A 72,089-nucleotide genomic window follows, 5' to 3' on the forward strand; every position below is an offset into this window, starting at 1 on the left:
ATCAGAATATTGCTGATCTATTGTTGGTGATTGTTGGGCCGGTCTCATGGTACAGTCGTCAACTCGTACGACTTAACAACATGCCCGTCATGGGTTCAAGCCCCAAATAGACCGTGTCGCCATACGTAGGACTGACTATCCTGCTATGGGGGAAATCAATAAGTCACTGAAAGCCAACCCCACAAGTGGGTTGGCAGGCCTTGACCGGCATCGGTTGTTGAGCCAAACAAGAAGAAGAGATTGTTGGTGATACATGACATTAATAAATAGCTGTTGGAAATAATGTTTTAAGTTTTGAAGATAAAGTGTTCAATATGAAATACTCATACTCTTTATTTTCAGCGATATAAATGCTAGAGTATATGTAATGACAATCTTTTATGACGTTTCGCATCATGTCCTTCATGAGAAACGAAGAATCATTTCAGAATTTTTGTTTGGTTTGTCTATCACAATTGAACATATTTTTTTTAAATTTGAAATAGATTATAAATAAATGAAAGATGAAAGTAAAACTGTTTTGCCGCACTAGTGACAATTTCCGGGCGAAACAGCTTTTTTATCGTGATAAGGATATGCATACATTTATCATGCTACTCATGATGATCCGCTCCTTGCCACTATGATAAAGGATTAGGTTTTGACCTGAACATTTTTGTGTTTCTGTTTTCGCTCAAGAGCATTCGCCCTGAATAGCAGACATCAACAGCTCATCGCGTGCATACTCTACTGAGCTTCACAACATCCCTCTTGAAACAAGCTTAAAATCTTGAATAGCAAAGCTTTAGAGTTGAGGCGTAAGGTAACGTGCGGTGGTCGATTTGGCTAGTCAAACTGGCTGTGAATTTCCGATAAATCTCCATGGAAAATGATGCGCTGAGAATAAATATTCTCACGTGACAGGAACATCCCATTCCAGCAGCTAACGGGTGACATGCGTACGTGTTGTTACCGGGGTGACAAATACGCTATCAACGGATTAGCAGCTTACCTCGAATGTGTTGCCAGCACCAGACAACAAATCTGATCCCTTTGCTTCTCGTTGGACGGAACGGAAGAGCATACAGTTGCTGGCAATGATGAAGCACTAATAGGGGTAAAGGTAAACCACTGTACGGAAAAAGGAATTATAGTGCACTTCACTTCCTAACATCAATATTTTACGCGTTTACTAATGATGATGATGATGATGATGAGATGATTGAGTGAGATAAAATCGTGTCCCTTTTTTAGTTCAGTGAAGTGTCAAATAAGCTTCACTTCTATGAAAATATTCAAGCAACATTATATTTCCAAACAAATAATTCTAATTGCTCGATCGATCAATCATCTCACATTGTACTATAAACTTTATTTATTGCGAAGCGCATAATATACGAGCTTAACGAAATGAGACCTAACGTTAAACTTACTCAATCTGGTTCTCGTTTGATCTTCAGTGCCCAGACCGCATCAACGCAGAAAGACTGTCTTTGTAGTGACGAGACTTCCGATACAAAGCAAATGGTGATTGGATACAGACCCAGCCATCTTACATACACGTATTTAATGGGAAAACTTTGGCCGTTTATTTCGCTTCCTAGTTATCCCTGTCGTCTTTGTCGCTGTCGCTGTTGAAACTTTGGTGTGAGTGGAGGTCATAATTTTTTATCATCGTGATAATTTACTCAAGTTATTTAAGTTTTAAAGTTTCAAAGTGCATCATGACGCATTTCCCACTTGCGAAAAACTGAACACAAAATTGAAAATAATTTAGATTGTTTCCACCTCAACGATCAATCACAATTTATTGTGAACTCAAAAACTATAGTTTGTACATTATACAAGCACTTCAAGCATCACAAATTTGATTGTTGAAGTAATATGCATTCTTCATACAATCCCGCTTGCAATCGTTGTAGTGTCTTGCCTGTGCCCTGTTTTATGTGGCGCAAGTTTGATATTTTCATGCAGTATAGTCGTGGTTGCAAATAGGAGTTAGTTTGTTTCCGGTATACTGTTTTGTACTTCGTACTTACTATTACGATCAGTCAGTTTGTCATACTTGTTTGTGCAGTTCAGCCAATTACTGTTAGTACCTCTTTCTTTGAGGCTAAGGGTTCAAAATAGCACATAAACCATACATTCTTCCGCCTGTCACGAATTAATAGTTTAAAGAGCTCTATCACGGATGTTGTTATGGTAAAACACGACTGCTAACTTGATTCGGGGTTGATATTTCCGCCCCGGAATATAAAACCATACGACGGTTTACGAACGTCTCTTCATACTCTTGATAAAATTTACGACATCTTTGGTTATGCGAGCAGCTGCTGGGAGTAAACGGCTGGTTTATTTTCATTTTTCGTTTAACTACGCAATCAATTGTTTTGATATCTTAATTAAAATCAGTAGCAAAAGCATAGCTCTTTATAATCCATGGGCATGTGTTGATCAGTATTGGAAAAAGAGTTTTCAGGTGAGAATAGCAAAAATTGGCATAAATCATACCCAAATTTGAGTTTCATTCCGACTCATACATTCGCCATATCTTCTTTGTGAAGAAAAAGAAATAATCTGTTAATCCACCTTCATCCCAATACATATTCAAATCAAACTTCAGCAAGCATCGGATATTGATTCCTTTCCTTCTGTCGATAGATCGCGGCAGCTCTCGACGGCAACACCTCTCGGTCGCCATTCTTTCTTTCTTTTCTTTCGTCGTCTTTTTTTTTTTGTCATGCCATTACACATAACTTTGCACCTCGCTGTATCACGATAAAATGAAACCCCGTTCGCTCAGAAGTAAAGAAAAACTCTTCCACTGATCGGTCGAAAAAGTCAGCGGCAAAGAAAATAAACGAAAAGCCTTTCGCTGTGTTATGCAAATCGGAAAATCATGTTCTGGAAGCGTAGAAGAAAGAACAGTGCTCCCATCCTTCCTACGCTTCCTTTTGTTGACTTTCGCACACTCTAATCCAAAGTCAAAAGCTATGTAAAATTTCATCGTACAAGTGTGATCCGTGGATTTTTTTTTTTGCAAATATTCCTTTTGTCTACATTAATTGAACTTTGGCGGATTTCCTTATGAAATCAATTGATAATGCGGAGGTGGTAGCGATTATGCTAATAAGGCTTGAGAGAAATCAGTTTCATCGGATAAAATGGAGCACATTTTTGCGTGAAGCTCTCTTAAACCCTAAAAAATTCTTTCAATACCTAGAAAAGCTGTAATTTTAAAAGAAAAAACAAACACTCAACGAACTTGATTTAGAATAAGCTCATCGGAACAATTTACCAGGAAAATTATATCTTAAAATGTATTCCTCAAAGTGTTGGATATCAAACGTAAAGCAGCTGATTAATAACAGTAAGCCAAAAGATGTGTATAACGATCGAAGATGCTTTGTATGCCTCATAATTACTTTTCGATGAAACAACATGAACTAATATTGTACACCAGACAACCAAAACAATTTCGTTGCAAACCAGCACCATCTCTCGCCATCAAAGCTCTCTTCTCACAGCACATGAAGTTATCGCACTTGTTTTCGCTCTCAGCGCATGGATGCTGCACCCGAGCGGGAGCGCGTTTTAGTACAGCACGATGTATTTTCACTGGCGGCTACAATTTGCTTTGCGGAAGCCTTAGTAACCGATGTAGACGCGTGGCATTGCGGGCACTAACGAGAAGTGGAACGAGATATTTAAAAAAAAATCATACTGCGATAGTACAACGTTTCTTCAGTCGTTTTTTTTTTCAAACCCGATAGGCTATTACAGCAGTGTCGGTCTTCTCTGAAGGACGATACCTTAATTTGTTCTGCTAAAGTGGGTGTTTGCCGTGAAAGGAATTTGGTGTTTATCCCTGTCTAGACGAAGTCAGGTAGTTCGGACGTGATACAATAGCAAAGCGTGTAGTGAGTGAAAGGTATCGCAATAGATTGTGAAAAAAAAATACAATTTTAAATAATTTCTATTATGATTAGTTTTTTGTGAAACATGCTGATAGTATGAAACCAGTCAAATGTAAGTAAACATATCTAGTCACTACAGTACCACAAAAACGGACCCATACAGTGAGCCACTCTATTTTGCGCCACATATACATTTCCCTTTCCCTATGTGGTTTGATTACATTCCACTTAGTACACCATAACTCATCACGCCTCGAACAGCGCTAGCTACAGCAAACGTGGTGGGAAAAACGGCGTGGCGAGAAAGTTTTCCAGCCCGAAAGTCTATGGGGATGGATGGAAACTTTGGCACTGGTCTGGTTGTGTTAATTGGTGAAGTGATTTGCCGCCGCGTGGAAAATTTTTCCGCCAATAGGAAACTGTTTTTAACTGGCGAATGGCATAGCCATTCGCGGCAAGGGCACCACCGGATCCCATGAGGATTGAGTTAATTGAATTTTATTGAATTGGAACCGTCGCGCTGGGAACGATAACAAGGCAGCATGTAGGCAGAGTTCTGAGGCGTTTTTTTCTATGTTCGAGGATATGTTTTTTGCTTTCTATTTGTTTGTATACATAGTAAAACCAAAATCGTAATATTGATTATATTGCTTTCTTTTGCACCCATTTACAGTGACTGTCTTTCACAGAACGGTGATCATAAGCAAGTGCTGTTGTTGGAATGTAGCTCTCCATTTACTAGCTGCTATTAGTACAGCTAATAGTACAGGCGTGACGTAGTAAAAAGAGTATAAATTAGCAGCCCTCAATGCTCAAATCCACTCAATCAAGACCCACTCCAGGTCTTGTTTTGCCGGTACACTTTACACAAAATCGTGCTGCGTAAAACAAGTAACATTCACTTAGCTCCGTGCAGTACCAGTGAACCGCCAAAAGAGAAGTGGAGAAGCAACAAAACGGTCAATCATTATGGAATTAATCACGAGCAAGAATGTTAACAAAATGACCAGCTGGTCAACCAACAGAGCCCTTCCTGCGCTCCGAGCCATTAATAGCCCGGGAAGAAATAGAGTCGGTAATTACACGGCCATTAGCTACCGATGTACTTCTGCTGCCTCGGTCACGTAGAAGAACCACCAAATGCCCCACGGACGCACCCCTAGCACAGCGGTAAGTGGACACATTTTCTTTTATGTCTTTGTTTGTGCTTCGCTTTCTCCGCTCAAAAGCAACCAGCAACAGCAGCAAGTGAACATTTCTCACAAGCAGGACTCACAGCTCACCCACTACTTGGCGTTACGAGAACAAGGGACATTACCGATCTGTCAACTGATCTGTTGGAATGACGAATGAATAGCAGATGATTTTCTTCACCACCACCACCTTCACAACATAATGCTCAGCGGGAAGTGGGGGGGCCTCTTTCAATGTACGCATTTTGGCACGGCAAAACTGGCTATCCCTGCTTGCTAAGGCATTCTTTCCGTGGGCTCCCTTTCGGCCACAATCGGGGTCGCCGTGATTTATGTGCCTCACCCTCGAATTAGTCTCGGTTTAAGTTCCCGGCCGTGTATCCCTGATTGCCGTGGATAGTGGTAAGGAACGTGGGCTGCTATCTCTGCCTCTGCCAATCGGCTTTTACGCGCCATTCTAAAGCAAAAGCTAAAGCTTTATTGTTGTAATGCTCGTTTATTTTTTGTTCGTCTTCAGTTTGCCTTTAAGCTAGCCTGCGTTTGGCTGAAGGACGCACACCCACTGAGGCTATTTTCATGTATCATTTGGGTTATCCGTTGCCCTACCTTCATCCATCAAAAGTGGGTCACATTTTCGGTGGTTGCTTTCTGGGCAAATTGGAAGGTCATGACAAACTACTGCAATGGGCCTAATGGTGATGATGGCGATGATTGCGATGGTTTACAATTGCAGCAGAATTTCAACGAGGGATAAGAGAGTCGTTTGAAAGGAAGACAAATTTCGTGTGACAAAAATTACCATGACAGGACTTTACCTAGCTAAACGAGTCTTTTTCCTTTAATGATGTCTATTCTTGAAAGATTGAAAAATATAGGCTTGCCACATGTTGATTGCTACGGTTCCATCCGGTTCCGTACTGTTTATGCTTCTAGTTTATCTTTCTAGTTTAAGAACAACAGTAACCTATAACATGTATAATGTAGGAAAGATAATCAACTTCATAAAGCAATCATGCTGCCTTTACTGACTTTTAAAACGGCTTAACGTTCCTGTTAAATTATTCAATAAATCACGATAAAACAGGTTTCAAGTCCATAACAACCTACAGAATCTACAGTTGCGGCACAGTGAAGCGTCAAAACTGAAACACGTCACTGAGCGTAAAAACAATTTCGATTGAAATGCTTTTTGTCATGCACAAGGCAAAACAATAATTCCTCCCACATGGCGAGTAAGGTTTTTGTTTGCTGCGGATGTTTTGTGAGGAGTATGCTCAGGTAAAATTTAGGCTACTTTTGTTTTTCTCGCGCTTGATCACCCCTGTTGTTTGTCTTCTTTGTGTGACAGCCACTTCACTGTAGCAACAACCGGCAAGCCCACACAAGCCAATGGAAATGCGCCCACGTGCAGAAAACTCTAAGAACATTTCATGAGCCAGTTCCATTTCAACCTGCCTGGAAATTGGGACGCAATCTCAACAAATCACCTTCAATTAGATGACGCTACTGTTGGCAGCAACGTCCATCGGTCGGTGTTGTTTGTGAACATTGCTCTACGGCGAAATATTTCATCACCATGCAACCGCACGTGCGAACAGCGTTTAGCCACGTGAAAGAAAAATATTGTGCCGTCGATGAGATGCTCACAACGCTTCCGGCTCCCTAGAGCCATAATGGTTGTTATGGAGTTGGCGGCTATGCACAAGGAATGGTTCTTTTTGGGCTTATTGGCTTTATAGTTTCATAGGTCAGTAGCTACTTGTTGCCCAGTCTTTTGTGCAGGAAAGGCAGCGTTGGGTTGAAGGCTAACAATTTAAATTGCTTATATTACGTACATGAATGAAACCCATCTATATGATGGTACTCTTCAAAAATTCCTGTTTAAAACGTGTGCTTGGTAGACATGAAATGGTTACAACTGACTTTTTTTATACGCTTTGATCAGGTGCTTAAGCTGATTGTTTTTCAGACAAAGCGTCCAATTATCATTATTCGATTCTTTCCATTGCTATTCCCGCGCCAGAGATTGTACAAGCGGTTTTTAAATTGTGTGGCGATAAAAATAAAATAAACGTTTTTGCTGAAGTCTTTTTCGAGCCACGTATACAAGTTCAGAGTTGTTTGCTTAAAGTTGTTTTCAACATGGTTTCTGAAGCTTCATAGCCGTGGCTTATGTTTTTTTTTTTTCAATCAAGTTTCTAATTGTTTGTTCAATATTTAATCCTTTGAGATTTCGAGCATGTTTGTGCAGCTCCGATTAATTGAAAAAGTGTTGTTTCAGATGCTTGCATTGAAATATATATCCTTAGTGTACTTAACATTGATAAGAAATGTTGACAATGTAGTCCGATTCTCAAAAGATAGAATTTCATTTTATCAACCAAAGAAAATAGAGACGTAATAAACTTAAACCAACGTTGCAAACGACACAAGAATAACTAGAAAATCTTCAACTCTGTGCATGCGTTCGAAAATGTAATGCAATGAACCAACGAAGCAAAACAACACACGTACGAGAACAACGCTATTTTAAGACAATAAAACAATGAGACACCCTTTGGGAGGGCATCTGCTTCCCTGCAAGCACATGGCTCTGGAAGAAAACGGAATTTAATTTAAACCTCCCTTGTTTTGTTCTAATTGAATGACAAACACATAGTGGGATTGCCATACAGGCGCAGTTATGCAAGCGATCAGCTATGTGCTTCCCTTTGTTTCCTTCGTGCAGAGTATACTGCAATGACAATGAGTAGGTTTAGTTATGGAGTGAGTTTGGCAAATGATATTAATTTCACAAACAATTCAATGAAGGCAAAGAGAGGCTTGCTGGTCGACAATAAAGCAAAAATAAGCAACATTAAGAACATAGTTTCAGCATGCCGACAGCTCCATGTTATGCCTCCCTCAAATCGCTGCTGAAAGTTCTGTATTACTATTCAATCACAATCCCGCCCAATATCATCAGCAGCTTTACACGAACAGCTAATGGCATGCTGATCTCGCTAATCAAACTGCCAAATTAAGCACAGCCGTCAAATCGATAAAATCGATCCAATCGGCTGCACTGGGTGGAAGCCGCCCGGGAGACATCCAATATGGTTCCATCAGTGCGTTATGTGGTGTGATGGTGGCTTTTTGATGTTGTTGATGATATTGTCGACAGCTTCCATTGCTTCCAGAATACGGCAACGGAATATATGGGTGAGAGAAACGCGATTGTGATAATAAGATTATGTTTTACCACTGCAGTTCGTACAACGAGTTTCTAACATTCTGAGAATGTCCCACGAAAACACATCTGCACACGTCATTCGTTCTTTGTGATCAATGACGATGATGGAAGTAGGTTGATGATCACAACAATTCTGCGTACGGGGAAAACACCTCATTTGAGACTATGTTGGCATAATAATTCAATTTGTCATACAAAATTACTTAAGCTCCATCTCGCTCTATCTCCCTATATTCCTGTATGCTTATAACTCTGGCACCTGAGACTGCTGCAACTTGCCCACCCGAAAGAAATGCTCCAACCTATCACAAGAACCCATTTCATTTTATGTTTTCCACGTTGTTTCATTTACTCACGCATCAAAATGTATCATCAGCTAACTTTTGATTAACCCTGACTGCCTCAGCCCACTGAAGCTGGGGAGGTAAATTGATCAAGCGTCTACTAACACTTCGTATCATTCCCTTTCGCCACAGTTTGCAATCAATTTTCGCGCGGCGTGTTCGCAATGCTCGGAGCCGTCTCGCCGGATTCCTTCGACACGCTGCACTCGTACAGCAACACCTTCCAGATGCCGTTCGTGACGCCCTGGTTCCCGGAGAAGGTCCTCACGCCCTCGTCCGGCTTTCTCGACTTTGCCATCAGCATGCGGCCCGACTACTACCAGGCCATCATCGATACGGTGCGCTACTATGGCTGGGATCGGATCATCTACATGTGACGACTCGCATGACGGTAAGTGGCTGGGGTAATTGAGGAAACATTTCTTGTCCTGGGGCATCGACAACTGCACTGCACATCATTGGATCCATCGTTCGTCAAAAGGGGAAGGAACGTGTCAATCGCGAAGGCTTATCTTATCGCCATGATTAGAGCCTTATTTTATTTTAACTGTGATATATCTCATAAAATACTCCACTAGGAATTTTTAAGATCAACAATTCCTCACGTGTCATCATCTAACTGTCGGTGGTAATAAATACGGTTTTGTTAGTTTGGATGACAATTTCCAAAACATTACTCTCAGCTCAGTTTCAAGTGATTGGTGCGAACTGATATTGATACAAGTAAGAGTATCAACTGCGGAGCTCTTGTAGCTTTGCTACGTACAATATTTGTAAAACACAGTTTAATGCGAAATACTAATTGCGTCAAACGATTAAAGTGCTCTTCAGGGGCAAGAACTTCTTGTCAATATATGCTAAATAAGCATCAACACACAGGGAGTTACCATTAATAGCAGTTTTGGTTCCTTGGTTCAAACTATGCGAACCGTATCAAAAATATCCATAACGTAAAACAACTCTTCTACCAAGCCACATCAAGCTGAGTTTTCTGTTTTTCTGTTTCTTGAAATTTTCCACCTTGTGAGCAGAAGACAATATCTTCCAGATCTTTTCAGAACGACGATTTAGAATTGTTTCCTGCAAAAGCTCTCTGCGATACATCACCGTAAGTTTCTCAACAATAACCCAAGATGTGTGCGCTGTATCGTATGGAAATAATATTTTCTTCAATATCAACCTCCTTTGACATGCTGGATCCATACGGGTGTGTTTGACCATGCCACAGCATCTGACATTTAATTTCATTCATGTCATGTGCAACACACCTCAAAACTTCACCAGGGACGCAATGCCCAAGCCTATAGGCTGCTCTATTAAAATAAGCTCTATAAACTCTGTCGATTGCACTCAGCTATTTTCTCTGTAGCTTCGGTGCAATTGAACGAAACAATTCCACAGACCATCTTGACGATGGCCACACATTGCATCAGTAGGGAACGTATTATTACGAAATAAAGCTTCTTTCGCTACACGTAATAACTGTTTACCGAGCAACGAACAAAACCATCCAAGGGTGTGCACAACCCGGACCGACTGAGTAGCTTAGTGAAGGTGCTGAACATAAGTAAAATAGATTAAGAAGTTCTGAAGTTATTATTTCATTGCACAGAAACAGAGCTACCTTTCGACCAATCAAAATTGGCATGTATAGAACGAAGGCACGTCTATTTTAAAAATGAAACACACTCACTCTCAATAATTCTAGCCTTATATCTTTCACATTATAATCCACATTCAGGTGTAATTTACTCTTGTGCAATCCTAATAACCTCAACGACGTGTGACACTCGTGGAATATTTCAACACTGGTTAAAAGTTACCACCTTCTCCAGAATTCTGCAATTCGTCCGCCACAATAATCTGCGCCACAAGCGTACAGAGAGCTGGCTGGAAGTGAAAAGAGCTGGAAATAATGTGCAAAGTATGAAGAACCATTGAAAGTTACTCGCAAAGAACCGATGACACGTGCCCTGACTAAGGAATGGATTTGACGGGAAGCCTTCAACGCGTCACGTGCGGGGAAGTGAATAGGGTAATCTGAAATGTGATAAAAAGAAAACTTTACATCTTTTATGAAGCGTCAATACGCTCGATGCCGCCTGGTTGAAATATCCACCACACACTCGAGAAGCGAAAGTTGCTCCTGTAGCGCCGATGGGACTGCCGGGGATGGTCGGAGTATCATTAAACTTGTTGAACGATGCCTGCTTGTATCGACCGATGCTGATGGTCGATTGAATCAGCCGGTGGCCAAAAATTTGAATAGAAACCTGCAACGCTGTGATGTAGCAAGCGAAAAGGGATACGGGTGGGAAGGGTAAAGAGAGCAAAATAGTTACGTGTATGGGGTGGGACACAATTTTGCGCTGGCAGAAAGTTTCCTTTTTGGGGAGCGTGAGGTGACCTTCACTTCCTTTAAGTGAATGAAGAAACTTTTCTCATTAACAAACTTGTTCGCCATTTCCAAAAGCATGACCAAAATACATCATTTACATGGTGCCCCAACTTTCGCATCTCATAACAAGTGTTGGAAATGCGTGCATGGATAAATAAGTATTTATGCTTGAGAAGGCGTTTATTGAGTGCTGTGTATGTGTAGTACTTCCATCGACTTGCGCAAGTGTGTTCGAGCTTGAATGCAAAATATGCATCTTCATACCTGTGTCTGAAATGCAATCCTTAGATCAGGATTCAGGATTATTGCGTATCTCAACTTCCAATGTAAAATAAAGCATCCTAACGTAGTAACGATGCACTGTAAATGTTTCGTACATGGATGGTAAGAAACAAAAAATGGAAATTCTCTAGCCAAACGTAAGTCTAGTTTACAATTGCAGCAGCATCTTCAGAGAACGACACAACAATGCATATGAACACTACACGAACACAATACAGATCGATGCGAAGCAGACATCCTCCACCGTGTACTGCAAACGAACAAAAAATGTTGTTAATCCAGTCAAATCACCCAAATCGGGCACAATGTCATGTCAGCAACAAAGCGCAACGACATTGCCACGCTTTCCAAACCTTGTTTGATGATGCTCATCCTCCTGCCGTGTGCGCGGGTTGTGTCTGTGCACTTTGCAGCTTCTTCGCTTGCTAGCAAAAGGCAATCGATTGGTGGAGAAATAAACAGATGGTAAAGCAACAGTCGCCTCTGTTTGCAGACGAAGCGGAGCGTTCGAAGCTAGATTGAAAGGTGGATTGATTTTGCTATCGATGAATGCCAAGCGCTTGTTTACATGTAGCCCGGATTCTAGCGAAGAAAAAGGTCGATAATTCGCACCGAATGAAAGTACGTTTTTTGTTATGATAGTATAAGTATAATAGTTTATTAAATTGTAAGACAATGTCACGATTAGAATCAATGAGAACTACTCTGAACAGTTGGTAAGGACTGTACAACATCGCACCACTTCAGGCTCTAATGCGCTTCAAATGCACACAATCGCCTGCCCAATGCTTTAATGATTTTGCTAGCAAAGGAGGAATTGTCTATCGTCATATTAACGTCCTATTTGCAACACAACCGTTCCTTTCCTTTGTATCGCATGACGATTTTAAGGCTAGAACTGAAATCTAACATAACAACAACATGCACAAAACATGACCATATGATAAAAATACCACTTTTTGCCTGGGGATTACCTCACTCCGTGCGTCAGAATACAAAAGAAGACATACTCATTCCTATAAAGTAACAATAACACACACTTAAGTCTTCTCCATGTTCTGTTTGCTCTTTCAACTGAATGCCATTCTGGTTTCTCTCACTACAGGTTCACATTTTCATGTTTTCTCGCACGAAGTAATTAGTATGAGAATGGTGTCCAGCCAAATAAATAAGCTCTTTGCCACACATTCATCAGTTGTTTTTCTCCGCGCATCTAATCTCGGATTGTTTCTGCCTCCTAATCCCATCACTGCCCCAATTTTTTTGCTGGAAACACAAAATCTTCGCCACGGTGTGCTATTTCCTTCGAAGCAAATTTTGCGAGCGAAAACTTTTGTCCGGCGCTTTATTGAGCCTATTTCCCGCTTCTAACACTTAGACGCTGTTCCGTGAGCTTACATATATTTTTTTTTGCTGTCATTGACACCTCCTTCCATTCCATTGGGTGTACAAAGATATGTGGAAGTTGTGGTAGCCTGTTCCCTTGACTAGGTAGTGCTGAAGTGCTAAACGAAGTGTCAATGCTGCGAAAGCCGGATTAAGGGAACGCACAAACCACCAGAAGCAAAGCGGAGGGGTGTTCGTCGAATTCGAGCACATGTGTGTGCGATGTTCGCACTTTTCTGGCTTTCGGGAAGCGATCGTTACCGATACGATAATGCTATTTGTTTGTTGGAAACTGGTGTGCTTGTGCGTGGGCTTGATTCTTAACGCGTGTAAGGTATTTGAAGGATCAGTACCAAGATGTAATTCAAAGTTTAAAGTAGTAATTGCATGTGCTGTTAAAAACAACACGGTTGTATGAGATCACGCTTACTGAAATCGCTAAAAGGCGTAGCATCAAGCTTAATGAAATATAGTGATGTACGGAAATAATTGAAGCCATCTATTAAAATCAATACACAAAACAGTTGAACGTGATGATTAGGTGGCTCAGTATGATCCCTATATGGCTAGGTAACCTTTAGACACAATCCACAAACCTTCCGAGCTTAATTGATACGTATTTGGTCTTAAATATTGTCTTGTATGGGTAATCCATTTTTTAACCCAAATTCCATTATCATTGGACCTGTTACGCAAACTCATTAATCATAACGACAGGTATATAGCTTTGCCTCTACTGCTCTGTTTTAAAGCAAAAGATTACGTAGAACGAACAAAAACTAGATTATCGAAGAATTTGGTACGAAACTTTAAAAACTTTACTAAATATTCGAGCTCAATTCTTTCCATCCTTCCCGGAACGCTCGAAAGAGTAGGAAAGAAAACTGGACCCTTTTGATGCTGCCCGATTCAATCAATTACTCATCTTAATTACTCAACTTTTTGCAAGTTTCCATTTTGCAGGTTTCGAGTTCGCCGTAGGTATTCGGTGGGAAGCAAAACCAAACCTGCCTAAACATGCACGTGATTGATATTTTTGGTGGAGTTTGTGTTTCCTTTTTTCGGTGTGGAAAATCGGCTCACTTATTGAACGCAACCTACGTCAAACGCGTCAATACCTCAGCCCAATGTAGGGAACAAAATTTTGCACTTTTGGTATCGTTGAATTGGTGGATTGAAAAACATTTTTTAAAAATAAAAAAAAAACTCTTGGCAATAATGATACTGCTTAACGCTTCATCTTGTGAAATCATAATTTGCTTTAAATCTACTTTTCCTATTACAGCCAGTTAAACCACAAGCCTTCTTTGCTCAACGTTATCCTTTTCCACGTGCAAGAAAACGCACGTGGTCTGTTCTTTAAACTTCTTTCCTTTCTACTTACTGTACTCTTCCCTCATTTCCTTTTTCTTTGCACGCTGACAAGTATTTGAGATAGGAAAAGCGCTCCGTGTAAAGGCCACGCGTACCCTTTTCTGTTGTCGTACTCTGCAAACTTTTAATTCAATTTCATTTAATTTATTTCATTTGGCCACGGCTCGAATATTATGTGTGTAAGTTTGCATTACTTCCGCTGGAACGGTTTCGTGTCGGCGGAAGTAAACTTCGTTTCATTATGCTAGAGAGTTTTCATTCATGCTACACAAGAACTAAATTCAGCTCCTTGTGATGGCTTTTTTTACTTTCATTATTTTTGCTATAATCCTTCTAGGTTTCAAACTTTCACAACATATGCACTGTAAGATGGTGATAGAACATACAAACATGACAGAAAACAGCTCTGCTCGTAACATTTAAATTCACTCTTGTACCTTTTTCTAGAACGATTTTTTATTTCTTCATTTCATCCACATTTCATCCACCCATACTTAAAGTCTATCTATTGTCTTCTCCTCCCTTGCACACACGGTCCCTCTCAGCCCCACCATTTCCTCTTCTTAATGGCATTGGTGATAATGGCAGGAGCAAAAGAACCATCATCAAGAGCGGTGATGCTAGTTTTGCTCCGGAAGCTGAAACTGGAGTTTTATCCGTCCTTGGTAGAAGTGTTCCACTTACACAACTCTAGCACAGGTTTCGCTAAGCCATCTCGGGGAGGTTGGCTGTGTGCTTTCCCAGGAGTCACCCGTCAGAGTCTCCATTCTTTCAATTCTCCTTCCCTTTTCCAAGTCAGTTTAAGTGGGTTTGGAACGAAAGGAGAAAGAAGCAACACCGAGTCGCTGTTCAAGGAGCTCCCTTGCCCGACCTATTTCTATCCAGTCTCAGTGGGCCGAGTTCATTCTTGTCTGGTTTCTTCAGCTTATCCTTATGCAGTCCTTCTGCAGTTTTGTACCGCTTGGCACAGTACCAGTCCCAGAGACAACGGAGCCTAAGGCTTTAATTCAATACAATTTATTCACCGTACGTACGGTATGCCAATTTTCATTTGTCACCCTTGAGCCATAAGCCCAGCGTGTCGGAGCAAAGCCCATCGGGCGCTGATTGAAGGGATACGCATCCTAATGGGTCACATGAAGCCTTTTCCGGTGCCGAGGACACTTTTACCTTTACACTTGTCAATTAACATCACCTTACGGTTCCCTCCTGCGTAAGCAATACTACCAATCGGGCGATAAAAAAAGGTCACAAGGACTCCCTTCGTTCAGCGGGTTTCAGCGCTCTTGGGTTCGTCATGCGTTTCCACCATCACTCACGTGCTTAATTCTTCTCCCCATCTCCCGTACAGGCCTGCTGCGGCTGCAACAAATCTACCAGGGACTGCGGCCGGGGAACGAAACCTTCCACGTCGAGACGGTCAAGCGGATAGCGAACGTAAGCGATGCGATTGAGTTTCTGCGCACCATCGAGGAGCTGAACCGGTGGTCCCGGAAGCACATCGTCCTCGACTGTAGCACCGAGCTGGCCAAGGACATCGTGGTCAGTCACGTCCGGGACATCACGCTCGGCAAGCGCACCTACCACTATCTGCTGAGTGGGTTGGTAAGTGTTTCGTTCTTTACAATCGCAAGAAGTTATTTTTGTAGTCCGTTTCATAGCATCCCTCTTTTCACTAGAAGCCAAACACATTTACACATCAGAATTTGCTGTGGATCTTAGGCAAGTTGCGTAGGTAGCCATAGAGAATACGGTGCACTGTTTCCAATACCCATCAGCTGGTGATTGTACACTGAGAGTTAATAATGGAAAGCAGTGATTAGTTTTTGTTCTCTTTTATCTCTCCCCGATCCTCGTTCTGTGGCGTGAAATTAATCTCATCCAGAAAAAGGGTTGTTGTTGATGTTGGCGGGATGGCACAACAGTAAAACAAGCTCCCACGGGCATGAAACGAAGCAATGCACCATTCGAAATGGCACCCGTGATTGCTCTGTTGCTCTGGTGTGACTCTCTGCCATCCAAAGACACCCTCGATGACCCTGCAGGCCTCTCCATCCAATTGCTCTCGAAGGTAATCAAGGCTCGAGAACTTACATTCGACCGCATGGCGCTTTCAGCAGAAGCTGGCGAGTGTTGGCAGTGGGCAGTAAAACTAGTATTACTGCTTTCGTGCTTTTCCACTTAAGCAACCTTCCACCAACCGTACAGCTTAATCCACCGTCGTTGGAATTACTCAAGGGCACACACACATACACACATACACACATACAGCCCGCTACAGCACTCCGGACACAACACTTTGCCGGTGCGAATGCATCCCCTGAAAGCTATCAAAATCAAATTTAATGCCGTTTTCACGCCCGATGACGTCATTGATGAGAGCTTTTCAGCAGTTTTCTCCTTTATAGCGTTTCCAGGCGTTAGTTTCGCAGCAAGAACCCGGTAGACGTTGTAAAGCCATCAAGAGCAAGCAGACCAAGATGAGAAGAAGGGAATGCTCTTTGCGAACACTATCAAGCGTATGGATTGTATGAGATTGTTGGTCTGTGTATGTGTGTGTTGCCAGAGTGTTTCACCTTTTGGGCAGAAGAAGGGCGCACGCAATTGGCTGTCTGGCGCAGCGTTCCTGTTTAACATTGCATGAAATTACCTCCGATTTCGATGGAAAGCAAGCGACGATGGTGTGCGTTCTGGAGGGGCCAGCAATAGTTATTGTCATTTTAGTGTGCCTCTTCTACCGCTCAGTGTCGTTACTGAAAATCAGACATAAGTACCGGCTTTTTCGAGGAATCACACCCACTCGCCAAGGGGAGCACACGTGGAAGCTGTTAAAGGTACATTGGCGTCTCTTGCTTCCATCCACAAGACGATGGAATTAGCTGTTTCGGCTCAACACAACGAGAACGACACGGCACGGGGTGATTAGCTCTACCACAAACGCAACACCAAGAGTGCAACCAACAGTATGGCATCCAGCAGAGTGTGGCAATCAAAAAGTCGACCACAAAACTGCCACTCAAACAATGGCTGGTTTTACATATTTTGTCTCGTGAATGGAGAAGAATATCAAGAGAATTGATGTAGCTGGCTTACATGTGATTTGTTGAAGATTGGTTGTTTACGAATGATTCAATGCACAGCTCAAATCGTGTCAAACGTATTGGTCCAATGTGATGTGAGTGCTTAAAGTTGGCGAGAAAATCACCCAAGTAAACTGTTGGACGTAGCGTTTACTCAATGTCTTACAGATCAACCGATTAAACCTTGAGATAAGACCTTCACATCTTCCAATCCAAACTGCATGATTGGATGAATGCATGAATGATCAATGAAAGCATGAGAAAGAGAATATTATACTCCAATTTTTTTCGTTGTGTGTGTCCAGTTGAGTTTTCAGACGACCCCTTCGTAACTTCAGTTGAAACTGGTGCATTTGTGCTGGAAATTGCGAGGTCTTTAAAGGATTTCTCTCTTGCGATGAGGAATGTTCGTAATTGTTTCGTACATATTTGATGCTTCAATTGGATTTCATAATTATCGAAGGTCATGGCAATACTCTACCCGATGTTGCAGCATGAATGAATTATTCTATTCCTAAACCATTTATTGCTTATTTACATGCATTAATGTATCACTGCAAAAATGTTCCTTCAGTAAAAATGCCAAATTGGACGAGCAATCTGCATTCAAACCTGTGATTCTGGCGTCATTGGAACAAGGAGCTAGCTTTCAATGCCAGGAAAGAGTAAACTCCCTCACCAAACACTGCCGGGCTTTCATGCTTTCCTGGCGTATGTCAACATTTCCTTGTGTTAAAATCTGCCCGTTCAGTATACCTTTTTCGGGAAGCGAATGCTCTGCACTGCATGCGAAACCGGATATACTGGGAGTTGTTAACGTTTGCTTTACTCTTCCTGAACTGCGTCAACGGCATGCGGGTAGCTATTTTGGGCCGTATCCATCCATCCAGACCGAGCTTGAAACCGATGCTTCATTCATTAACCTTCTCCATGGTGGATGTGCCTTGGAAGTTTTTACATGCGAGGTCAGCCCCGAAGCTCATGCCATTCTCTCTTCGCTCATTTCAAAGCCACAAAATGAAATTTAATACTCATCAGGTGAGTGGCCTTTTTTTAAAGCAGTATTAGCACGAGCGAGAGGATAATAGGGATGACTTTCGGTAGCGTAGTTTGGCTTTATGAACAATGTTCTTTTGCCTTCCACGTAATATGTGCAGTGTATGGTTTCTTAATCCATGTAATCCCTGTATTATTCTTCATCATTTTCACATTGAATATTTGGTTTCTCGTTATTCCGGGATTTCTACCTAGATAGGATAGACACCTATTTCTACGAATGTGCAAATTGGGAAAGGTTATTGCATGTAGGAATCATTTTTGCATCTATTTTGCCGTAATATGTCCTACAAATTCAACCATTCAAACAGATTATTTGTTGCAAACTTTCGACCATTTTACATGACTGCACTTGTGCTAACGAACTACCAAACTGGTGTATTATTCGTTCCGCAAACGTGTACAATCGACAGCTTTTACTCCATCAACGATCAAACCATACGAGCGTGTGGCCAGTAAAACAAATCCACTAGGCAGCATTAGAAACAAATTGAATTTTATCCAGTTTCAATTTGTTATTTGCATTCCATTTCAATCTCGATGCATTCTTGCAGTAAGGGTACACTAGCAACAATGTTTTGTACAGCAAATAGTTGAGGCCAGATAAGTATTTCAAGTAACAGCTCGTTCTTAATGCTCGTTACTTGCCTCCGAGTGGTTCAGTTGAAGCTTTCGTAGTGTTTTTTCCTCCCTAACCACACACACTCAGAAAATATGTATGCCAATCAGTCCACTGATACGGTAGCGGTCACCTATTGTTTGCTTGCTGGGCTGCAATCACGCCTGCAACTCAAACGGAAGGCCACCACCTTCATCGTCATCGTCATCGGCTGTAATATATTGCGCCCGTTTACCTTGCACTCGAAAGGGGTTTTCCAAATTCGTTACCACACCGTCACGTCACGATGTGCTTGTACACACAGCCAGAAACACAGCCGAAAGTGGTTAACCACAACAAGCTTCGCAAACAAACCGAGCTACATCCCTTCCCAAGCACACCCGATTTCCTTTCATCGTGGTTGGTAAAGGTAACACATGGCGAGGCAAACTGTTTCCCGACTGCTAACGTTGCCCAACAAGCGATCAATGTCGACCGAAGCCCGACCGGGACCATGTTTTACTCAATCATTCCGACTGTTGCAAGCGAATAATAAGGTTTCGGTCGATGTTTCGCCATTTCGTTTCCTACTGGAAAGCATTGCAAAGGTGAAGGTTTCGTCTGGTAACATGTTTAACGGCTTTCGACGGTTGGCAGTCTTCGAGATTCAAGGTCGGTATTTTGGGATGTATATTTGTAATTTGAACATGAACTTAAAAGTCAAGCAAGAACTAAATTACGCAAATTATGCAAATGAAAACTGATATTTTAAACATTTGTTTTCTGATGGAGACGCCTAGTAGTTCGTAGAGATATGGAGACGCCTGGTATTTCGTATTGTTTCTATATCTATCTAATCTTTATTTTTTATTGTTGTAAAAGTTTCATTGACTCATAATCATCCTGGATAAGATCGTCATGGATCGTCATGGATAAGATAAAATAAGTGGATAAGAAACACTTTAAATAGTTCAAAAACAAAAAGTATTAAAAATTAGCTTCCTACTATTTACACATTCTTTTTCAAACTCTGTGTTTCCCGATATTACCGTCCTTTCCATTCTTTCCCTTGCGTATCATGTTACTGGACTGGGTTCTTTCCGTGCTTTACCAAAATGGGCCATTACCAACAACCTCCAAACGACCCATCTCGTAGATCATGTACCGTTTATCTTGTATGCTTATTCCATCTATCACTTACCATCTTATCTAACTTTTACGGTTCCTGACTTTCGCTCGTTCGCTTCACGTCGACCTTACCACTTCTTCTCTCTTCCATTGTAGAGCTCCTCCGACTGCTCTCACAGTCATGTTAAGCCTGAACTCTGGATCAATTCAAACCAGCTTCGAACGTTTTCCAAAAAGGCCCATTCTCTCATTTTGCTGCCCATGTCATCTCATCCCCATGTTGGTTGCGATTTATTCGATCGATGTTTCGTATTTCACTAAAGAGCTATTGGCGAAGGGAGCAGATATTTCCCGTTTCCTGGTATTCATATTGACCTGGATCGAAAATCAAAACGTGAATCAAGTGTGTGCTGCTCAAAACCTGCTCTGCCACGAAGCTCGACGGGTGGGCTCACACCAATTTAATAGAACCGGAAACTGAACCTCGGCACAGTGGCTGCCACACCAGTCAATTTATAGGATTTAACATAAACAGTCTGCTCGTCCGTGTCGGTTCCTCTCCTCTTCTACCACGCGTGCAACTACCAATGATGCCTGACGGCTGATCGGAGGTTCCGAACCAGCGAGTTTTGCATGTCACATCATCCGACGATGGCTCTATCTATTATCTTTATGCTCATGCACATAACGTTGCTGACGGCTACATGCATTAACTTGATATCGATGCTGCTGTCTGAATCATTGCTTGTACTTCCTTCTCTTTCTAGCCCGATGTGTATGATGTTTCATGGAGAGATTCTTGTCGGAGTCATTCTCCTGTTGGTTTTATATGCTCTTAAGCTGTGCCTTCTGTTTCAAGCATTTTGAAAATAATCATCACTTTGAACATCACCAAAAACCTCTCAAAACGTGCACCCAAATCTCCCAATGTTCGGTAAGATTTATTTGTCTGCAAAAGTTCAAATCGAAATGTCCTGAATAGCAATAACATCACTGCAAACCAATCGAACTCTAGGTGAATCGTTACCATCCTTCTTGTCGCTCCATCCGTAGCGTGTTTTGCTGCCATTATCTCTATTTATCTCCCTCTTCCTCTCTCTCTCTCTCTGTCTCTTGTTCCTTCTCACCAGGTGATGGATGATCGCTGGGAGAGTGAAGTTATCGAGTACGGTGCAATCAATATCACCGGCTTCCGGATCGTCGATACGAGCAAAAAGTACGTCAAGGAGTTTCTTGATGGATGGAAGCGAATAGATCCGACCACATCGCAGGGCGCCGGCAAGGAACTGATCTCGGCCCAGGCCGCCCTCATGTACGATGCCGTGTTCGTGCTGGTGGAACCGTTCTCCAAGATTATGCGCAAAAAGCCGGACCAGTTCCGGGCGTACACGATGCGCAATCGGGGCCAGCCGTTTAATCTGCCCGCCAACGGGACACGAACGCTCGACTGCAACACCTCCAAGGGTTGGGTCACGCCGTGGGAGCATGGTGATAAAATTTCACGCTATCTGCGCAAGGTAAGCACTGTACATGTATTTGTTTGCCCTTCAATCTGGTCGAAAATTCGTGTAGTGAGGGATCATAATATTTATATTATTCGTAAGCTATCGTATTAAATTTTCTACTTAATTTCTTATACTTTATTAGGAATTATAAAACTGTGTCTTACCTGTTTTTATTTAATTTATAAAATTCTATATTTTGGCTCAATATCTCACTCGCTGTACAGCTCAGCCAGATCGAGCGAGGATTTATGAACCCGTGAGATACATTATTATGGCTGCCAGTGTTTATTTATGCCCTCATGCTTGTACTCATGCTGCGTTTGTTGCGTGTTCGGGCTTGGTTTCCTTTGCTGCCATAAAATCGCAGCCTCAATGCCGGCCAATATCAGTTTGTTATCTCTCGCTCCATCTTCTTACTCTCTCCTTCTCTCTTTTTCTCTCTCTTTCTCTCTTTCTGTTTCCTATTTATCGTTCTTGCAAATGGCTCAACTTTTACACCTTTCCGTCTATTGGTATCATCACCGCCACTACAACCACCACCACCATCACCACCACGAATGGATCGTTTGGCATTGGGCCATCAACGCACACACAAACAACATCCTCCGCCACAAACAACATTGGGTGCCGCGTACCTTTGGACGGTGTTTTACGACAACTACGCTACTTACCCCGCTTCCCGACAGGTGGAAATATCGGGCCTTACCGGTGATATTAGGTTCAACGAGGACGGCAAACGCCAAAACTACACGCTGCACGTGGTCGAGATGACGGTCAACAGTGCGATGGTGAAGGTGGCCGAGTGGTCGGACGAGGGCGGACTGGCGCCGGTCGTTGCCAAGTACACCCGCCTCAAGACGGACATGCATTACGAGCGGAACAAGACCTACATCGTGACGACCATCATCGAGGAGCCGTACATCATGCTGCGGCAGCCGGAACCGGGCGAAACGCTCGAGACGAACGAGCGCTTCGAGGGCTACTGCAAGGATCTGGCCGAGCTGGTGGCGAAAAAACTCGGCATCAACTGTACGTACACTCCTTCACACTCCTGCACGCACATACCTAACCTCTGCGGGTCTTATGCTTTTTCGGTGAAAAAGGGACCATGGGCTGACATAATTTCCAGCTTGTACAACCTGTCCCGCCCTGCCTTGCGGTGTGGAATTCAATGTTGATTCCCAGATCCATTTTGAAGTTAAAACGTTTAAAATTGTGATGCTAAACATTCCAAAATTTCAAGACAACTTTTAGAGCTGAAATATATAGCGTTCTCTTTGCAATTGGACCTTTTTACTCTCCTTTGCTGTCGGAAATTTTTTTTTCTACTTAAAATGAAGGTCCCAGAAATCAATCTTTGAAATTCTTAGCATCGCTTCTCCATCATTGCTATACCAAATTTCTGCTCGAAATATATGGAAAGTTTTTAACAACTTAATTAAACTATCGAGAAGTGATAAAGGGTCTTCATTCATTTGTTTAGCCTTCCGCAATAAGTCCATCATCTGACAAACTATTGCAGTTTTCTCATAGCTCAAAACAGATTACAATTATGTACCTTACCGACATAAGCCTTAATGTTGGTCCTTTTTAAAAAAAAAGGCAGCTTAAAAGTATAAAATTCTTTTTAAAACCATAGCTCGTCTCCTCTTTCAAAAGAAACACTAAATCTAACATCAAAGTTTCTTATCAAATCAAAGGCTACAAGGCTACAAATAAGTTTTTAAATCAAATGCTACAAGGGATGTGCTGTATCTCTGGGATCCCTTTCCACGCTGTCTTAGTTGAATTCAAAGTATCTCTTTCACATACGAAAAGCATGTCATCGAAGAAGAAACAATGATCAAGAGAAATGTGCCTAACTCTTCTCTTTCTTTGATACTAATTCCAGCAAAATTGAACGTTAAACCTCAATCGAACCTCGTCGTCAAAGGTGACTGAGGCGTCATTACGATAAACGGCCGGTCAAACAGATGAGCTGCCTCAATACACTCTTCAAAGAGATCTTGCTAAACAGCCGAGACTATCTTCCACAAACAAAGACCAGCGATCCATCAGATATCTGCGCTTGCGGCGGTGTTGCAGCTTCCTTGATCAACTTGACGACGAAATGTCATTAAACAACACGAACGCCATGCGGTTTGATGGATCCTTCTAAAGACCAATTCTACAAATTTCCTATCCCACGCTAATGCTGTCTTTGCTGCTGCTGCTCTCGCGCTTCTCTTCCAGGTCTGCGTGCTGTTCAGCTACGTCGGTGTCAGAGCATCGTCCTGTACATAGTGTCACGCTTTTCACCCTTCGAATGGCGGCTAGTTAATTATAACGGTAATTAATTTCGCTGTTCCAGCGCCACGGACACCATGTTGCCTCACGGGATGATGCACAGTGCACTGCCGGATAAGCATATTCAACACATGCAGCGCCACACGGCACAGCTCCCATTTAGGCACTTTCCGGGCCTTTTTGGAGATGAGTTGTGAACGCACTTTCCGGTGGAAAACACACTGCACATCTCCCGTGCAAGAGCACACAAAAGTCGTAACTTATCTCATGTGTTTTGCTTTCTCCCTTTGCTCCCTTGTACGACCCCATCGGTACCTCACACTCGCCCGCTGCTTTGTGACACACTTTATGGCTAATGCGGATCCACGTGCGTGCTGCTGCTACGCCTTTTGGGACCATCATGTGACCACCGCGAATGGAAATGTCAGACGAACAACTGGACGCAGTGCCACAGGCGACGGTAAATGAGTTTAGCGCACTGAGCTCGTGACGGTGCGCTTCGGGCGCCTTCATGCATCTCACACTGGCTGTGACATCTCAACAACGCTCGATCGCAGTGTCGAATATTGTACCATCCAGCACAACCAATTGGAATTGCGTCCATAGTCCAAATTTGCTGTTCAAAATGTTTTTCTTAAAATGTTTTATTAAGAAGTTGTTACACAATGGTAGAAGCATTATTTCTTGGAAACGATTTAGAATAAGCTTTCAAAAAGCTTCCCGGAGCGCCGGTTCATCACCAAAGCTTAAATACACAAAAGCTCTCCCACAAAAGTGCAAAAAGGATGGCTAACGATGTAGCGAGATGTTTAAATTTTAATATAGATATTTCTTTTATGCATGGTTTGATTAAATGTGAGAATTTGACAATTTAAAATTAGTTTATAAATAAATAAGTGTTTCATCATGTTGATTATGTTGATGGTTTAAGGGATATTGATTTTTCATTTTTGATTGCTTGGTAAATTATCAAAAGAAATTCAAATACAACCGTGAATTTACCAATAAAAAGTGAAATATTCCATGATATGTCAAATCCATTGTTGTAAATGATCGAGTTTGAATGCCGTAATAAAAACCATACAAACATACTTTTAAACGAATCTTTATTCTTGAAATTGCCCTCAAAGTAAGCTCAAAAACACATCACTTTTCATCACTTTTACCAACGATGCTATAAAACCAACAACAAAAGTGAAATCCCCTGTTATCCAAGTTTGACGAATGAAAATGGATACAGTGCGAAAAAAAGGTTTCGAAACCCCATTATTGAACAACAAAGAAACCAGCTTCCAGCTTCGATTAATAATCTGTCTTCACGATTGCATCCTTTGTTCCAATGTTCGGGCGCATCATCGCGCACTGCACACCTGCGGTACTGATGGAACGGATAAAAGTAAATCATACCCCACATTAGTTCCGCCATTTCAAATATCCGTTCCAGCGCGCGCGGAACACCCAAACGGACGCAAATCGAAGAGGAAAATGGAACAGAAAGAAGAAAAAACACAGCAACAGAAGCGAAATGAAGAAAACCATAAAACATCCGAACCCGATGGTAATCAATCTGTAAACAGTTTCAGTACACACACATACATACCTACCGGTTCGTTGATTACATTTTTCGTTAACAATATCAGATTGTGGCAGGCGAAGGAGGGTTTTCATGTTTCATTTGCTTTTCCTTTGTGCGTTGCTCTCCTGTTTTTGGGGTGCGGTAGTTCGCTCACCTGTCGATTCTTTAATGCGGCTGCCGGGTTGGTTTCGGTAACGGTGGTATTTATTATGTTTTCGCCTGTTTGTTACGGTAAACGGTTTGCATCACACGGTGTGTGTGTGTGTGTGTGTGTGTGTGCCGGTGATGCCGAGGTGTGAAAACGGCTCGCGGTGCTTCCAGGCGCGAAGCGGGCTGAAGCTGCACCGGGAATGGTGGGATGTTATTACAGCTGCAACTGTTAATTACAAACAGATTGTGGGCGAAGCAGAGACGCCAGCAGATGGTTGGGATTTGCGGGTGCGCTCGTTGGGATGGAAAATTGTATCGAAAAATACACGGTTCGCTAGGAAGGATCGAGCGCGCATTTACCCCGTAAGCGTCGTGTGAAAATGCATCGATGTGTGTGCAGAAGTTGTGCTGTGAATTTTCTCCTTTTTTATACATGTGTCAAACGTTTTGTCTAGTTTTAAGGGAATTAAAGAGTATAGTGACAGTGAACAGTGGATATGAAAATTGGCAAAAGTGTTTAAACAAATGACAATGAAACCGAATGTTAAATTGTGAAATGTTAAGCCCCAAGTTTCCTCACACGCCACAAAATGACTGGAAAATGCTCTTCACCGGTCCAACCAATAAGCGATCGATAAAGTAAAGTTCTACGAAACACTCCAAAGCCCACCGATTGTTCACCGATTGTTCCGGACGTTTCGTGCGGCGTTCACTACAAGTGCAAATAATTACTCAGCGGTTCCTCGCTGCCAGCTTCGCTCGCTTGACAAACGGCTTCTTATTGCAAAGTTTCTGTTGTGCGGTTGTGCGGTACCACGTCGTTGAGGGTTTTCCTTCGCCCCACAGAACCTTCCCTTTTTATGTCTTTGTACAGAACATTTCCGCCATCGAACAAACCAACAAACTTAATTGTTTTCATTTCGTCCTGGCGTTTCTAAAGCAGTTGCCGTTTGCTCCAAATGGGTAGGGAAGAAACCTCCCTCCCAAAGAAAACCTCAATTTTCGAGCAAGAAAAACGTCATTTTTCATTTCCCAGTCGTACCGTGGACCTTCATCGTGCACCTGTAGGGCTGGAGCTGTACCGAGAACGGCCATTCCTTTTTGAAATGTTTCCTCTTTCTGTTCCGCCAGACCTGGTGGCTGAGGTTTTGCTTGGGTTTTGTGGCTTTCTGTGGTCACCCGGAGGGCACACACTAAAAAACAAAAAAAAATCTAAACCCTCCCCTCCTCCCCCTACCCCTATGAGTAACAAATATCGATGGTTTTGTGGCTTTTTGAAACATTTTATTTCAATTGATACGAAGCACCCAACAGTTGTAGCGGTGAACAAATGCGTTTGTCAAAAATAGATGAAAAACGAGCCCCAAATTTGACTGCTTCGAAGGGCTCACAGTGATGGAGGCTTTTGGCTCAAGCTCACAGTACCCGCATCAACCTTCGAGTGAGAAAGGCGAGACTAGCAAAAAAAGGGAAAAGTGATTTATGATCCACAAATGAATTCAAACGCAAATAGAAAGCAGATAAAGGGTGGATGTACGGGATTGGGCTGACTAGTACGGTTAGGGATCATCAAGTTCCGATGGCATTGACTTGATGATTGGTAGACTTTGTGGGTTTGGAAAGGGTACACAATATTTCTTTTGGTCCGTTTTTATTTTTTTCTTCAAAGGAGTGTACGTGTATTTGTGCTGGCACCAGGTCATATAACTTCTCTACAAGCACTTGCATCAATCCTTCTCCAGCAAAGCAATGGATGAAAGACTCGCCATTCTTTACCATGCTTTGGATGGAGCATGGCAACACGCAAACCCAAGCTAAGAAATTTTGAGCAAAGTGGTTGTAGATTCTTCACCTTGCTGCGCTTTGATGGATTGTTTTCGTATCGTTTGCTCGTTGTTTGCTTTACATTTTCATAATTTCCCCGTGCAGCGAATTCTGCGAGAGCAGCAGCACAATCAAGAACAGCAAATAAAGCTGAAGCGATCAAGGTGAGTGCTGGATGAAGGATTGTTTGCTTTGTGCTTCTCTTTACACTTTTAAGGAGGGTTATTCAATAATCCGAATTCGGTTTTGTCTTATAACTATGTTGTTCATGCAGTTGGGTAAGTACATATATTTACACGACCGTTATTGACTTTACACAATCACAACACTCCAATCTTCTGATTTCATACTAATAATTAGCCCTTTGCATCACCAGCATCGTAACGCCCACCCTACCACAACCACCACATCTCACACCCGTCTAAACAAAGTCAAGATTAGGTGCACTGGCAGCTCCAACGCAAGCGTGACCGTGTCCGAGATTTCAGCCCCCGCCCGACGTGAAGTAAAAATGCCAAAACAACGCACTCGAACCATTCGACGTAGCGTTGCGTTGTGTGGTTTGTTTGTGAAAATAAACACGATAAAGCAGCAGCAGCAGCAGCAGCCGCCGCCGGCACTGGAAGGCTAATCCGATGGCCATTCCCCTTCCCTCGCTCTCCTCCTCAACCGGCAAAGTAATTTACCTTGCTCGACTGTGTTGTTCTGCTTGTTTTGCCCTTCCAACAGTTTATCATCGCTACAGTTTGCTTCGTTTGAGGGAGACGAAGAAACCGGGGCAGTTTGTTTCCCACATTTTTCCATCAAAATCCGAAAATCGGAAACCTTTGCCAGACAGAGATGAGCTGCATTCATCTACACAACTAGCCAACGGCGCGAGAGCCCATAGTTGAGCTATTTTTAAATCTTTCGCTTTCGCACGCGATCGTTTCCCCGGCGGAAAAGGCTGGTGCAGACAAATTGCTTTTGTTTTTTTTCCCCGATTTTCATTCACCGCACGTTAAACCCTGAATCTTGTATGGCGTCCCACGGCTCTCCTCGGAGATGTCCCAGGGGATAGAGATCTTCGGCGGGGGGGGGGGGGAATGAACTGATTTGTGTTAGTGCGATCGTTCCTGAAACTGTAACCATCGTTTGGAGGGAAGGCAAAACACAATAAAGGCGTTTGATGTTGTACATCGTGTTAAATCATGTATGAATGCTCGAGAAAAAGAGCTGACAACGGTTCAGAGTGTGTTTTTTTTCCTCTATCTTCTTAACATGCTTAAACATTGCGCTGATCGTCTCCACTGCGCTGACATTTATGCGACAGGTAGTAAATCATCGCAACAAAACCAAGGCCTGGCTGGTCGAATAAACGGCGTTTTGTTTTATGTGTGGCGTTATTAATAATTTTAGAAAGGAAACACACACACACACACACACACACACACACACACACACACACACACACACACACACACACACATATTCTTATTGTAAAAGTCTAACCAATACAAGACAAACAAACAACGCCTAGAGCGGATCTTATACGAAAAAAGGGATCAGTTTGGCCAAAACACTCATCCAAACTCATCCACTGTTCCACATTCCTGGTGCTGCACGATCGTGTCCGAAGCAGACCGATCGGGTTTTGCTGCTCCATAGCGGCTAGTAGTGAATTTTCACGCACGAACCAAACCAGTCACGATCGACGCCAAGCCATTCGACGTTGGGGTCTGCGCGTGTGCATTTATTTTCAGTTGGAATTAGACCGATCCGCTCCGGGAGGGGGTTGTGCGCTTTGAGACGGCTTTGAGAGAAAGAACAAAAACGAAAAAAAGGAATGTTATCGTGTGTACAGTGCGCATCGGAGAGCAAGTGAAAAATCAATAATGTTGCACCAAATGCACTGTGAAGCAGAGGATGGGGTGTAAACACCGAACAACAGCCCCCAAACCACACGGAAGGTCTGTTGAGCCGACGATCTGACTGTTGACACAGCAACCTAATTGGAAACAGCAGCGGATTTTCAGCAGCAGCAGCAGCAGCAGCAATCGCATCCGAAACATTTCCGCTTGCAATCCCTCGCAGCGTTTGTTAAACTTTCCACTGTGATGTGATCATTGAAAACGTTGAGCGAGCGCAACGCCGGAAAAGTGTACGTCCCTTTGTACCCCTTTTCCGCCCTTTGCATTCTGGCACTTCTTCGCCCGCGTTTGGCATAAAATTAAGGTACACACATCCGGTGACAGCATTACGCAGCATTCGCTCCACCGACCACAATGGTTATTTTCCGGTCAGTTTGTTTGTGTGCGAAACAATCTCACGGCTCGTAGGGAGGGCATCCCTTCCAACGGGCTGTCGGCGCCCTTACCGCCCGCCTGCTTCCCGGGGGGGGGGGGGGGATGAGTGTAAAACAATTAAATTTTCATGCTCATGTGATGCTTGTGCTGTGATGTGGAAATCGGCTTCGGCCTGCCCGTTCCCCCTCCCTCGCGGGTGCGGTTTTTGTGTGTGAAGTGAAAACAAACGCGTGAAAATGGTGGCGGTACACTTTGGGGAAAATTAAAACGACGAAAAACCCCAAACGGAAAGCTGCCGTTTGGTGGGGTGTTGAGCTGGCGTGGGGGCAAGAGCGAATGAAATCAAACACAACACAAAGTTAGCAAAGGTTGCGCGCGCTTCGTCGGGTTTTGTGCGGTGTGCTGGAAATGATGATGCACTGGTGAGGGCAAAGGGAAAATCCGGCCCGTTGAACAAAAAAACGGTGGAAAAACGAATTTCCTCATGCGCGACTGTTGTGTTGTGGCGCGCTTGTACGTGTGTGGGAAAGTGAAGCTGTGCGAACCACAAAGTGTTTTACGCGAGCAGCTACTAACACGCTGGCAAGCAATTGTCGTCGGTAAACCGTTCCAGAACAGTGTTTACATACCAAAGGTTAATACATTTAATGCTTCATTAAACACGAACGGATTGTGTTGGCCGAGTTTTGGAGCGTTTTGTAGGGAGAAGCAGACGGTGGAACTAACAAACTATCAAACTCTCGCTGATTCTGGTGGTAGAAATCAAAACCGAACACAAAAGCCACGCCTGGAGTATTGCGTTCGATCAGACTAATTGTATGACGCGCTCACCATGACCACCAGAGGGATTAGAAGGAAAAAGTCCTACCTGGCGGAGATTAAGGTGGCCGTCATCGGTGCACCGTGCGTGGGGAAAAGCGGTAGGTATCGGGTGTAAAATTGGGTAAATGTAGCAACAAATTGTATTTCAAATTGACACTTTTATGGCATGCGAATAGACGAATGAAAGGTAGACGAGCGAGCTAGCTCGCTTCCCCGTACGGCTAATAGTTCGATCAGCGCTGATCAGCGGGTACAGGACGCCAAGCGTGACACAAATCACCCCGTAAAGACGTCAGAGAACGGGCCTCGCTCGCTGTCCGAGAAATTAGACGATCGTTCAGCTGTCACCTTGGTTCAGCGGTGCCGCCCGTCAGCTTACGCCACTTGCTTACGCCATTCGTGAAGTCGGCACGGCACGCCAACCTGCTTTACATGCATGTTTTGCATTCCGTTTTTTTTTCTTCTCTGCTCGCTGCTCGTTCGACCCGCTGCGATCTGCGATACTTTCCCACTCGCCCGGCGAATGCTCCAAACAATCTCCTCACTTGACCTTTGCTTTCAATCGTCACCTTCTGGATCGTTCGTCCCGACACGTTCAACAACCTAGTTCAAGGGTGGAGCAACAACACCCCCCGGGGCGATTGGTGTGCTCGGGTTTTGCTAATAACCTCCCGTAGCTAGCTGCCAACCCATCTGGACTCATCGGCCTGGGGGTGGTTGTGTGTATATTGTTGTCCGAAAATATCTCACACTTAAACACGAACCATCTGTCCAATGCAATGGTTGGGTCGTAAGAGGAAGCAGGCTAACTAATGTAAACTTGAGCGCGAGCGGGAGAATGAAAATTTTCCACTGGTCAGGCTTGAAGCGACTTCCAACTTGCAATTTCCCTTTTTCGGGAAGGTGCACTAATTTGAAGTTCTTCTTTTCAATCCATATTTCCGCTACCTAGCGATGATTGTTTGTCGAGACACGCGATGATTGCAGGGTGGTGATGAATGATAGAGAAAAGTGTTAATGCTTAACGGCAGCATCGGAGGTTTTTTTCAAGCGCTGAAGGAAATCATATGATTATTTGCTATTTTGGTGGCAAATCTATTTTAAAAAAGAGTCATGCGAACAAGAATTTTGTGATCATAATTTTTGCGATGACCAAATTTCGATCCATGTTTTTGCGACCACGAATTTTGCGACCAAGTCATGATCACAACATTCTTGGTCGCAAAATTCTTGGTCTCAAAATTCTTGGTCGCAAACTTCTTGGTCGCAAAGTTCTTGGTCGCAAAAGTAAAACATTATCGTGCCGGCGCTACTAAAACAACTACAGATGCTACATGCCATCTTTCCCAAACATGCAATTAGGGTTAATGTACCAATAGTGGTGCAATTTGTGGTGGTACAGATGTATTTTAATGGATTTAAAGTGTCGGGAAGGACAATTTCTGAATATTTTAACACCTCACAGGTGGAATATGTTTTATCTTCGCAATCACAACCATTTTAACCATGAAACACATAAATTTTACGAAAAAAATACATATTTTTGTGACTGCTTCGTTGTACCTATAATGGTGGTATGGTTCCTATAGTCGTCGTATTGTGTTCCTATAGTGGTGGTAAACAAAGATGCCTTAAAAACAGTGTATAATATCAATATAACTTAGTTTTGAAGCTGTTTTCGTGTGAATAGCAAGGATTACTGCGATAATAATGATATCGTTCGTGATTTGATCGTAAAAAATGTATGAATTTGGTTGATGACAATATTGACTAAAGTACTGAATAACACCTGTCGTCAACTCAAACCCAGAAGAGATTGCTTGATTTGAAGTCGATTTTTCACTCAGCCAAATAAGCGAATTTTAGCCTTTGTTTGGTAAATTACTTACAGAAAACTCATTTTTATTGCTTATTGTAATGAAAACAGTACGACATATCAAAATTGTCGTCGAAAAAAATCTAAAATTACCTGTTTTTATTGATTTTAGAACTAGGACCACTATAGGAACATGTCTGTTTGGTGTACCTATAATGGCACTATCTTAAAAAACAATTAAAAATACGTAAATATGGTCAAAAGCCAATGAATTAGAATAAAACAATATCATTTGATAACAAATATGTTAAAAAACTAATAACTGCGTTGTTATGTGGTCATTTAGAACGTTAACCAAAATATGAGTATCGTTATGAAATCCTGAAAGGATTTTGGAAAAATGTTGATACCTTTTATAAAATAATGGATTTTTCGGTCACTAAGAAACGGAATGACCCCATTTCATTTTTAAATCCTTTGTAAAAGGCTAGAGAACATTTCACACTATCGTAGATAACTTAACTACTGTTAATTTATCGTATGAGACGCATTTTAGTGAAATACCACCACTATTGGTACTAGCACCACTATAGGTACGTTTGCCCTATGTGTAACTTACTTCACACTAAAACTTTTGAAAAAAGTAATGTTGACACCTTCTTCCTCAGTGTATTGTCATTAGTAAACTACCCAACAAGAAAGTGGAATTTTTATTTAAAAAAATGAATGTTTTTCTTTGATTTATTTTACTTCTCAATCTTGTATCTTTTATCTGAGGTACTTCCAATCTTGCATAAAAGTATGAAAAAGTTATTCACAACTCATCCATCTTATGCTTTTGACACGGTTTACGACGTACCAGACAGAAATTAGCTGTTTATTGACGTTGATATGTAAACGAGCATCAGTCAGTCAACTGATTTGTTTTCTCCAGTTTGGAATTTCTCGAACCAAGCCAACCGGTCGTTCCAGCAGCATCCATATCAACGCCAACCTTCATGCTACAAAACAGATCTCGTTTGTCGAATCATCAAGCAGCATGAGAATGTATGTCTTCCGCAAAATTGGAGATATTTCCACACACTATAAAACGTCCATTAACCTCTGCCGCGGCATTCGACAGTTCATGGGAATGTCGTTTTCTACTCGTTCCCTTCCTGCCGTCCTCCTACCCCGGAAGCAAACGGGCGCACTAAACTAAACACGATGACAGCAACATCATCTTATAGACCAAAGTAAAAAAGAAAAAACCTCCCTCACCCCGACCGGGTGACGAATGAGATCGACAGCTGCTGCTGTGCGTTATTAATTTAACATATCATAAAGTGTTGCACCTGTTGCAAGGGGGTTTGGTTTTATTTGGCACCACGGTTAGGGTGGGTGGGCGGGAATGTTGTTTAGTTTTGTGTGCGGGTTAGGGGTTTGCACATTACAGCAGCTGAGAAGGAAGGTTAGCTTCGGTTGCCTTAAAATAACTTTTACGACAATTTAAAATGTCCCAGATGGAGGTTGTCATTATTCAAATGTTTGTGGGACCTTCAGAAATACAGAGCTAAATTATTCTCCATATTTCATACAGAATTAACAGTATTTTTACAATAAGACAAAATATAATACGCGAAACTAGACACTGACTTAGGGGAAACGAAAAGAAATGTCCAAAAGGGCTATTTGCGTTCTTTTTTTTCCTCTTCGAACAGCGCATTTTCCGAAGCAATGGATCTTGTTAAGTTGATCATACTTGAATTATCAACTCCTTCTCCTTCCTCTAACTCTATTGAAACAACTCTCTTCGTTATAATCTCCCAACGAACGTACAGGAGAAGACAAACATCATAGAAATTCCACAGCATGGCATAGAAAAACACAAACCGTCCGCGGGAAAAGAAAGTTCGGCAAATTAGCTCCAACCGTACGATCTACAACTCGTGCAAATACACGCGCCCAAACCTGTCCAGATTAGGTTCCATTATTGGCCGAGCAGGCGCAAAGATCAACATTGGCCGAACGGATTGCCCTGTTGGCATACTTTGTTCCATACCTATCATAATTGTCGGATCGTTACGGATTGCTCAAGAAGGAAGAGTGGGTCGTATTTTTTCCCCCTGTTGACTCTTCACTCACTTCCTTCCCTCACTTAACGTCGTTATCATCATCGGCTGCTGCTGCTGCTGCCGCTGTGGCAAGAGCAGCCGTGTGGCAGGCGCGTAATTGGCTCATTGAATTATGCTAACCATGACCGACATGAAGGAATTTCGCCGAAAGTCTAGCGCCTGCCGTCTGTACTTTTGCATTTTGTTTGCTTGCTTCGTCTCGTAGCGCTGGGATGAAACGTTCAGCCAAAAAAAAAATAAAAGGGAGGAAGTTGAAGAAAACCTGCTTTTTCATCGCCTAGAGCAGCAATGGAGTGTGCTCTACTCGTTTTGCGTATTTTGACCGGGTGGATGAAGATTATTCTTTTCGAAGATGTTTGCTGCCTAAGGGGCAACGATGATTTCGTCTTTTTGTTCTCATTGCACCTTGACCAGCTCGTGATGAAACCGGCCAGTACAAATATAATGAACGGAGCTCTTCAAATTTTAAAATGTTCTCAGTAGGGTTCATTAGCTTTGAGTGTGTTTTTCGTTGTTGCTTTGTCGTGGGTTCGCTCGTTTGGATCGTTGACATTTTATGTTGATTTTGCATTTCAAGCTGGATGGATTATCAAACATGATTTTTTTTTCAAATATTTCTCCAAGAAAGTGTTGCAAAACTGACATCCATACTTAATTACAATCGTGTCTCTTTTATCTTCCCCATTTTCTTGTAGCATTAACGGTACGATTTCTCACCAAACGCTACATCGGAGAGTATGACCACCAGGCAGGTAATTATAATTAGAGCGCTTGAAACTATGCAACCGTCTCAGTTTAATGTTCATTAAATATCATTCTTCATTATCTTCCCATGCTCCTTGCAAACCGTGTGTGGTTCATCCATGCTGTGTGTGTGGCATCTGTGTGACGTCCAAACCCGACGGCATCAGAGAACCGACACAAATATGAAATCATGGTCGATGGCGAAGCGGTCCTGTGCGAGATTTGGGATACCTGTCCGAAGGTAAAATGAAACCTGCCATCCGTTTTTGGTACCGGGGGTTGGGGTAACTTGTTCCTACGCGCTCCTTTCCTACTCGCTCCGATGCACACATTACGTGCCAAACTTATCCAAGCAAGCAAGGTCTCAGTATCCCCATCTTCCACCAACCGAATCAAAGCATGATGCTCATCGCAGTTGCCACAGCGCTCGGTTACTTGGCGTTTGCAGCTGTCAATCTCGTGCAAAAGTTTATTGTCTCTACTGCCCGAGCACGGCACAGCGGCCCGAACGGTTCGATGGCAGATGGCACGCAGGGGACACCCGACCGGTCCGAAAGCATCACCGCCCGGGCAGGATGGCAACCATCAAGCGGCCCATCGAACGAGCAATTAGTGCAAGGATTGATGGGAACGATAATTATCCTCTCGAGCACACTCTACCAGGCGATCGAGGGTGAGGACGGTGGACCGGACCGGCTGCTGCAGTCGCTGGTGCCGGTCCAGGAGCGGCTGGAGCAGGTGCTGCACCGGATCCAGGCGCAAGACGCGCAAGTTCATCACAGTGTACCCGCCGGCTACGATCGAACCGCAAGACCGCGCACTTCGGCCGCTCACTTGCACACCGTCTGTGAGCCGTTTGCACCGCCCAGCTCGTCGACCGAGCAGGAGACTGGGCTGCACGCCGATGGGAGCTCGAGGGGAGGCCAACATCTTCCGGGAGCGGATCCATCGTTCGTGGTGCCGCCCGGGTGGCGCGAAATCACCAACCTCGACCGGTACCTGGAAGAAACGACCGGCGGCACGGAGGAGTCGCTGGAGCTGACGGAAGGCGCCGATACAACAGCGTGCGGCGTGTCGAAGCGAACGCAAACAACAATCGTCGACCGTGGGGAGAAGGTGCCGTTTGATCCCAAGCTTGGCCAGAGCAGTCCGATTGTGCAGGGCGACGGAGGACCCGGCAGCAGCAGCAGCAGCAAGCAGACCCACGGGCAAACGTTCACGTACCACTCGACCGGCCCGAAGCGCCTGCTGGAAGGGCTGATGGTGCGGGGCTCGAACAACTTGCTGCCGCAAGGCACCTTCGCCATACGGGAAACGAGCAACTACGCGCTGCCGGACGGAAGCTTCCAGCGGAGCACGAAAACCGTTGCCGGTCCGGATGTGTCAGTGCTGACCAAATGCTCGCAGCCGATGCTGCCGGTCGATCCGCTCGGGGTGGGCAGCGTTTCGCGGTTCAACATTGCTCCCAGCGCTCCACCGCCCGAGGAGCCGCTTGACAGCCTGCTTGAATCGAGCAATGATTGCTGAGTCGAGACAACGAACGCATTTACACTTAAATTTATAGTAAATAGAAGCTTGTCTTGTGTGTCACTGCATTTCTAGTCTTAGCGTCCACTGTGTCCACTGTAGACGTGTCGTTAATGTTCTTCCGTTTCTCTCACACCAACTCACACTCCGTCCATTCACAGATCGAGGAAAACGCGGAAGCGCTCTCGCTGACGGCCGGCTCGGAGACGGTCCAGTGGGCGGACGGGCTGCTGCTCGTGTACTCCATCACCGACCGCGACTCGTTCAACTTCATCCGGCGGGCGAAGGAGGAGCTGGCGGGCGATCTGCCCGTCGCCCTGGTCGGCAACAAGGTGGACATGGTGCACCTGCGCCAGGTCAGCACGGACGAGGGCGAAATACTGGCGAAGGATTTTGAGTGCAAGTTTTTCGAAATCTCGGCCGCCGAACACGTGTACCAGGTGGCGGAAGCATTCCTAGAGCTGTGCCGCGAGGTGCTGACCGGCAAGCGGAAATCGAAGCAAAGCTTCATCGACAAGATCGACCGCATGCTGAGCGGGTCGCGCACGTACAGCCGGGGCAAGAGTGACAGCATATCGCCGAAAGAGTGACAGTTGATTTAAAAAAAAAAAAACAAAAGCGAATAAATAATGCACATTGCTGCTTACCGACGAAAACAATCGAAAAAATAAACCTCAAACCTCATTAAAGCGAACAGAATGTGTTTAATATTCCATGCGTACCATCAAGTTCGCACATCTTTAAAGCATTGACACAACAAAAATAATAATATGATACCACCACAAACGAAAGCCGTGACCGAAAAGCAGTGACCAAAATGGCAACGCGCGAAGAACCGCAAGCAATAATTAGCGCTGCAAACCGGAACTATGGTTTTCCTTTGCGTGTGTGGGAGCGTATTTTTTGGGTTCGGTTTGGTGTGGTATTTAAAACCAACATTTAATTGAGCATTGGGGGGAGAAAAAACACAACCACAAAAGGGTCGTTATATACTGAGGAATGATTTAATATAATAAAATGAGAGATGAGATGAAACGTGAATTGCTTTAAAGGTGTTAGTCGCCAAGATATTCTCTTGTCGGAAGGGAAATCTACGCAGCTTTTTATAGGCATTTTTGGAAAATTATTTGCAAACAGCTGACCGGAAGTGAGGCTATTCTTCGATACTGGTTGACTTGTTCCGTTCCAAAAGCCAGGAAAAAAGTGTTTAAAAAACACAGGCAACGGTTGGCCAAACCGTCGGAAGCCACGATTTATCAGCCGAGCGCGGATTCGAACCCGCCGAAGTGGAAATGCGTCGCGCAATGACCTGAAAATACATTTCAATCTGCTTGGACCCCGTGCGCTCACGCACCCAGACGTGGACAGCACACACGTTGGGACACAGGCTGCTTTAAAACTGATTGCTTTTGCTCTTTTTTCCACCTTCCCGCCTCCGCTCACAAATTTCACACAGACAATAAATTGCAATTGAAGCATTAAAAAAAACGCTCGTGCTGTGGTTATGGATGGATTGAAATGAACAAACGATTGGACGAGAGTGAGAAAGATCACCCAAAAAAAAAACACATTGTCATAACAAACACACACACACACACACACAGCAACACATTTTAAGCGCGACATTTGTGTCCTGTTCTGCCAAAGCGATTTGGGAGAAAATTGGTGGACCCCTCACGCTCATCAATGCGATGAAGTGGCATCGGCAGCGCTGTGAAGCAATGGGATGCTGCTGCCGCCGCCACCTGCTCTGTGTGTGTGTGTGTGTGTGTGTGTGTGTGTGTGTGTGTGTGTGTGTGTGTGTGTGTGTGTGTGTGTGTGTGTGTGTGTGTCAAATGGGATGCTGCGCCGATTGAAGTTTTCCGCTTCTAATGGAGTGAAAATATTGAATAATTTATAGACTGCGACTCGTGCGTGCACAATCGCACATACAACAAAATAAATTGCGTGTAGCGGACGGGAGGGTTTTGGCACTTCTTCCGGCGACCTTGCCAACAAGACACCGGCATCACCCAAAGTGATGCAGAAACAGCCTGGCATTGCGGCCGAAAATTGATAGTCTGCGCTATCGTTTCAACTGATGCCAGTTACGGGTGAAAATGGTAACGGGGATGCCGGTCTCGTGTTATATTATGCATAACCAGAATGTGAAAATTATACCACCAGCTATAATAAAATAAACTCTCTGGCAGCTCGACGGGGGCGCTGTCCTGGCCCCCTCGTCCATCCGATCGGTGCGATCGAGCGAAAGACAATGCGGGAGGGAAAGAAAAATCGCTTCATCACAACGCTCGTGCTGGTGGTGGTTGTTGTTTGATACCAGCTGTAGGTACGTGTGTGTGTGTGGTTGTCCAGTGTTTTTGTTTTAATTGGATGCATTTTTAATGCTGTTTCGTAGTTTTATATAGGGACTTTATTTTATTCCTTTCCGCGCACCTTGTTTTGCTGCCAAGGCCGTCGCCGTGGCCCAAACCTTGCGGGCCATTTCGCTGTTTTGAAAACATCATCATCAAACGGCAATATAAAAAGGACAATCAGTCAAAAAGTCGTTTGGAAGTGAGTTATCGCTACAGTTGCGCCCACCTTTTTTTTGGATAGGTTTATAGACCAGGAATGGCAGCAATGGAACGGGACAACAGGAACAGCCCCCCAAAAACCGATCCGTTGTGTTGAGTGTTGGGTTTTGCACAAGTTTTCTAATTTAAATGCCACAGCCCTCGACTACCACTGGTCACAAAGCAAATGTGGAATGTATATTTCCTCCTGCCTTCCCAATGGGAGATAGTTTCCGTTACATTTTTGGCCGCTCCCCCAAAGCCCACCCAAGTCTCGGATCTGCTCGGTGCTTGGAGCAATTCCGGCGAAAATGCTAGTCGAAATGGTTGCTAATTTTCATTTGATCACCGGCAAAGCAAATGACCGGTGCAGCGATGGTGAGTGTATACGTCGTCTGGCACAGCGCAGCACAGCACACAGCACGCTGGTGCTGTGTGTATTGTCTTCGCATTCCGCACGCCCAAACGCCCCAGTGTGCCGGGTGAGTTTAATTTAATTAGAATTATTTATGGGCCAATGTGTGTAATAAAACAAGCATTAACACACACACACACACTGCAGCCACGGGCACGAGTTATGGCGAACGCGCGTACTGCACATTTGATAGAGATATATCTGCACGTGAGTATGTGTGTGTGTCTGCTTTCTCGAAACTCTCCAAACTCCTCTTGCACGCTCAACGGTGTGAGCAAGAATTATTACCGAAAATGCAATGCTGCTGCTGTATGCTGTCCAACGTCCAAAGATGGGGACACTGGGCCACCGTCTGGCAGGCTGAGTCAGTAGTAAGATGCGACAGACAAAATGTGGAGAATTTATTTATGAATTCCTCCATCACGCTCTGTGTGTGTCTGTGTGCCTTCTCTGGCTGCATGCGTATGGAGCGCAGTTATTGTTTTATTGCATTATGAAATTGTTTGATGCATTTGATGCAAGCAATATAATGCCGTTTGCAGGGCAGAAAGGAGAATAATATGATTTACATATTTTATTCGCTTCTAAATTTCACTCCCTTTAGTGGGGTTCGTTTTTCGCCAATATTTTGATGCTGAAACGTCAACGCTAGAACATTGTTTATTACTTTTGTATGATTTTATTACCTTTCTTCAAAAGAAAGCGACTGCAATTCCATCCATTCTTTAATTGTATTTAGCGTTGCATGTTTAAATAACGCACCGCGCGCTTTTGTCCCTCACGTGAGCGGACTTTTGCACATTGTTCATATTCGTATGAAATTTAATAAAAATGTGCCTGCATGTGGGGCGCTTTGGGATGGTCTCCTCCTGCTTTGCCATCCATCGCGGTCGCCTATTGCGAAAGGCCGGCAACGTTCCATCGTGTTTCCGTGTGTATGGGTGCATCCGTCAGGCTCCGGTCCGGTCATTCTTTTTATGCTATTATATCCAATAAATACGCATGAGCGAGTTGGAAAAGGGCAAACCGAGCAACAGAGAGAAACGAACGGAAAAAATGCTGCTCAAAAATTTGTTGTTACTCTTCCGGTACAGGACTATCGGTGCATCGGTTATCGCATCACCGTTCGTACCCGCACACCCCCGTTTTCATCACGCGTATTGAACCGATTTTCACACGATGGGGCCTGTTTTTTTGCTGTCGGTCTCTCACACACACACACACACACAGCTCGTTTACTGCTCGTTTCGCATTTGGTCACGCTGATGCAGATGTCACTCCGGAAAAGCCGGACACACATACATCCTGTCAATGACAACATAAAAAAAAAAAACATTTCGCTGATTTTGACGATGCCAGCCACCGCACTTTCTCCACCCAGGACGAGGAAGTGAATGAAGCGGCCCCTTTTTTTGTGTGCATGGTTATTTCATCCACCCACGCACATCTGGGTTGTGACTGCAAGTTGTTTGTCTGCCATTGTCTCCGGGCGGAAAATCATCGTAAATAAATTATGAAATCAATGCTTGCGGGTGGACAGGCGTCAAAACAGAACCGAAAAAAACCAACGCCCGAAAACACAAGAGCCATTCCTGTTTCACGCCGAAAGATCGGTTTTTTGGGGGGGCCTTTCGTGGGTTGGTAAGAGTGTGCGCGTGTTGACAAAAAGCAATTAAAAATAAAATAAGTTTGCGAATGGACATTGAAATTTGCTCGATTGTGGTTGAATGTTCCTGGAATTAAGCTAGCACAAACGAACGATTGAACCATCGGCACAGTACACAGTGGGGAATTATTTAACGCTCACCACACAACGGCGACTGCGTTTAGTGTTGTGCCAAAATTCCGCAGTAATTAGTTTTTGTTGCCGTTTTTTTTTTTTTTAAATCACAACAAACGACAAACATTCATTTTACAACGCTCACCCGCCGCAATCGCTAGTCGATGGTCGAGCCGACCGATAATTTTAAACATTCCCCCAAAAACAAACCCATACGCACCAAAACATCGCAGAAACTACAACCGCCCAACCCAAAGCACGTGATGCCCAATGTCTGTGCGTTATCGCACCGGTATTTGGTGGCGCGGCGTGGAATTGTTATTATCAATTAAATGCACATTTCTAATTGAATTTAGATAGTTTTGCTCGGTGCAGTGTGAAATTTCGCCACTTTCGCCAGGCGGCTCAGCCCCCGTTTTTCCCAACCCATGTGGCCGTGGTAACTGTGGTGACACAATGGGCGACGGGGGACGTATGGGGAAGCTGTATTGCTAGCGATGAAAGTGTCATGTGCCGTGTTAGGGGGGTTGTTTTTTGGAGGCTGGCGCTGGTGGTGGCGCAAACCGACCAAAAACAAATGCATGGAGAGCAGGAAAAGCGGGAGGGCAGAAGGTTCGTTTGAAGCTCAAGCGCGCGCGCGCGGATGCGTATCATCGATGATTGTTAGATAAATTAGAATAAATGAAAGCACACACAAATGACTATTATTGATACGGAACGTGAGCAACACCAATACCAACAGGCAGCCAAGCAACAGCACAAAAAAGGCAACACTTAAATTGCATTACGACGTTCGAGGCGAGCGGTGGCGCGGTTGATGAATGTCCTGCATGGGGAGGGAAATAACACCCATACACACAGAGGGAGGCACAAAAACAAATAGTACAGCCGACCAATTTGTGTAGGTGTAGAAAATATAAATAATTGATGCTTTTCTAATAGCCTATTTGGAACGCTTCCAGCAAGTGATGCCGTGAGCACCGTAATGATCCACGGCGCTTGTTTGATCCGTTTTTTTGTTTGTCGTCCTCCTCCAACCATAATTACCCCCGGGGTGGGTTGTCAGTATTTTTATAACACTTATTGGGAGGCAGAAAAATACAAGCAGATTGAAATTAATTATGTGCTTATGCGTCTGTGTGTGTGTGCATGTGTGATTATGTGCAGTAGGGCAATTAGTGGCGTGTGCCGTGCGTACAGCGATTCCATTATCGGTATTATTGGTGGCCAACAACAACGGTCTCATCATCAGCAGCAACAACAAAAAAGCAGCCCACGTCCCGGCTATTAACACTCGCATGCTGATCGTAATTGATCTCGACCCCTTATTGATCGAACCAATAAAAACGGGCCCCGGGAATCAGTTGGAATAGAACAAAAAAGCGACCTCTAAACGAGTGAATTGATTCAGCATGTAGCATGTTACCTTCACAGTGCTGCTGCATCCCTTTTTCTCTACATTTTACCTCGACGGTTTTTTGGTGTGTATGTGTTGCGTCTGTGTGCGTAAGCTTTTTGAAGTGAATTTACGCTGCTAAACTGAAACATCAAAACCCTCTTGCAAAAGCTAATGGTGGGAGCCGCTGTTTTTTACCGGCGGTGTAAAATCAACCCACCACCCGAGGTCGGTTGACCTATGGTGGACGGTGCTGCGGTTAACCACCGCAAGCCACCACATCGCTCCCACCACCACCACCTGGACCAGGCCCTGGAGGAAGTGGATCTGATTTATGTATCTTTTTACAGCAGCCGAACCTGGCGCACGGGATGCGAATTGTGAGATGCCTTTTTGCCAGGGTTTTGGATTTAGCTTGGATGTGCAGGGATAGAGCCAGTGCTGCAAAATGTCACTATCAATGTCATAAAACAATCTGACAATTGTGATAATCAGAGGTGATATTCAAAACGGTTGGTGTGACCAATACATGCTTCATGACATTTTTGTCATGTCACCCGACAGATATTCAAAACAGTCAGAGCCAGTGCTGCAAAATGTCACTGTCAATGTCATGAAAAAAATCTGACTGAAACTAAATCCATATCAGCGCCACGTACTCAATTGTGATAATCAGAGGTGATATTCAAAACGGTTGGTGTGACCAATACATACTTTATGACATTTTTGCGACCATCGCTTGGTCAGTCAATATTTCGTGACTTTTTTTTTACGGCGATCAGTTTTGCAAAATGTCACTGACATAGTCAAGACAGATTCCAGCTGAAACATAATCATGTCAGCGTCACGAGCTCTACTGTGATGATCAGAGGCGATCTTCAAACAGTTGGTGCGACCATCGCATGCTTGATATTGTGTGTTTTCAGTTGGTGATCACGATGGTCATGGGAGATGTACGGTGCTTGCGAGTGGTTCCAAGAAACATAATGAGCATGTTTTCTCGCTCTGTTTGACCCGACAGATATTCAAAACAGTCAGAGCCAGTGCTGCAAAATGTCACTGTCAATGTCATGAAAAAAATCTGACTGAAACTAAATCCATATCAGCGTCACGTACTCAATTGTGATAATCAGAGGTGATATTCAAAACGGTTGGTGTGACCAATACATACTTTATGACATTTTTGCGACCATCGCTTGGTCAGTCAATATTTCGTGACTTTTTTTTTACGGCGATCAGTTTTGCAAAATGTCACTGACATAGTCAAGACAGATTCCAGCTGAAACATAATCATGTCAGCGTCACGAGCTCTACTGGGATGATCAGAGGCGATCTTCAAACAGTTGGTGCGACCATCGCATGCTTGATATTGTGTGTTTTCAGTTGGTGATCACGATGGTCATGGGAGATGTACGGTGCTTGCGAGTGGTTCCAAGAAATATAATGAGCATATTTTCTCGCTCTGTTTGACCCGACAGATATTCAAAACAGACAGAGGGAGAAAGCATGTTCATTTTGTTGCTTGAACCCAAGCGCCAAGTATGTCCCAAGAATGTCGTGAGTATCATAGGGAGAGAATGTCATGACCAAGAGAGTGGCCAAGAGTTAGTTGAAAAAATGTCACCAAGCATGTGATTGGTCTGTTTGAGTCTCACCACTGATCATCAAATTTGTGTGTATGTGAGCTGACTTGAACTTTGTTTCAGTCATGAGTGTTGGTGACTGGAACAGTGGCATTTGGCACCACTGTTCACTGCCAGAAAAAGAACAGAATATCGCGTTTGACTCAATCACTAGCACGTCATGACGCACTTTCATTGAGTATCAGCAATGAGCATCAAGCTACCACAGATATGTTCATTGTTTTCGTTGGTGAAAATCCCGTGATGCTCATGACATTTTGCAGCACTGGGTAGAGCTACGGCCGTTCGCGGAACACCTGTGCGTGTGATAGCACAGTTACATTGCACGGTTGTGGCAGTTGAGGTTGATTTTAAATCAGTCAGCAGCTGGCGAGTGGAATATCCTAGGAAAAACATTTTAAAATAAAGGAAATAATTTCCTTTAAAGAGTTTTCCCTTTAACGTATCATACGGACGTTATTTCAACGGGATGAACCACTATCTCCAAAGCGAGTAAAGGTCACTAAATCGTGTGCCCGAAAGTGAAGCGAAACGAGCAACCTGTCAGTTTGATCCCATATCGAGCGATTATTTCGTGTGCTGCGTAACCCGGCAGAGATCGATCGAACGGGTACGAACGAACAGGCATCGAAATCGCCTGATAAAAGGTATTAGCCACCCGCTGCCCGTGAAAAGGGGCCCCGTGAAACCGTTCGCCCGGATACACGATTGATGAAGGTTATAAACGCAGAATTTATTGGAATTTGATATCGAAATCATTAGGGAAGCGGTGATCCGTGTACCATCCGGGTCGGCCGGGCGACCGAGCGACAAACGATGGGCCACCTATTGGGCGCACTGTTCTCTCACGAATCCTCACGACTGGCTTAAGCGTTACGACAGAGAGAGAGCGAGAGTGAAAGAGTAAAAAAACACATTGAGAAAGCTTTCATTGCTTCACTGGGATAAATTTAAGGCGGCGAAGAAAAAGAAAGACAGCCACACTGATAGCGAAATTAAGTTGATGGTGGGCTTAGCCACACGCAGCCCGCAAAAGCGTTGTAGTCGAATGTATAGATAAAGCCGGAAATTGGTCGAAATGGAGGGATTTTCCGTGTTTGAACATTGCGACCATTAGCAGGTAATGTGTTCGTGTGTAGGCGCCCTTCTTGAGGGTTTTTGTTGCGTGGTTCTGCTGCTTCCGTTGATATGGTTGTTATTTTATCGACCCCGGCGTCTATTAGGGTTGATTGTTATCAGTTTCGGAAACAAACCGATCGCCAAATGGGATCCGCCAGCATCCAAATTGGGCAGCCTGTCCAGTGGAAGTGGATTAAGAAGTTGTTTCAGCGCTGTAGGATGGGGCAAAAAGTTTCCACTTTTGGGCTGTCATTATCCTCAAATGGGAAGGAAATTGAAATCGGTGGTGTACAATGTAGTTAAAAGTATCGAACGCAAGGTGAACAAATTGATGCCGAAATAATGGACTCAGGTGTTGTGAGGCTTTGGGCATAAAATTAAATGTTATCACAAGTCGTGAACATCGTCATCTGTGTGTTAGCTGTACACTTTTTGGTGTATTCTTCACAATATTATCCTCCCAATTTCATCAGTACGCTTCGAGGACAGCCAATGCCCCTCACACTCCTTGCACGCTGCAGGAAGCCACACTGGGAATGGCTGTGGCCTAAAAATAAATCTGTTAAACGTCACCCGCCTTGACAGTCGACACGAGCTCCCGAAGTTTAATAAGATATCGAGACCGAAGTATGCACCGGAAGGCGATGGAGCAAAAGCAGGGCGAGTGACATCGAGTGAGCCCCCCTATCCACAATGCATTCGACCACCTCGAGCACTCGAAAGACACATTCCCGCATACACGGTGTCGACTGACAGTTTAGTTGTGGAAGGAAATTTATGTGTCAATCTTCATTCACGATTGCATGTGTGCTGCAGAGCAAATAGTAAACTGTCGAATTGAAATGTTCGAACACCAAGCGAACGTGCTGGATGTTTGCCAAACCGGTCTTTTTTTCTTCTTCTAATTCTTCTTTTTCCGTAATGCATTTAGAGCTGCAACCGCATCGATGGTGCTCTGCCCGACCCGAAATCAACCCACTTTCCACTTGCTGCCCCGGGGCCTGTCCTTTGCCCGGTGATGGATGTGATTTGTGTGAATCGTTGCCAAATGAACAGAATGGGATGTTGTTTACTGAATTTGTGACGTTTCGGGAGGTTGTTTCTCGGTTGTAAATTATGTTCGTTACACGATGAAAAGTGACGCACCGAGAACTTTGCAGCTTTCCGTTCAATTTCTGTGCTTGATCGTTGGAATGGAACGCGTTACCAAGCGGCACGGTGTGCGGTGAAGCAGACAGCTCAATTGTGTGATACGTAGCGCACAGGCACGACACAACACGCAAATGTACTTCCACTCAAAAGTCGTGGATGGTGCAGTGACGCAAAACCTCAGGAAAAGCACAGCTTTCACGCGATCCCGCAGCACCAAGTTCAAAGAATCGGTGGACAAACTTTCCAAAAACCCAGTCGCAAACAGCCACACCCCCTGCGAACTTTGCTGGAAAGCGCTCGTATCGCATCCAAAGCAACGCACAAAATGAAGACCTTACGCTAGAGTTTCATTATTTTCCACCTCCACTCACTGCCGGACGGAGAGGGAGGACGCTAAACATCATGCTGGCCAGTGGCGTAGAGTGGGGGCTTCCTTTCTCTTGTCTTGGGCACGCTCGTACCGGGGCGGTTTTAATGATGCGCGGTGGCGCTTTTTAATGATGAATACTTGAATGTTTGCTGGAAATAAATAACAAGAAAAAGCAATTATTTTCTAATTTTGCACTAAATGATAATGACGCTCAGGTGGGGTGGAAGAAAGATCGAGCGAGAACGCGTGCTGATGGGAGAAATATTCTTCTTCGCCACCGGGTAGACAGCTCGCCCCACCCGAGTGTCTGTGTCCGATGGTACCAATCATACTGTTGGGGAGTGGCGGGGCATGTCTTCGCTTTCATGTTTCGTGATGGCTGGGAGGGAAAGTTGTTGAAAGAATGAAGCTGACGGTGAAACGAGCGAGGAGAGGACCCTCCAGGTGCACTCGCAGACGGAGGTGCGATGGCACGCGTCGGAAGAGTGGCCCAACAGTAGTCGGTGTCAGTCGTTAGGTGTGTTGTCTTGTCACCATTTTCCTGCAGCGAGACAGCGAGCGATGTTAGTCGAGAGAAACTTTTTACTTTGCAGTGGAGTTTTTTTTTGTAATTTTGTTTCTCCTTGTTGTGCAAGAAGGGAGCATTTCGCGTGAAATTTAGAGCACTTTTGTAAGGAGACCAAGGGAAGAATGGTCTACCTTTGGGATGGGGATACCGCCTGTCAGCTCATATTTGTCGATACGCTCCCTCATAATGAATAGCCAGCGCGAACGTTTTCGCTTCCCGTGGTGGAGTTTGGTTTTGGAAAGCTCGATAGCTTTCCTGGAAGTTTCTGGCTGGGCGAAAGTTGGCCCAGCTTACCGTAAAAGGAAAGTTTGTGGTTTAAGGTGGCCGAAACTTTCTGGGCGTGGAGTGAAAAGTGTGCAGGTGAGCGCGGCAAAAGATGGTGGTTTTGGTGTTTTATAATGAAAAGCACTCACAGCAAGGGAAGGAAGACTGGGGAGGAGAACACTCGCGCAAGGTTATGGTAAAATTTGAATCGTTAAAAAACGTTTCATACGGAGCTACTGAGGCTGTTCATAATAGATCCTAGCATATCAATCGTACGCCAAAGATTACTAAAAATTGAAATAAATTCGAAACGATTTAACATATTTAAATAGAATTCTTACATTTTCAGTCAGTTTGAATGAGACATTTATGAACTGAGTTTTAGTTTTCATATACCTGTTACACCGGACTGAATTTTAACTATTTTTCTTCTATTTGGCGTAACGTCCTACGCGGACATGCCGGCCTATACAGGCTTTCGATGCTTTCATTACCACGTAGCCGGATAATCAATCCTTACTACGGGGGAACGGTCCAGATTCTGGGCTTGAAGTCATGACGGGCATGTTATTGAGCCGTTCGAGTTGACGATTGTACCACGGGACCGCACCTATTTTGACTATTGCGCACTGTGAATTATGCACGTAAAAATGATTCTTATTTCCTACTTTTAGTTTAAAACGATAACGAAATGATATGATATTACTTTGGATCCTGGAGTCTTTGAATTCTGGAAAGTAAAGAATGTTGACATAATTTCAGCTACCAGATCTCAAACGATTTATAAAACTTTTAGTTTAAATCATGGAACAATCCGATACTATTGTATGTCCTAGTGATAAGTAAAGTTTGCTAGAACTCCCCACTAAGCATAATCCGGAGCAGTTTAGAATCATCTAGAGCCGTTCGGTAATGTCCAGACTCGGGACAACAGTCGAAGTCATCTGGTGTCGTCTTTAGTCATCGGAAGTCATCCGGAGTTGTCTGGTATTGTCCAGAGCTGTCCGAAGTCGTCTTTAGTCATCGGAAGTCGTCCGGAGTTGTCTTGAATTGTCCAGAGCTGTCCGGAGTCGTTCAGAGTCGTCCAGAATTGTCTGGAATTATCCCAAGATGTCCGGAGTTTTTCAGAGTCTCACGGAGTCAGAGTCATCCGGAGTCATCTTTAGTCATTTGAAGTCGTCTTTAGTCATCCAAAGTCGTCCGGAATTGTCCGGAGCAGTCCATAATCGGCCAGAGTTAAATTCGTCCGGAGTCGTCAAAAGTTCTCCGGAGTCCGGCCGGAGTTGGAATACATCAGAGTTGGGACCGTGCGGAATCAGTAGGAGACGGCTGGTGCAATGTTTTTTTTTTTGTGTTCAGGCAATTAATCTCCAACTACGAATCCTGCTGACACCGGTCGACTCAAACCTCTATTCTTAGAAAGAAAGGCCTGTTTAAGATATACATGCACAACACTACGGAAAAAATAACATGAAATAAAAGTCCTAACCTAAAACACTCCGGATTGGATGGAAGTCGTGAGTGCGCCCAGAGAGCACACCACTAGCATGTACTCTCAAATGCTACGCTATTATTGAATATTTCATACACACGTACAGTATAATAGTTGACACTAAAATAGCAACATCTCCACGACAGCACCGTGACGCGTCGCGCTTGCCAAATGGCTTTCTTTTCGGGCTTTCGGTTTTATTTGCTCAACGTACCCTGGCCCGGCAAACCGACCTCTCCGTGCTGGGTTTTCGAAGGCTCACGTGATATCACGGTGTGTCTGTGTGTGTGATTGATTCTGCCCCGGCACCGGCGCTGACCGTTGCCACACGGTGCGATGGGTGGGTGCCGGCACCGGTGAATAAATATGGAATAAGCGGCTTGTGCATATATTTACACACCGTTTCACCGAGCCCAAACGGGATCGCATTTCATGCTGGTAGCTATTTGCAGGACGCAAGAGGGAAGGGGGGGTTGGACGGCAGCATGTGCAATGGCATGTGCAACTCTCCCGCCCCAAAAAAGCATGCGGCCCAGCAAAATTTTGGGCCAGCGAACTTGACGAAATGAGCTCATTCACCTGTTTTATTTATTTATTTATGGAACTTTTTTTTTGTATTTTCACAAAATGGCGAAATAGTTTCACTCGACCCGAAATATATGCAGGCGGTGGAAAATAAAATACATCACCTATGCACATGCACACACTCAGCTCACTGCACACACCGTTCACGGCCCTTCGTTCGGTCCCTCGCTATCCCGCGTCTGCCGGTCGTGTGGAAAAGCGGCAGCATTCTCCGATGGGAATTACTCCGCTGGAAATTCCTCCGTTCGCGCAGACAGGAGCGACCCTTTTGTATGGTGGGGGGGAGATTGGAAGGAAATGCACACGGGAAACCACGCACTCGGTGGTGGCCCGAGCCCGAGCATGCCGTGGCCGGTGGCTTGGAGACGTGGCAGCCCCTGCACCAGCGCACCTTTTAGCCGAGCGTGGGGGAATATATTTGAATTTCCAAAGCAAATTTTCGAGCAACCCAACATCAAAAGGATTCCCTTTTTACGCCTCGTTAATTTCGCCCGGACCCTTTTAGGGGCCCGGAAGCTTGTGGTGGCGGTGGCGTTACTTTGAAGAGTCTAAGAAGAAATTCCAAATTAAAATGCACACTGCAGTGATCGAGTGAGGTCAAGTGGGGTTGCTTTTGGTTCAGACGGGACAGTTCTTGCACAGTTGCAGGTCAGGAATTAATTAAAATGCGATATCTTTGCATTTGGGCTGTTTCTTTTTGCTCATTTATGCTGGCCACTTATTTATCTAACATTCCTACAAAAAAAGCTTTTCGGAAACATATTACAGCTCATTTCTGGACCAAAACGAAGAAGCATATTTTCATAAGTTTCTCTTTTAGCGTGGCTCAATTTCAACGTCACTGAACTGGAACTATCTGCTAGTTGCTAAAACAACCAATTTAACGAGCTCACGATCCCTGTTGGCCAGTGGAATGGTCCGGGAACACTGCGCACCGTATACCATTTCCGTGTCAGCAAATTTCGATCTACTGATGCAGCGGGACCCCATCATGCAGAACGGCTGCCCCAAAAGTGAATTTCGGGCAGAACCATTATCCTCGTCCTAAGGATTAGTTGCTCCCAGTGCGGTGCGATGCAAAAAACAAACCCCTTGCCTTATCTGGTTCGAGTTCGTTTTCCTGCTACTCGTTTTTTCTCTCTCCTGCGAAGAGAAGCAAATGGCACACATGAGACACTGACCGGTTCTTGTTCGGACACTGAGTTTGCATCATCATCATCATCAACATCGGAGGTATAATCACCATCGGATCGTCAACTCACCATACAGGTTTGCCGGAAAATCACATCCACACACACACAACGGTCGAAAAATCTCGAAGGAATCAAAACTTCATACCGTGCGGAGTCATTTGCTGCGGTGCTAATTATTCGGTCAGGCTGCCGGCGGTACTCTCGTTCGGCTGCTGGCGGAACATCGTTATCAAGTTGCGACACGGCCCCGTTTGTGCTCCGTTCGCTTGCACAAACTATCGCTGGCTTTTATTCGATTCTGCAAAACGGCACAGGGAGAGGAGCCCGCCATTCAGTGGGACTGTGGGACATCGAACACCGGTCGTTGGCAACTCCCAACGGTGGACCTCATCCGTTGCGTGTTCGTGGGAAGGTATGCCCGTGTGCGTACCGGGTACCGATGGGCCGAACTGGATCCGAGGCTCATGATCTATCGTTTGTTCGAGATTTGCCAATTTGATCTACAATGCCTTGGCCGGTCGCACATCTGCAATCTGGTGGTGCGAACATGGTTTCGGCACAGGATCTGCGGTCCCGCGTGGGACTTCCACCCATCCCATCAAAAACTTTGTGGTCAACGCACCCATTTGACGTGCAGTCGAACAAATGCAGTACAAATTCGCCGGTTGAGTACACCGCTGGGCCAGCTGGTACGCGTCGTTCCGTGCCCGAAAATCCGGCCCGCCCAACCAGTATTGCGGTGGTTGCAGTTGGAAGCCTAATCCACAACCCTTGCAACCAGCCGAGAGCGTAGCGTAGTAACAACTGGTGACACAGAGCGACACGGCGGTCTGTTTCCGTTACCCCACTCCCCCCCCCCTCCCATCGGTACCGGAGTGTTATCCGGCCATCCGAACATAAGGTTCGCCGTCCAGCCAACGAAACACAGGCAGGACAAACATTCGGCGGGCCGCGCCAAACGAACGATGTACCCAGTGTCACGTGTTTTCCCATGTTGTGCGGAAACGAAAACAAATTCCGGCACCTTCTGCTTTGACAGTTGATGATACAGGAACACATCTCGTCTCGGTGGGCGCTTGTGCTCGCCCGCTGCCCGGGCAGTTGACGCTGCAACATCGGATAGTGGGAACTTATTGGGGCTTATTGCATTGTATGCGCGCTAGTAGAGCGGGAGTTATTGTGTGCGTGTGTATGTTGCCACATTGCTGGAGCAGCTGCACGGTAATTGCGACCGGTGAAATGGAGACAAATTCTCGACACTCTTTGTTACTGTACGCGTAGGAAAATAAGCAACCGTTTTGCGGGGTCGAGTAGTACAGCGAGTTTTGCGACTACAAGTGATTATACAGGACAGTATGGTGACATCAGTTTCATTAGGATATGAGCTGCTAATGAAACTTACTTTCTAAATTTATAAATGTGCAATAATTGTTGTGAAAATACAAAAGTGCAATAAGTTATGTTTACAATAACTTTCAATCATTTCCTATGAACGTTTGAGAACCATTGTCGGAAATTTGACACTCATAACAAAAACCGTGCTGATTGCAATAAAGCAACACCAACCAAGCACAAGGAACATTCCAGTTTCTAGACGGAGAGCAGCATCAATCACACAGGGGAATAATAAATGTTTGTTATCTTGGCCACCGTTTTTTTTTTTTGTGGAGCCGAGTGCGCAACAAAGATTCCAGGAAGAATGCCCAAACTCTCCTCAACACACAGACACACATACACACTCACAAGTTTTTGTGTACAAAATACAGTTTAACACCGGTTGTGTTGAGAGTTTGTGCTACTTTTCGTTAACGCTCGTAGTTCAATCGGTCTCCTGGGGGACGGAAAATCTGCAGCTAGGTATTAGGTGGACCGAAACCGTTTCCCGTCTATCCAGTTAGGTAGTCGCTCGGTACACGTATTGTGTGTGTGTGTGTGAGTTTGTTTTTTTCCTGTGCTTTTCAGTCGGTAAAAAGTCGGTAGCCGAAACCTGATGGCCATTTGTGTATTCGGTAAGCGATGGCCCCAGCGTTCGCCCACCACACTCAATGCACCCAATGATTCAGCAAATGCAACGCCAAATCTGCACTAAGCTGCAGTCAAGCACCGATATGGGTTGCAACTTAACGCGGCTGCTAACGGCTGCCACTGTCTGGAAGGAACCAAACCCGAGTTTCCCATGCTTTAGCAGCAACACGTGCAACACGTAACCAAGGAGCTGTAAAGTGGGAATTTATTGCTTTTGGGGAATTTTGGATCAAAATTGTTGCTGAGCGTGCGATCGTTATTTGCCAAGAGTCGCAAGCCTTTGCATTGGGGAGCATCAATACGGCGAGATAAACTGTTTGAATTAAAAGTGAATGTTTTTACTACCTGGTCTTAATTTTACTACTTAAATAAATAAATAAATATAAATGTTTTCCCAAGCAAGGAAACGGTGTTTGAGTTCGTGTAAAAAGAACGTTACACAACTCGCTCGTCTCATGTGTGTCCTCAGAGCGACAGATTGATGGCTCCCGCTCGTTGAAGTTTTTCCCGTTGCTCGCTGGCAAAAGTAAGTTTATTTACAACAAGCATTTGTAACGCTTTACGGTTGTGTGCCATAAATTTCCACACACACACAAACACAAACACAACCGAAACACACTTACACGTGCTTTTGAAGCCAAAGCAAAGCTGGTTCCCCGGGTTTCTATCACACCCATTTTGTCGGCTAGTTTGGCAAATTGCCTGCATATTTAAAACTTTTGCAAAAGTAATTTGATCTGCTTTAGATGCGCAATTTTGTCACACAGACACACACACACAAGTTTCGCAATAAAAGCTGCTAAGAATGAGTGACGTTTTATGGCAGGGCGAAGTAAATGCAATTTTATCTGCTACATTAAACGCAACTGCCAATTTTGGAACACACTTAAATAGGCACAAGGAATCGGGAATTTATATGCACTTTCTAGACATTGTTACCTCATTTACGCAGTTTGATTTGATTTTCTGGAAAAAAGGGACACTGTAAAGGACATTGGAAATGGGAAGCAGGCTTTGAGCCCACATAAAATAGGGTTTTAGTTTTAAGCAGCGCGAAATGGATGCTTATCCGAAGCAAAACCCAGCTATTTTCTCTAATGAAATGGCCGATGCTGGACGGTTCCGCCAAAACAATCAAATCCAATCCCGGGGGGGGGTGGGTTCTGTGGGCCCCTTTATCTATGCGCGCGAAAACGGAAAATTGCACCAGTTTCGCCCTGGCAAGTCGCGTGCCAATGAGCAATTGCAATATGCCGAAGCCATAAATCCAGCACCAGATACACGACCTGCTGCACGGCGAAATGGGCTGTTGGCGCAATTCGAGCTGTTTCCGTCGATGTATTACGTGCATTCGAACAACCACGACGCCACTAAAACCGAACCGCCCGGGCATTTGGGGTGGACGGGGGGGTGGGCAGCGTAAAGCAATAAACGAAGATCAATTGTTTGACGGTAACAAACACGAAAATGCTATCGAATCCCAATTCCCAGTTGCAGCAGCCGGTGTGTGCGTGGTGTGTGCGCTGGTATTTTTGGACGATTCCAATACAAACCGGCCATTGAGCACAGTGGAGGTAATGAATGTGTAGCACGTGCCTGTATGTATCATCGTTTCACGCGGAGAGAATGGGGGCGATATGGCTTTACGTTTTGGAAATTCGGGTTAGCAAAAGTTGTAATAATGTGTCGTTTATCTTTTCTTTCTAGTAAATGAGTAATGTACGATCGTAAATTAGGGAAAAATATGTACGCGTGTTTGTCTTGAGCGATTCCAATGGGGCACAAGCTGTAAACACTTCGACATTGTTACATGACAAATTGGTAAATTAATGAAAGCTCGATCGTTTGAGCGAATGAGAAAGAACAAAGTTTTCATGAAAAAAGTGCTTGCATTTATAATTAATGATCTTAATAAATCAGTCACAAAAAAAGAACCACTGAACGATTGATCGACTTTGACATGACGTGAAAAAGAATGAAAAAGAAACGTTTGTTAAGGTAAGTAGGTAGGTACGATAAAGATATAATTTCAAGAAAAAAAGTCTTGTGTACTATCTTCAAACATTTTTTGTTTTCACATTGACTTCAGTTCTTGGAAAATCACCATCAAAAGCAGCCAGTCTCACCCAGCTAACCTTGACGCAAAGTTGATCCTCCCGTGAGACGCTGCTCTATTTTTGCTGTTGATTTGTGGCGAAACTTGTGTGCGGTGAAAATATTTTCCATAAGCTACAGTAAGTCGTTTGCATAGTGTTGCGGTAATAAACTTAGTGCCGTTCCGCAAGTTTCGCACAACTTTGCTCTTTAGAATGCCACAGAGTGAGCTGTGATACGACAGGGGGAAGAAAATGTAGTTGAAGTCACACTTTTTACGGTGTAAATATTGAAAGTGTGGAAAACAAAATCACCTTTATAAGCCACAAAGCAATAAAGTTTATGTTTTTAAAATCAATCTTTTTGAAGGTGTTGTTTATTCACTAAACAAGTTTCTTGAGTCTTTAAACTATATCATATTGTAAAGTTTATCTTTTGATGACATTTAAAAGCATTTGAACAATTTTATTAAATTGAGAAGAATCTAATAAACCTTATTGCAGCCATCTATTTCTTCCGATTAAATCGTTTGTAAGCAAATTAGCATAAATTGTGCCAAGCACACCAATAATCCCAGCTGCCCAGTGGAGGCTGTGTGTTAGCAAATAAAGCAACTCTCCATCCACACGCCATACGCAAAAGTGAAACTTCAATCGAGGTAAGAAAATGATAATCTGTTCGGCAAGTAAATTACACACCTCGTAGCACATCACGCACCAGTTCGCAGTCAATGCCGGTCCATCGGTACCGACGATATAATCCATACTGCAGATACACCTCCATGAAACGTAAGCTGAATACTTGTACCACAAAAAAAAATCGTTCTTTCAAAAAGTGTAAAACAAAAAAATACTAACACCGGTTTAGATACATCCTCCAAGACAAGAGAGCAATGCAGAAAAAAAAAAATGCGCGCATCCCAATCGAATTTTATATCCCGTGTCGCAAGAAAAAGCAAATGATAGAGTCGCTTCGATTGGAAAATAGGTAGGTTCGGTACCCATGGTCTCACACGTACCCGTAGGAACAAGGGGGAAAGGGGGACGGGAAGTAAAATTTGCATAGTAATTGAAAAAAGACGATACGAAAAACTGGAGCATCACCGGAGTTGTTGGTTGTATTCGGGGCGCCGGGCTGAAGATGGCGGCCACGGTAGCTCCCGGTAGCCGAAACGGTTCCTTCGGTAGCGTACGTACAACTGTGTCCTTGTACGCTGTACACGAATGTCGTGTGTGTTTGTGTGTGTGTGGGCCCGTGAACTCTTCAGCATCCCGACGGCCAGGCGTCAACAATAAAAACGATCGCTTCCCGTTCGTCGACCGTTTCGATGTCGCATCAATAAAATATTCGACTGACGTTGAATGAAATTCCATTTCACCGAGAAGCGGGTGGGGAGGCAAAATTTTTCGATACGCTCCGTGCATCCGCATCGCAGGTACAATAGTTTGGCAACTAGGTGTGTGTTAGTGTGTGTGTGTGTTTGTATGCATCCCCAATCGATCCACTCTGGAAGCATTGGAATTGTTCGGGGTTTTTCGTTAAAGCGATACCAATAGACTGTGTGTGGCTGAGCGAGTGGTGCCCGGTTCGGAATACTTGCACCAGGTTTCCAACGGATTGCCAAGTGCAACCGGCTGGAAGATGCAATGCCCTTTGTGTGGGATGAATTGAAAAATGTTTCAATGATTTGGTGAAATCCAGGCTCGCCCGTGGCTTTTGCAGCTTGTGTGGCTGCATGGACGGGGGCTTTGAAATATATCCCAATAAAGGGGTAGTTACTGTGCCGTATTGTTACCGTTCTAGCTTTCTAGAAATGCACCAGGAGTAAGGCTTAATGTTCCATTATGTTGGAGTTTTATGGAGAAGAGTACTTTTGCTGCACATACTTTTCCAAATACTGTTGCGCTGTGTGTTGTGTTCAATCTTTTTTCGGTTGAGAATTTGACTGAAGGCTCTGAGCGTGCTTTTAGAATATTTGCATGAAGGTTGAATATGCATCGAAGCCCCTTAAACACTTTGGTTGAATCACAAAGAAATACAATGAGATGAATTTTGATGTCTGATCGAAAACAAGACTTGTAAGAATTTATTGAATTATTCAGTAAACCGACAAACTAATAAAAGCCAGTACAAAACTGTACACCATTCATGTCATTTCAAACTAATCTACTACCGTTTTGGGCAGTTGAGTTTCAGCAAACCATGTTGTGCGTAATCTTGCTGAGGTAGATTAGAAAATAATTTTTACGGGAATTTGAAGAGTTGCTAGAATATAGAAATGAATTCGAGAATGAACTGTGTGGAGATGAACTTCGGCAACGATTAAAACCTTTAAAATAATTTAGTAGCATAAAGAACTCGTCTCGAAATACACCAGTAAGGGGAAAGCTGTTTAAACTGCTCATAGTCATCTCGATATTCTGTATGTTGTGTATAATGGAAGATCGTACCATATGGAGTTATTAAATATCAAGCATTGTCATTACGTATGACTTCACAAGTCAGCCAATAGATGATTGCTATTGCAGATCAATGCTTCAGTACTCTCTGCTTACCTTCTCGGGCTAAAAGAAGAAAACTTCTGAATATCTTTCAACAGGCAACAGGCAGTTCTTGTAGGGTATTTGTTTATGAAAAGGACTTCTTCATCACTGGGTCAACTCAGTGGCTGGTTAGCGACTCGTGAAAGAATGTACATAATTGTATTAACATTATTGAATGCCTGCAAGTGCTTCTTGCGAGTTTCATATATGCTGTGTTTGATATTCTCACACTTGGTGTTTCGCTGTAATTATGGCTCAACCACAAGCATGCTATCAGCAACGTTGCACTGTGCAAGAGTGGTAAATAATGTTCGCTAATGTTGGATACTTGCGTTGCAGGTCTGTGTTTATGTCCACCCATTAGCGCAGCAACAGAACCAAAAAACTAGAGGAAAGTATAGCAAGAAAGGTACATTAAAGTAATCGAGCCAATGCAAGCCCACCTTCATAGCAGACTTGCTATGTTTCAGCTTCCCCTGCATTTCTTAAGCATTAGCGCTAGTGTGCTAGCGCGCTGCTGATAATGGAAGCTCCTGCTGCTGAACAGAAAATATGGTCCTGTTTATGCGCAATAATAATATTTTACGACAAGAATATATGGGCCAAGTAATGATAAAAGTACCGTCACAAACACACACACACACACACTCCTGGCGGTAGTGCACTCACACGACAAACCTACACCAACTGTGGTAGGAGCAGCAGCAGCAGAGATGAATTTTTCCCCGTACGTTGTGCGCGACCATGAAAAAGCTCCAGCCGCCATTCAAGCTAGGGCTGACAAGATGACCAGCTTACGGCATAGCAACAAGATGCTGGAGAGAGAGAGTACACACCATTGCCCTTTCACCACACACACACACACATCCACATCTTTCTTACAATTTCAAATGTACCATCTATCACCATCAGCCCGAGTTATAAGACGAGCGTTCAGAAACGAAACCACCATCCTCTTGCTGGCGGTTAAGTCTATTGAAAAGTGGCACGGAAGCGAAACTTTCAGATGGCACGGAGAAGGGGAAGACGAAGAAGCAAACCAAAGCAAACTTAAAGCAAAGCGACTTCATCTTCTGGCAGCAAGTCGAGCGAACGGTCGCGTATAAAAATGCAAATGCATTTCCAGTGTGCGATGGTAAAGTGGACGCGAACGGGAGAAATGTAAGTAGATGCTTCTTCGTTAGGCAGAAAGATTTGCTGTGGAAGCAATAAAAGGAAGGCAACCTCATCATTGTCATAAAGGGCAAGTAAATGGATTGAACAGTGCAATATGGTGAACAATCTTTGGAATGTAAAAAGCAGCCAAATAACATAAACGAACAAATCATTCCAAGCAGGACCATCGAAATGGAACGAAGCAAAAGGAACGAACGATTATCTCTTAAACTGTTCAATGAAGTGATAAATAAACAAGTTTTACGAAGCAGCAAATGTCCACTGGGCAAGACAAGACAGAAAAACAAATAAACAACCAAACCAACGCTACTGCAACTAAACTAAATTATTTACTAAAGCAACATTATTTTTGTCCACATGCCTTTATGCTGCCTTTTCTCGCCCCTCTCCTTCCTTCGTCTTTTCCGCTGCAAACGACGGCACGACGTGTTTCGGAAACTCAATAAAAACCCAAAACTCAATTGCACACTGCAACTGTTTCATCGAACAGTGAATTACGTTGCTTTCGCAACTGCAGCGTGTAAGCAGCACGAAGCATGGGGCTGTGTGACGCAAACACGCGGCAAGAGGGATAAGCTCGCTCGAGAAGATGGCGCTCTAGGTTCGGTTCCATAAACTGCAACCGATAGCAAAAGGGATAACACGCAAGCAGCACGTGAAAACGAAACAGGAAAAAAGGAATATTCAAAAAAAAAAAAAGAAGCGGAGCACCGAGAATCGAACCGAATGTAATAAAATGACCAAATGATGCAGTTCCGGCAAGTTCCGGGACGGCCGAATGTGCTTTTGTGTCCCCCCCTCAGACTGGTCGTGCTGGTGTGTGTGTGTGTTGTCCGGTACAGCAGACTGTTCGGTAGGAGACTGCAAGAATGCAATTAAATTCTACTTTGACTTTACGTTGTCTCTGCGCTCGTTATGCTGCTGCTGCTGGTGATGCTACGAAACGGTCCCAGTAGAGTAGAGGAACTCAGTGCGATGTCACTAATGCTAGTATTGCAATCGAGAACCGATCAGGGAGAGCAATTTCGGAAATTTTGGAACGTAAAAACAGGGGCAAAAAAGTACGAACGGGAATGCAGCGTACGAGGAAGCTTAATAGAACGTTGAGAATGTGTCTTTTAAAACAAGCAAAAATTGGCAATACTGTAAGCCACGCTGTATCCTTTTAAAATGTATTGATGAAACAAACACACATAAAAACGAATTATCAAACAAAATCTACACTTACCCTGAATCTACATATACTTATGTTATTTGATTAATTGCGTTCTATTGAACGAACGTCTAAACAGTTCCAGCTCGATGATAAACGATCAGCCGATACTTGGCTGCACGGATTCAATTTTTCCCGCATTGGGGGCTTGAACCTGCTGAAAGCTCTCCATATCTATTCATGAGCACATTGCTATTGAACGTTGGCATTCAACATTTATTTATAAAATGAACTCACAACAACCTAAACACTTACCCAATAGCTCGATCTATTGGTGCAGGCTCCGGCGCAGCTGTACTTCTCGAGCACTATTTTCCACTTAGCTGCGATAAATAATTACTGCAGACTGCGTTGTATCAGCATTAATTTATATTTTATCATTCGAACAAAATTTAGCACCAGACCAACAGACACACACACACAGCGATATACGAAACGACTTTACTGCAAGCAGAGTGTGTCGGCTTTTTGAAGCCAAACGTTTGTTCAACGCTTCAGCTGTTCGAGCGTTGCACCAATGAGCGTCGGGAGGGTCTCTGTGAGCTGTTCAAACACGGTCCCGTGTTGCAGTGTCCATTCATCGTGGATTATCGATGTTTATATTCCTTTTTTTTTTTTCGTTGTTGTTTATATTATTCCATTTAACAAATATTGGCGACGATGTTCCCCCACGTGATTGAGTGGACAGGAATGTTCTTTGCTGTATATTAATTTATGTTGTTTGCGCGATAAACATCACTAAAAATGGAGCATGTTTTTTTAGAATAAAGTATGCAATTTCAAATGACATTAAATTGCTAAATAAATCTAAACAATCCAAAAGAATGAATCTCATATCATCGGAGGCTCCTTCATACGCCCAGCTATGCAGGTTCGGACACTGCCCGTACCGAGCGCCAAATAATAGATTCGTTTTAATGCAACACAATTTGCCTTGGAATGCACTATTGATGAGTGCTGTCCAGCGCTGCAATACGAGCGGGTACGTTAACAAAGTGGGTCAATTTCAGCGCAACCGTGCGCAATACATCGTGAAGCTAAAACATCGAACTGCAGGCGCCACAGGAGGCGCGTGTTGGAACCGAAGAATAATCAAAGCTGCTCGCTCACTTTTCTGTATCACACCGTGCAATGTTTCTTTACACTTTCGATGCATTTGATTCGGCTGGCTTCAAATCAGTTACCTTAATTGCAAACGATTTCTTTTGCTGCATCGCATAATTGCTCTGCTCTGTACGAAACGGTTTACAATTCGCCTGCCGCGTGAGCATCTCAAGCAAATGGCATTGCCCCCTTTTCCAACGCTTTTTGCCAAGTTCTGCCATTGATCAGTTCGCTAGCGCCTTTGCTGTACGTGAAACTATGGACCAAAACGGCGATCGGAAATGTATTTTATTATTTTCCCTTTCCATTCCCCCCAAATGCACGCCTCCAACAAACTGTCCCACACAAACACAGCACCACCGGTGTCAACTCTGGCCGCACTTTTGTGACGCAAAACCGTCATTGAATTTATTTACAGCCAAACAGCAAACTTTCGGGCCACGGGCATGTCAACGGTTAAAGTTTGCTGGTGGTGATTTATTGATTAAATTAGTGACCTGTTAACGGAATCAAAGTGTCTTGCGGTGTTTTGCCGGTGCCTGCGCTATCAGCGTTTGATTGTGATGAAATTCTATATTCGGTTCGGTTCGGTTCGGCAGCGAACTTTACCGCCTCACTTGCCGCGCCCAACAGGTCCCGCACACCTTCGTTAATTTAGATTTACTTTTACCGAGTGCGGGGAGAATATCGCTTTTCTGTGTCGTTTAGATTTACGGCCAAAGTTGGTCGGTCATGGTCTTTCAGAAAACTGTTTCCCTCTCCCAGCAGCACCGTAACGTTCCCGTGCTGGGCAGTGAGATTGGTTCAGATATTTTCCTTTTCCCTTTTGCTGCCCCGCGCTCGCTCGCCTCTCCTTAGATGAAAGGTAGCGTTTACCGGATGTTCGGTCGGTCGGTACGGTTGGAGTTGCAAAAACATGGGACGAATAATTGGTCGTAATGATGACTTGTTGTTTGGTTGTTGTTGTGTTTTTTTTTTCTTCTGTTCTCCCTCTCACTTTGCCTGCCAGCTCTAGCTTTTTTTTTGTGTAGGGCTGTAGGCAGCATATTCAATTGAGTGGAAACCGATGGGAGAGAGACAGCTGGGTTAACCCATCAGGTTTGATATTGGTTAATGGAAGGAAACTGTAAGCAAAACCGCACCGAAAGTGCAAAGTTGTTGCGGGAAAAACTTTGCGATTGTTATTTATGCCAGTGCTTTCGGTGTGTTTGTTCTGTCTTTCCCCGAACCGAAACGGGACAGTTTGGATGCTAGAAGGGTAACGTGTTTTTTTGCCTGGTGAGGTAAGATTTATTTATTGATGGGAAATTATCTTATAACGAGAGAGAAAGTAAGTTCTAATTAAAATAAATTCTATGCAGCTGTTCAAACGAATGATCATCTGTTAAAGCTAATTTTGATGCTATGTTCTCGTTAAACCAGCTACGATGCAATGATTAGCTTAATGAATGCCTTTTTTATGTTTAAGAATTTTTGCAAAATATTTAACACGTTAAAGACAGATGATCCTTGCCTGAGTCATTTTGTTATAAGAAGAAAAAGGAGAATGAGAAAGTTTAAAGGAGTTTTAAAGTAATTTAAACCTACCTGATACAGGCAATTGGTACTCTTTCTCCATTTTTTCTATTATTCTTACCACCAAACCAACACACATACACACACAGAAACACCCATCACTTTAAGCAAGCCTATCCCTGGTGCATCATCATTCCATTTCGTACAAACCAGCAATATCTCCTGCATTATCCACCGCCCCACATGTCGGGGAACAATTTGCAACTAATGTCTACCCAGTACGCATGCATTTCAAGCCGTACCAGTAAGACCGAGGTGCAGCAAAAGCCGCCAGAATCACCCATCCGAGGGTACGAAGCAGCAGCAGCAGCAGCAGAAGCAGAAGCAGCCACACTAGCAACAACCCTTAACCACTTGGCTGCACGGTAGCTGATATTAATTTTAATTTGTAGCACTACATGTATGTGCTGTACTGTTTGCAAGTTGGCTTTCCCAGGGCGCAACCTACCCAGCGGGCTTTCTAGCGGTTGTGGTTTGTTTGGTAGCGGGGGGGGATGGTACTTTGCGAGACACTTGAAATGGCGCTGCATCCTTTTTTGATGGGAGAAGACGATGGGCGATGCGTTACGGTGGGATGTGACGGGAGGGGTGACGCGCTGCTTAAATAGAAATTAATGGGATGGAACTACATGATGGTACAATTTATTGCACAACTTTAATTTAATTAGAGCTAGATTAGCTTGCGGAACATTATTTCATGCGCAAACAGTGCGCCAGCGAAAAGGGAAAGAAAGTTTTGGTTTGCAAGCACAGTGTCAGCTTCAGTGTGGCTGGTCCGGGGGTAAGTGTGCAGATAAGCAGCATGCTCGAAGCGTGGACTCGAGCTGCGTGCCGGAGTGTGTTTCATCACAATAAACAGCCACGCGAGTCAGGCTGTGTTGTCAGCAGATCGGCAGGCTCTCTGTCTGTTGGTCTGTCATCACTCAGCGGAAGTTCGCGGCAATCGGGCAGCATTATGGGGCCAATCATTCATCGCACGCCGAAAGCAATTGCTGCCGCTTTTTTTTACGAAGTTATTGATTTAATCAATCACTTTACGTCCAACGATGTTAAGGCGCATCCCCTTGCAGACACCGATGCCGTAAGGAAGCCGCACCACAGCGCAACTATTTCCACCGGGCGTTGCATCTTTGATAGCGCTCATCTAATATTAGCTCAATATATTTAGGGAAGCATACAAAAATACATAAACGGTAGATAAAAATTATAACATTGCAGCGTTAATACTGCTGTTGAAAATACGGCCGTGATAAATGAGTTATGCTGACTTTTACTGCATCGCACAAAGTTATTGCTCGGAGGTATCATATTTATATTCATTCTCGGCAGCACAATCACTGCAGCTCCACGTAGATCATTGTATGTGTGTGTGTGTGAGTGTGTGTGTATGTGTTGGCAGAGTTTTGGGAGGACGCTGCTGGATAGTGTTCGGTGTTCCGTCCGTTCGGTGTCCGTGGTCTTCCCTTACTCCGGTTCGTGCGCTGTGCGCCTTGAAGGTGGCAACGTCTTCCTTCCTTGGCCTTTTTTTCCCCAGCGAATGTAACCAAAAGCGCTGCCACACGTTCGGGCCGAAGCTGCTGTCCGTGTGGATGAGCAAAGCGCGGTGCAGAGTGAAAGACGATAAAACTTTATCCATTATGTACAGCGTGTATGTGGGCGCATTGGACGGTTCGGGAGCTGACGCGCTCTGGATCCACCTAGCCGTGGTTCCAGTGCTGAGGGCGTTGCTGGAGCGAGCGAGGTGCTGAAAGTTCGAAACAAAGACCAACCCGACCGACAGCAACCGGGGGTTTGCAATAAGGGAAATAAAGAGCCACATGTTCGTGGTCCGTGGTCTCCTTCCGTTTGGGTTTTGCGGGTCGACCGAAAGTGCTTTCACCGCCGTAGACCCGGTAGTCCTGTTGCAGTCCAGCGGAATGGCCCGGGCTGTGGATGTGCTTTGAACCGTAATGGAACGAACTGGTTTTCGGGAAGTCTCAGAATTTTCAATGAAAATAGTTTGTTTAGCACTTACTTGGCACGGTGAAGGAAAAGTGTTTATTTATGGGATAATTATCATGGCGATGTTGGTCTTGATGAACGCTTCGCTGCTGCTCATTATATTCACATAAGCTTTCGGGAGGGCATCCGTGCCACGTTTGCCGTCATGCTAGTTTGCTTATTTGTATTGCAGTACTTGGCCATGGCTTTCTTGCAAGCGCTCCTACCAGCATCACTTTTGCCCGCTTAATTAGCAACCACATTTGGGCTCCGCCGACGACCGTACCGTAAGTCTGCAAACATGGAAAGAGCTTGCACTGATATCGAGACAGCTGGCTCTAAAGCAACCGGAATCGTTTCTTTCATCCAAAGTTTTTGTGTCCAAATAGCGTCCACCTTCTCGCCACAGCTCACGTAATATACTCCGCTTTGTAATACGTCATTCTATGGACCATTTTCCAAAAAAACGATTGAACAAGACCTTGCTCTAATACATGCTTTGGCCAACACAGGCTCAATGCAGTCAATCTATCGCAGGAAGTGGCCCAATGCGCCCGGCGGCTACGGAAATAGCCAACAATTTGTTGGATGCTATATGCGTCCGCTTCGTTTGTTTGAGCGTCATGGCACCGGGTCGTGCAAAAAGCACCAAACACAAGGTACATTCTACGAATACGCAATCAGATGGGCATGTTTGCGCACTGAATTTACGCGAAGCAATTAACTGACCTACTGATCCTTTACAGGAAGCCGGTGGATGCAGCGTGGTACGGGACCGGATCGGACGGAGGTCGGCACGCGCACTTTCCATCTGGCCCACAGTGCCGTGAGCCGGAAATTGAAACAAATGTACCGGCAGGAAACTGGAGCGCAACACAGCTCCATGTCCCTGTCCGTGTCCCTTATCCTGCCTGCCCGTGATGGGTGCAACAAACAAATGCCGCTGCGGATGGATAGCCACAGTTATTGGCCGGATGTAAAACAGGGGGTTTCGGGGCGTGGATGAGCAAGAAGTTGGGAAAGGTCGGTCGTAGGTTACACATCCTGCTAATAAGGTCCGTCGTTTGTCCACGCCACACCACAGAGCAGTTTCTGTGTGATCGCTTTTACTTGCAACCGGACGATGAGTAGCATAAAATGTATGATAATTTCTATTCTTATTCAGCTATTTTAAACATTCTTCTCTGCTGTTAATGTACTGCACGATAATGTTAACAATACTGTCTCCGGTCACCTTTGGAAGCTGTTGGTTTTTGTTCTGCAAAATGCATTAATAAGCAAAAGGGTGGTTTGTAAAAGCGATAAATACAGCTCATTGTTCTGGGCGAGCCATAATGTGCAGAACGTTATCTGAATATTTATGTTGACAGTACAAACCCAGGCCAGTATTTCATAGCATTCCGCGAAAACGTGGCGCGAAAGATAAAGTGAAATATTGTTGCTTTTCTTTTGAATTTCAAATGAGTAATCATTCAAAAGGTTCTTGGAATTGCATTGTTTTAGAGCAAACAAACAAAACACACTTCTACCTAAAAGCCATAATTAAACGTTGGACTTTGTTTTACAGAGCGCTAATCCTTTCACTTTTTGCAGAGAATCCATAGAAATCTTGACTAAATGAACAAATTCTGCAACAATTCTTACATCGTCCTCAGCTCAGGACACGAGTGTCCTGAAAGCTTTTCTTGTTGAGCTTTTCTGGCCTGTTTTCTCTCTCACACGCTCTTAAAGCACACAACGGGGACTGACTTTGAATGCAAACAGAGCATTTATGCTCAGAATCTAGCGAAGAATCCTTTACCGATAAAGCTTTCCCCGCGTTCATAAGAAAGTCAGCTGATTGACTCTTTCGCAGAAGAGGTTCCATTTTTTGTCTCGGTAGTTTGACTGCAAAAAAGAAGGAACACATCAGCAAATAAAGATTTCATCCTTGCTGTGTGTAACGATGAAGCCACCGTTGACCTTAAGCTTCCTAATAGATTTAGGTCAGGTCAGGCTCGGCATCTTGGCCGCGGAACGCGAGGGAATGTTCCATCTTCCATCCCTAACAGCCTCTCGAGCGGACTCTCGTGCACGCATCAGGTCCTATCTTTGCCATACATTATTCATGATCGCCCGGGATCGGGCTGATGGATAGGCATGAATTTTCTAAATTATTTATAACTTCTGCTCGCTGCTTTATCTTAGGACGCCGCGCGCTATCAGTGGGTATCGGGAAAAAGATTTTTTTTTGTCTGCGCCGTTTTCATTCGGCGGACTTGCGAAAGCCGAATCACATTTATCTATTCCCAAGCAGTTGCTGATAAATGCCAACAGGAATGGGATTTAATGCGATTGATTTGCTTCTTTATCGCCGGTTTTTTTTTTGTGGGGGAAAACGTTTCGATACATAATCCATTGCTGCTGCCTTGCCTTGAGATACGTGCATAGGCACACGCAAGCAAAGATCAACCTTTACTTCGGTTTATCCATTTTTGTGATTGTTTGTAGAAGGATAACAGTAACAAATATGTGGTGGAGCATAGATTGGTGATGTTTTTTCTGCAGTAAAGATTACACTGAGGATAAATGAATGATACACATTCGTTCAAAGCGCTTATCTTCAATACACATGCATAGCAGCACAGATAAAATTCTCCTGCGGATATTACTTTCATTCGAAATACTTTATTATTAGAAAAAAATGGTCTCAGCCTTCCTCATTCCTAATCGTTTTTTTTTTGTATTCCTGGATTTGGTCATAAATAACATTTAATCCAGCTATGGAATATTAAAGCGGTACACATTCCACGAAACAAACGAACAAAAATGTGATGTCCTTGTTTTCGTAGAAGCGGTTTACAAATCGAAGCAATTGGTTATTGATTCCAAAAGGGTTTGTTTTGTTACAGCGTGCTGCAACGACAAAACCGACCCATCGCTGTGTGTGTGTGCGTGTGCTGTTACGAATCGGTCCAACGGGTACATTAAATTGAATTCTTGCCCTGTACGGGATTGTCATTTCCTGCGCTTCTCAGCTCGTGCATTGCCGACCCACTGCTGGACGTGCAAAGTCGTCCGTTGGGCAATGTTTCCACCAGCGGGTACGGCGCACCGAGGCCACAAAGCTTATTGAATTATGTTGGCAAAGCTACGGAAAATTCGTTTATGTTTTCATCGTTTCGATATCTCTCGTCGCTGAACGAAATAAAACTGTGATATGTGTTTTTGTTTTTGCTCCTCTTCTTCTTGTTCTTCCCCTCGCTTGTTCAATACAGTTTCAATCGATTCGTGTATGGAATGCAACCCACTTGCTGACTAAACACGGGCTGATATCGTCCCCTCAAACGCTTCTAACAATACGCAGCAGCAGTAAGGGTTGTGGATGTGGATGAAATTCGGCAAAAAGGTTTACCACCGGCAAAGGCGCGTAGTGTTTGTGAGCGCAGGTTCTTTGCTCACAGTCGTCATCCATCAAATGACGGCAGCGGCAAAGGTTAAGCAAATGACTGACTTGTGACAGACCGGGGAGACCACAGAACCGCAGCCGGCAAGACGCAGATGCGACGCGACAGTGACACATGACGTCGATGATGGATTGTTACCGTGGTCGATGGATTGGAGTGATGCGGTTCGCTGCATCAGGCGGCAGTGTCGGAGCGCGTTACGATTAATTTGTCTGAAGTGGCTGATAAATTCCTCTGCAGGCAATGATCGCTACAAACAGGCTGGAATACTTGCTTTAATTGATTTAGTAATTTTAATGATTCCACCAACCAAGTGATGTCAGAATATCTAATTAGATACTGAAAACATCCATCGATTCTACTTGAACATGAAAACTTCAAAATTCTGAAAATTCAGCTTACTCTCAAAGTTTGATTACTTTATTTTTTTCACGAGAATCAGCTTGGTTAACGATACTGTAAAGATAGGCCAACATAATTAGAAGAGTACTTCGCTGTCTAATTTAGAACAGAACGTATCAATTAGCTCAATCATCTGCGAATACGTAAGAATAAGCATTAAATTTCTTTCGTAATGGGATATTTACAAAGAGCTCTTCAGTGTTGACCATTGCACTGTGAGTCGAACGAAATTCGAAACAATTAGATCGGACGATGAACAATACTTAGCATTTTAATTAGCTTCAACAATTTCAACAATTCTGGCTGCTTAACAGTGGTTGAAGACGAGGATTCTTACAAACAGTAAATGGTTTATCGTTTCTTTTTAAATATATTTAAGCTCATACTAAAAGAGGTCGTTCATTGCTGTGAACATGCATGAAAATGATGAAAAAATATATTCCATGCATGCCTTTATAACCAGCAAAAACGATTTTTATTTCAATAAAACCTCTCATATAGCTACAGCAAGCAGAAAGCAACCGTTCTAGCACATCTGTGCAAAACACACATAGTACCGTTTATTCAGCTGCAGCAGAGAAGCAAAAGGCCACCCATTTGCATGCACTCTGCGCTAGCTGCAGTGATGTAGCGCACACTGGCATAATCATACATATGCAAAACACACCGACCGGGTGCAAATTGTCAGCTAACTGGAATATGAAATAGTGTCACCTTTCCGGACAAGATTAGAAGTTGCTAGCAGGCGCGGAGCTTGCGACTCGCCAGCCATGACTTCTTTTCGCCCTCGTCTGATGCTTGTGCGCCTGCCATTTGCATCCACCGGAACGGAAGCTTCTCACCTGTTCCGGCACCACTGATAGGTGTAGGTATGTGTGTGTATGTCTTTTTGTGGCAGGACGCTGGTACACGGTTTGGTGGTCCGCTCTACTTCGATTACGTCCATTCCGTTACAGGGCGGCGACAGTGACAGTAAGCAAGAGTTGAATGGTGTTTTATGTTTCCCACCACTTCCCGCTAGAGCATATCGTGCTCATCTGCATACCGGCAGTCCGTGGATGGAAGAAGGTGATTTATGCAGTTTTAAATTATGTAAAACATTTCCCCGTGCCACCGTGGGGCAGTAAAAAGTGAAGTGAAAATGGAAATCAGATCGCGCCGATGGTGCGCGAATCTTCCGAGTTACTAACTGCTGACAGCAAAAAAAAAAGCAGCTGAGAACTTACAATCAAGTAAGGGAAGCTTTTTTCGAATTTTATCCATCATTTCCGATTTTTTTTCGCTTAATTTTATTTCATCACACGCAAACAGGTCGAATGAAATCGGGCATACTGTTCAACAAATGCTAACTGCTAAGGCAGAACCCCAGTACATCCCTTTTCGCTGATTGAATTGACGTCGGTCAGCAATTAACCGACCAAACATTTCATATGCTGCTTTTCCTGGGCGGGGCACACGAGAACACACTATTCATTAGCTCCGTAAAACACCAGCCAAATCTGCAATTAGTGTGATTGAAATAAACCCCCTGGTTAACGTTGTGATGTGATACCTTCTGTCTGTTGAATTTAATTGAAGTTATACTGAAGAGACACCTGTTTTATGTTGTACGATTCGAAATGGATAATTTAACTGATGAACATGGTGAAAATATCCATCAAATTGTGGGATCAATCATGTGTTTACAGCAATCCCTGAAGCCCTCTGAAACTACATCGACCGTCTAGTCAGTGTACAACTCCGTGTTTTGGATCCTGTCACATCATTTACCTAAACTAATGATCCACTGTTTACAGAACGGTTTCATCGCAACGGTCAAAACGATTCCGCCCCGCAACAGCACTAAACGCTCGAGTGCTCTTTAGCGCATATCAATAGTGGAAAACGGTTCAAATTTCCCCCTCCTTCCGCTTGCCAACCACTCCTAAAAAAAACAAAACAAAAAAAGGTAAGCAACCATACCGTTCGGTGCTTCGGACAACGATGGTGGCACAAAATATCTGCTCCTAACGAGACCCTCGGGAACGATTACACCCGGCCGTGCGCTCCGCTCCGCTCCGGCCGGGTGATGATTTTGACAGCTGAGCCAGCATGGTTTATGGTATCGCCAGCAAATGTTGCAAAAGGGCACCTACTGACCGCGCGAGTTATTGTAGTGTCGCCCAGCGCCTAAAAACGGTACTTGTGCAAACTGGACACGTTTAAGCGCAAAGGCAGTTAGCTGCAATTATCGATCGTCGCCTGGGGTGGGGGGGACAACAATGAAGCACGGGCATGCTTTGTGTGGTGCGGTACTTGTTGGCCATACTATGTGCGATTCACACACACACACACACACACAGAAGCTGAGAGCCAAAAATATTGAGCTTCTTGTTGGGTTTGTTTTGTTTTGCTGCTGCTACTCCTTGCTCGCTTCTGCTGCACCCGTAAGATACGAACAACGGGGTCCACCACTGCCGCTTGGAAGCTGTAACATTGTTTTGGTGCACACACACACACATACCTACCAGGGGAAGTTTTATGTTTTGGCAGCAGAAGTAGAGCAGTGGTGATATTTTATTCATCATGGCATTCCAACGCTAACGCCATTGTGTGACGGTGTTTCGTAATTCCATCGCCGTGCCGTGTATTTCTAACATGTAACGGTGCAGTTTCAAAACCGAGAAGCTTTCAATCGTGTGTGTGTGTGTGTGTGTGTGTGTGTGTGTGTGTGTGTGTGTGCGTTAAGGTGGTACCGTGTAATTGGAAGCTTTAATTTTATGTTGCATTTTTGTCCCCTGATGGCGTTAATAAAACCACTTTTTACTGTCCCTTAAAGTGGCGGAGCATATTTTACCTTTGCTGCGACTGCATCGGCAGCAAAAACCGAACAGAAAAGTCATGCACTTGAAGAAGGTCTTTTTTGCGGAAACACACACACACACACACAGACTGCAGAGTAAAGGTAGAAAATGGAAGACCTACTTAAAAGGTAAGCAGTATTACCATAATTGCTTACAACAAACCAAAAAAACAAAATCACAAAACAAGCAGCAATGCCGCGAAACAGGGACAACCCAAATGGTACAAGCGCCCTATCATTACGCCCTCCACCCAAGCTGCTTACGGCGCGGGCCGAATCGAATCGCCCGTGCAGTGGTGGTAAAAAGCTCATTCCACAGCAGCCACAGCAATTTACTGAATCCCTTGGCACAGGCTTTTATAAATTGCGTCTGGCTGCATTTTTCAAGATTGGTCTGAAAATAGTTTCGTTCCGTACCGGGGTCGTATTATGGTGGTTTGTTTTTCCTCCGTACCCGATCGCTGGACGGAAAGTAGGAAAAGGTTTTAGAATCTACTTCTTTTTTTTTTCATTCTCACTGCCCGTGTCTCGCCGTGGGCTG

The 72,089-nt window shown here is 44.1% G+C and overlaps 2 protein-coding genes and 1 long non-coding RNA gene across 5 annotated transcripts; all 3 read left to right on the top strand.

Annotated features, from left to right (window-relative positions):
- Window positions 1–3,596: 3,596 nt before the first annotated feature.
- LOC121594228 lies at window positions 3,597–8,886 on the top strand. Its single transcript, XR_006004922.1, has 3 exons — window positions 3,597–4,008; window positions 4,570–5,066; window positions 8,798–8,886. It is a non-coding gene; the product is annotated as an uncharacterized LOC121594228 (long non-coding RNA).
- A 27-nt stretch (window positions 8,887–8,913) lies between these two features.
- LOC121594227 (glutamate receptor 1-like) lies at window positions 8,914–24,834 on the top strand. Of its 2 annotated transcripts, XM_041917285.1 has the most exons (7): window positions 8,914–9,056; window positions 15,457–15,710; window positions 21,098–21,484; window positions 22,159–22,501; window positions 23,364–23,611; window positions 23,705–23,800; window positions 24,187–24,834. In XM_041917285.1, exons 1-5 carry the CDS (start codon window positions 9,014–9,016, stop codon window positions 23,411–23,413), a joined length of 1,077 nt encoding a protein of 358 aa, XP_041773219.1. In that variant the 5' UTR covers window positions 8,914–9,013; the 3' UTR covers window positions 23,414–23,611; window positions 23,705–23,800; window positions 24,187–24,834. The 2 variants fall into 2 exon arrangements, with proteins under 2 accessions (XP_041773219.1, XP_041773218.1); XM_041917284.1 differs by having other exon boundaries at window positions 23,364–23,800.
- A 4,034-nt stretch (window positions 24,835–28,868) lies between these two features.
- Window positions 28,869–37,610, top strand: LOC121593437 (ras-like protein family member 11B). Of its 2 annotated transcripts, XM_041915769.1 has the most exons (4): window positions 28,869–30,513; window positions 35,041–35,097; window positions 35,257–35,330; window positions 36,778–37,610. In XM_041915769.1, the coding sequence occupies exons 1-4, from the start codon at window positions 30,426–30,428 to the stop codon at window positions 37,204–37,206; spliced, it is 648 nt and encodes a 215-aa protein (XP_041771703.1). In that variant the 5' UTR covers window positions 28,869–30,425; the 3' UTR covers window positions 37,207–37,610. The 2 variants fall into 2 exon arrangements, with proteins under 2 accessions (XP_041771703.1, XP_041771702.1); XM_041915768.1 differs by lacking the exons at window positions 28,869–30,513; window positions 35,041–35,097; window positions 35,257–35,330 and adding an exon at window positions 35,373–36,652 and having other exon boundaries at window positions 36,778–36,862.
- Window positions 37,611–72,089: the final 34,479 nt, after the last annotated feature.

Source organism: Anopheles merus, chromosome 2L (assembly GCF_017562075.2).
Source record: "Anopheles merus strain MAF chromosome 2L, AmerM5.1, whole genome shotgun sequence".
NCBI classification, from domain to species: domain Eukaryota; kingdom Metazoa; phylum Arthropoda; class Insecta; order Diptera; family Culicidae; genus Anopheles; species Anopheles merus.

Bases quoted from the DNA above. Each gene is read 5' to 3' on its own strand.
- LOC121594227 (XM_041917284.1), top strand. From the start codon at position 9,014: ATGGCTGGGATCGGATCATCTACATGTGACGACTCGCATGACG. The intron at 9,057-15,456 runs GTAAGTGGCTGG...TCTCCCGTACAG, and splicing joins ATGTGACGACTCGCATGACG to GCCTGCTGCGGCTGCAACAA. The intron at 21,485-22,158 runs GTAAGCACTGTA...GCTTCCCGACAG, and splicing joins TTTCACGCTATCTGCGCAAG to GTGGAAATATCGGGCCTTAC.
- LOC121593437 (XM_041915768.1), top strand. From the start codon at position 35,489: ATGATGCTCATCGCAGTTGCCACAGCGCTCGGTTACTTGGCGTTTGCA.